We start from the raw sequence: 66,199 nt of genomic DNA, 5'->3' as shown, positions 1-66,199 counted from the left end.
TAATATTTAATTGATTCAAAATGTTATTTGCTTGCCATTAAATGTTTTATACTCGTGGTTTAATCTGTGGTTAAATTAATTAAAAAGCTTTGATTATTTTAATAATGAATGCCCTGGAATTCAAGTTGTGAATGCACTGGAATTTCTGGACATATTTTCTGACATTAAAAAATCTGTTTTTATAGCTAAGCTTTTTTTTTTTCCACAATTGAACTATTTGTCCATGTATACACAGTTATAGAAGGGATTAACTTATAATCGCACTATCAAGTGTCACCCAGATGAGGATGGGTTTCTTTTTGAGTCTGGTTCCTGTCAAGGTTTCTTCCTCATGTCGTCTCAGGGAGTTTTTCCTTGCCACCGTTGCCTCTGGCTTACTCATTACATTTAAAATTTATATCCTGAATGTATATATTTCTGTAAAGCTGCTTTGTGACAATGTCTGTTGTTAAAAACACTATACAAATAAAATTGAATTGAACTGAACTTTTATTTGCTGTTGGATGGGTTATCCTAGTCTATGTTGTGCCTGGTATATACAGCAGGGAGTGAAAACTGTGCCAACCAGCCCCGTTCTCCCTAACGGCTTCCCTCTTGCCATTTTTCCATAAAGCCCAGCTTTGTTCTGTGAACAGCTTCTCCTATCTGATCTGTGGATCTTTCCAGCTTCTTCAGAGTTACTCTTGGCCTACTGGTTGTTTCTCTTTTCTGTTTCTCTTTTCATCCTTACCTTGTCACTGACTTTTTGGATGGCTACCTCTAGTTATGGTAGCTCCATATTATTATTTCCATTTTTAAGTGATGAATTTATTGTTGCTCTGTAGGATGTTTACAGTTTGGGTATATTTTATCCTGGACCTGTTTTGATAGCTCTTTGGGCTTGCTGTTTGTTTAGGTATGCTCCTTAACAAACTCTGAGGCCTTCCAGGAACAGATGTATTTATATTGCGGTCACATGATACTATAATTGCACACAGGTAAACTCCATTTAAATAATTATGTAATGTGGGTGAATATTTATGCAATCATATTTGTAAGCTGACACCCCCCCCCCCATCCCCCCCAACAAACATCCTTTGTGTACATCCATGACATTCAATCCCAAATACGTCCATTTCAGTTTCAGATTATAACACTACAAAATGTGGAATGAATACTTATATGTAAGTATCAGTAATATTCATTATAAAACATGAATCTTAAGATGAGTGAGGTGCTGCATGTTCCTTCAACATTAAATTGAATCCTTCGTTGCTGCATTTATGTTCCGTCAAGGATTTTAAAGCAGATTATTCTAAGCATTTGTAGATATTTATACATCCCTCATAACACAGATCTGTTTTAACTGCATATTGATTAATATTTCCTTTTTTAAAGGTTATATAAACACAAGTCCTCCTAATTCTGACAGTGGGGGGCAGCATTAACCCTCTCCTCGAAGCGTTTGGATGTTGGACAGTTCCTCCAGGTTTAACAGCCCTGCTCTGTCATTTCTGTCCTAAAGGTGGCGCCGTAGGCACAAGGTGCATTACAGCTCTGAACTCGGTCACCTCACTCACTGAACGGATTTGGCTGTGGGTGTGTGAGATTTTTTTTCATGGCAATTCCTTTTATAATCCTCCAGATGCCAGTTTGGCGTGTTTTATCTGTTCAATAGTGCTTCACTGCTACAACCCATAAAACCTGCTTTTTATTGTGACACCAACCACATTGTTTGGGGAATTGACCCCCACCTCGTTAACGAACAGCCACGAATTTGTGCCTGGCGGAAGTCTTCAGGGGAAAGTGACAGATTTGTCCAATATGTGAAATTATCTTTACGACAGTGTCTTGGCATAGAGGGAAGCTGGAGGGAAACTTGCAACTCTATATGATAAAATCAATACCAGCTTTTAGTCTATTATCATAAAAACATAACATTTATGCTCCAATTGCTAGAAGCCTTCTGGTGCACATTGATGTAGCAAAGGCAGAAGTAATGAAGCTATTGAAAATATAAAGATGTCAGAAGGAAGGGACAGATGTCAGCCATATCTCCTCAGTACACTGAGTGAGTGTCTCTCCTGTGCGCCAAGATTGTGCGTGGGTGTATATATTTTATATTATGTTTCCTGTACAAATGATTCCTGTGTGTCTGTCTGTGTGCCCAGTTCTTAGTTTGACCTTGAGAAGGGGAACCACAATTCATATTTGGTCATTCATACTCCCCCCACCTCTCTCTCGCTCTCTCTCTCTCTTTCTCTCTCTCTCTCTTGCATTCTCTCTTGCTCTGTCCTGACCTAAAGAAACCTTGCTGCATTGTACTACCTTGATTTCGGGATATTATTTCACCCAAGATAGACCTCATTCATTCCATGTCTTACAAAATGGGTTGTGGAAAAACAATTGCAGTCATTTTTTTTGCAGTTGATTATTACAAAATTATTACTAAATTAAGCAATTTTAGCATTTCACTCACTCACTCATTCACTTTCAGTTACTGCTTTATCCTGGTCAGTGTCGTGGTGGATCCTTGAATACTGGGCACAAGGCAGGGACACACCTTTGATGCGACATCAGTCCATTTGAGGGCACCATGCACACACATTCACACCTAGTGGCAATTTAGCCTAGCCAATCCACCTCCAGGTAATTTTTTTGGAAGTTGGGAGGAAACCCACATGGACACGGTGAGAAACACCACACAGACAGTAACCTGAGTTCAGGATAAAACCAGGGAACCTGGACGTGTGAGGAGTAACCTTGGAGCAAGAGAAGTGTTTGTTTGTTGTAGCTGCAAAAAACGGTGTCCAAAATGAATAAGTAATGAATATGGATTATTTCAAAGCACAGCCTCATCATCTGATTTATACATCTTAATACTGGTTTGCTTAGTAATGGAATTCATTTGTTACTATTAAAAACTAGTCACACTATGTTGAATCGTTGGCATGCTGGCTAACTAGCCACTGAAAATAATGGTCCAGATCTTTACACCTTATTTGCCCCTTTTTTCTGCTTCCATTATTCAAGTTTTTGACTTTCAGTATACAGTATATAGGGGGGAAAGGATTGCAAAATAAGGAAACAGTCAAAATCTTTGACAAATATTTATTATTATTATTACTTCATTATTGACTGAAATTGACCAAATTTGTATTCCTGATTTAAATTTAAAACTAAAGCAGACCATTTTAATCTGTTTTTTTTCTTTTTGGTTTAGGATGGATATAGAATGAATGGAAAATAGATGGCTTATATTAAATCATTAATGTCTGAGTTTTGCATTTACAAGTAGCCTCTGTGATCAGCCTTAAATCCTATTTCCATCTCATTCATTTTTCTTTACAATGCCTCGGACATTATGGTAGTAAATCTCCAGAGTGCATAAAAAGCATTTCTCTTCCAGCCATGATTTCTATTTAGCTAATCATGCATCAAAAAGATAGTGAAGTCTAGGACTTTTCCCACTGGAGTAACATTCCAGACGACTCAGAGTTAACAATCACCTCAGGTACAGACGACAGTTAAGAATACACAAGAGCTTTTTACCTCAGGCTGTTTTACTATTTAATACCTGGTGAGGAAAGTGTGAGGAGGGGTGACAGTCCCAATTAAATATGGATTACTACCAAAAATTGTTTGAGCTACATCAAATCTTGTTTTTTCCACATGGGCTGTGATTTATCATTCATTTGAATTATTATAAAAAAAGCAGTTTTGGGATGGAACTGTCCTGCATATTGTTTTCCTCTTCCTGTTACTTCAAATGCTGCTCATGAAGGGCTTGATGGTACAGACCTGAAGCTTAAAACCCCTGAACCTTAGATCATCTCATATCAGGGTCACAGCATGACTCAAGTGTGTTTGCCTTTCTGACAAGCAGTATGACAAGGGCAAGAAAGTGTTTTCATATCTCTCAATGAAAGAATGACTATTGCTTTCATTCAGACTACGGGTAGCTCAGCTCCAAAAAAAAAAAGTGTGTTTGTCTGACACCATGTCTCTCTCTGTCTCACTCTCCCCTCTTTCATTTCAGCACTGCTGATAGCTCTAGTCTCGCAGACAGGGTGAAAGCCACAGCTTTATTGATGCGTGGGCTCAAAGGCTGCCTTACTGACTGCTCCGCCGAGCTCTTCTCAGCTTTCATACAGTGTTGTTCCTTATAATAGACATCACAAGTAGAACAACAATAGAACAGGATACTGTAGACTGAGACTTAGTGCTCACTCATGGAATTATACTCGTTCTTCACATTTTTTGTTGCGGATAAAGCAGATAAAAAATCTGTGTTAGACTAAATCTCATTTTCTGCCATCATTTTGAAAATGGAAATGATGGAAATAATAGATAAAGTGTTGGATAACATGGGTAGAATTGAGAATCTGTCTTATTTTAAAATATATCAAGGACTTGTGCAGTGTTCCCAGGCCCTTTCAAATTTCATCTCTTACCTCGTCTGTATCAGAGGAAAGAAAGAACATAGAGGTAGGCGTTTTAATAAACCAGCAATAAAAAGCTTGATAGCTGGGGATCTTTGACATATCCATCTCATTGTATGGCTCTCTCCTGCTCATCCTAATATCTCCAGCTATGGTGGTTATAGCAGCGCTGGCAGAATGTGTGTGTGTGTGTGTGCTATATAGGCATACAGTATGTATGCTTTTGGGGAAAGGATAGCTATAACAAGCGCAATAAGGAGCTAGGGAGGGTGGCTCAGCCACAAACAGCGGAGCGAATGCTGAAAGTTTCTATTTTTGCCGCAGCACAGGAGGAAGTGGCATGGAAATGTGATCACTGCATAATGCATGGCCCCTGCAGAGCAGCAGCGGGACGTTACACAACCAGGTGCTCTCTCAAGACCAGCCGCATCACATCACACACAGGTACTGCAGGGGCCAAGGCTGAATGCCTACAGCCGGCGCAGACTGGAGGCGAAGCAGTGAATTAAGGGTTGGGGGTGGTTACAAAAACCCAGGGTCAGCTATGTGGATGGGTCCGACAAGGAGCATGACACCTGTTTTCTCCTGTGAAAAATAAATTCTGCAAGGGTTTTGAGGTCTTGAATAAAGAGCTTAAAGTTTTGAATAAATACAGAGTAAAGTATGAAGAATAAATAATCTCACAGGGAGACAGGTTGTGCACTCTGTGTTTAGCAGTGAGTTATGGGAATGATCAAGAATAAAACATTCATACGCTGGTGGAAAATGCAAGACCATTAGTATTCTGTGATGAGATGCAGCAGGTTATGCTCTGCTGCCTTCATCTGGCTCTATCCGAAGATATTTGGATCATGGCAGTTAATCTGTATCGATGCCAGCAGCACAATTTAATTGTGCTCTATGTCTGTGATAGAATTGACCCAGAAAGCAGTGTTAGTGAGTATCTCGGAATCGGCAGTCAATGGTTATTTTTAAACCACAGCAGGCAGGATAGAGAGGGAGGGAGTCTGTGGTCTATGGATCAGCAGAACCCGAGACCTGAGCACAATGGATAGTCGCTGCATTGTGCCCAAATGTTGCCCATTAATCTGGTCTGATGTTAGGCAAAATGGACGCCGAGTCCTTCCTTTGCATATAAAATAAGTCCCAACTTGACTGCAGCTACACAGGTTGGCAGACAGGTTGGCAGACAGACAGACAAGACAGTAGACAGACAGACAAATGAGTGAGGAGACTTGTGGAGGAGGCTTGTTCATACATTTGTATCCAGATCTATATGTACTTTGGTATATATAAGTATAATCCATTGAATGTGCACTGGTGCCTTTGACCTTGTTAGAGATGTTTCATTCACCTCACGAACACTTCGACCTGGATATGAATAGTAAAATTTAGCCTTTCTCTTGGAAAAAGCCAATATCATTTCTCCATGCTGCTAAAAAGCTGTCAAATATTTCTCCATTTGTGCCACACACAGAGCTTGCTAAAACCCTAAGTTATTTTCCACATGTCATATAAAGACCGCTGTGAATAAAAGACTTCACAAGGCACAGTGACATAGCAGAGCAAATAGAACATATAAAACTGTCAGGTATCACTCACATTACAGACTACTTGCTGTAACTGCATTGGATATAGGACTGCATAAGTAAAATGGTGCCTAAAGCAGGTGGGCTGGTGACCTATTAGTGAACCGGTGCTCCTCCATGCTGATTGGGTTTTAATTACAGCAGCTTTGCCTGACACTTTGCCAATAATTGGAAATATTCAGCTCCTTCTCTTGCTTTGGGGCCATGAATGAATACATTAGAATCAACAATGAAAAGGAGAGGAAAGTGACCTTCAAAGAGGAGACGGACTGAATTTCTAAGCTGGGCATGCTGATTATATATTAAGAGCCTTGGACTGTTAATAAATTTGAAGATCTGCTCCACATGGGTGAGATTCAAAACTGGCCAATTCATTTTTGAAAAATTTCAAGCAGCAAATGGCTTTGTGTATTTTTCTATTTACAGTCAGAATGCACGGCTCTTTCTGTGGCACCTCTAACTGCTACCCACAAGGCTTTGTACGGAAAGGATCTTCTGAATGACACTAATGGTTCAGCATATGGCACATTACTGCGCAGTTTGTCTGTTATTACTGCTGCGATGGGTATTGGGTTATGAATATATTACAAAAACAGAATGCCATATGGGCCGCATATATCCACGGCAATATTCCCACAACATCCAGTTAATCATTGTTCATCTTTAATTGGAAGCAAACAGTGCAGAATCCGTTCTCACATCTTAAGGCTTTGATTTTGTTACAGGCTTAAAGCACTGTGTACCCGTTGGTATTCCTTTTGCCGATTTGATACATGATATGCTACATCAAATAACAGTCTTCTAAAACCTCCCAGTGATGGAAGCCTTAATCCAATTCATTACCTTCTCCTTTCTCTGCCTCTGCTAATGCACACTTAGCTCTGCAGAAAATTCAATCAAAACTGCTTTAACACTATCCCAGAGCTGTGTTCAGCTCACGGTTTATAGCAAAAACTGCTACCCATCGAACAGAAATGATTTCAGTGGACAGTGATGTCAATATGTCAGGATAAGGATACAGGTTAGTCAACTGAGATTTATATGCTAAGGGAGAATATTTTATTAATTTGGGCCATGGCAGAGTGCTTTGCTGAAAGCTTAAACAAATGAAGTCTTTTAAGATTTCCTAGTTTTTAAGGACCTTATACAGCACATGTCTGTGGTATACTGTATTCTAAGACCTTTGTGTGAAGCATTGGGCTGCACCATGAAAATATTAAACCATAAAAATACAGACATGGCTTAGACTGGGGACAATAAGGTGTAAATACACAACATTTCAAATGAATAAATCAACACTAGATAGGCAGATCAGTAGAGCAGAGCAGAAGCTTTGACTAATGTGAATCTGCCGAGACTTGGCAGACAAATTTTTTTGCATTATTTAAGCCCTGAATTTTATAACCTTGTCCCATTTGGGGCTTCAAAAAAGGAACTACACTTAATGTGCCCTTTGGTGAGGTCTGTACTGATGTAGCCAGGACCACTTATAGGATGAAAGTGTCCAAGTTTCATTAAAGATTATTAAAGATGTTCATTAAAGATTTTTTTGTCATTGAATGGCTATTGAGTATGGGTGATTACCTAATTATTCCATAAGATACTGAGATACTGAGCATCTTGATACTGATATACTATAAGTAACTAATTTTGGCATGATGTATCATTCATATTTGTTGTCATGTTTGTCTTGCGCAGTTGCTCTTTTGAGAAAGGATTCCTGAAATGTCTGAACTTCCTTCATCTCAGAAGGGGAAAGGACAACAATTCACCAACCACTGCAGTGCATCTATATACTGTAAGTGAGTGAGTGAGTGAGTGAGTGAGTGATAATGCTATGCGCCAAATTCTTACACCTTTACAATATTGGAGGTTGGTCCTCCTCCATGTGTGGACTTTTTGTGTTTTCTTACACGTCCTCAGAGTTTTCCTTGAGATTTTATTTGTCTTCTTCAACCAGTTTTAGTGTGTCATTTCCAAACCGCAGATAATGAAAAACATTTTCAATATGCTCCAATTCTTTTTAATTTGCTGTTAAGTATTCCCAAATGTATTCGATCACATTTTCTTTATGTTAGCCCTTTATGAGAGAGGTAGATAGCCTATTTTTTTTCTGATGCCAGTGCACACATCTTATTTCCTAATTTCCCAGATGTAGTTTGGCCCATGAGTTACACCACCTCCCTGCAGTAGACTAATCAAATCTCATCAGCAAATGTTATCCGATGCCTTCCTGGGAGCAAGCTGCTGCAACTGGAACAGGCAGTTATGTTTTTATGTATAAAGTGCTTTCAGAAGTCCCTTGCTAGTGAAGGCCTTGTCAGTTTTGTAGAATCATGCAAACATAATTGCTTGCATGTGAATGCACATAATTGATAAAAGATAATTAGAGTCAGCTCAAATATTCAACTATGCTCAAAGATTACCTATTTTATCTTCAGCAGACGGCAAAATCTCTACAAATCCTTAGTGTTATATTAATAAACAACCAGCAATTTGGATATGCAGCAATAACAACCTTTGATTTATGTGATTAACCATTCAGAGTGGGACCAACAATTTTCCGTAGGCTAGACTTGATTCACATTCTGTGTCAGGGTATCTATATGACAACTTGTTTTTTTTCTGCCTAAAAACCTGTAATCTAGTTTGATTGCTAATAACACATTCTATATACCCACAGTACCAGTTCTCAGTGAAGGGCAACAGCAGCCTTTGACCATTTCTCTTTGGGCATGAAGATGAGGTAGTATATATAAAATCCATTTGTGATCCATCAACATAGGGAAACTCAAAGAGCTTTCAATACAAAAGACACAGATTGTTGTTAACCTAGACAAGTCAGATACTTGATGTAAAAATATGTAACAGTTAGACCCCACTTCCATTAGAACAGGTTGATTAGCTGAGGTACTTACTAATTGCAACTCCCGAACTCCATCCAATATCATTGGAACTACAACTGTAATTGTGTGTTTGGTCAGATGAAACCACAATTGACCTTTTAGACCATGACCACTATCAGACTATTTAGTGAAAATGGGACCAAATACAAGGAAAATGTTGATGGAATCACAAATTCTATTGAACACACTCAGAGGAAAGTGCCAACTCTCCTCAACTCTATACATGAGCTCACAGATGCCTGCAAATGGTTTGTGTTACTCTAATCGACAGGGGAGAAAATAGTGCCAACTATCTCACACAGAAGGCACGGTTAATCATGCTGTCTTGAACTCCCAGCCACAGATAGCCGTAGCCTCATCAGGAATCAACCTCACAAACTTGTTACAATAAGGCGATATTTTGTTGTGCCACAAAGTTGTGAATTCTGCTATTTCTGCACAAACCTGGTTGGCATGGGATTAAGATGTGCCTGTGGAAGGATGATTCAACAAGATAATAACCTCATAAATACATACAAATCAATGCAGAAATGGTTGCATAAAAACAAAAACAATGTTTTGCAATTACCTTCTCAGTCTCTGGATTTGAGCCCTATCAAAAACATACGGACCGAATTGAAGAGTGTGTCCACATGCTCAAACCTAAGAATTTAAAGAACATCCTAAAATGTTGTGCAGAGAGGAGTGAACTATTACATGGAAAAAATTGTGAAATTCTGCCGATCAAAATGGCATTGGAGGAATGAAGACACTGGCCTCCCTTTCTATAGTCCTGATCAATCAAGCACAGTCAGGCCACTAAGAGATTTTTTTATGATTTAATTTCACTATTGCCCAGGGTCAAAAAAAACAAACAAACAAACAAAAAACAGAAAAACAAAATGCTCTGTTGTCCATCCATATGAACAAAAAAAAAAACATTTGAATGAGAGACTGGTGCCATCCTGCCAGAGATATGACAGTCATGTGAGTACAGTGGGGAAAATCAATGTGCTACAGCCATTGTGGGACCAGTTGTTGGTGTGGGCACATACACTGGTAGTCACTGGACATCCAGCTATTGCATACACCACACAAATGACAGAGGAGTGCTACTAGTGGTCCACATTCATACAGGATGTAACTCAGTCCATCAGATTATTCAGTGAATCACCTCATACTCTTCCAGTTGGTATACTAACTATCCATATCTCAGTGAATATCCCTAGTTGCCTGTGGTCATAGAGTGTGACGGATTGTCCACCCTCGAATGGGTTTACTACTATCATGGTGGCAGTGGACAGATTCTCTAAGGCATATAGAATACTGCCACTTAAATCTCTGCCTACTGCCCAAATTGATTTTCAAACACATTTTTCAACATTATGAAATTCTGGAGGATATTATCCTAGACCTCAATTCACCTCTGTAGTGTGGTCGGCTTTCATGGAGAAGCTCTGTTTGTCAGTGTGCCTGACAATCAGCATATCACCCACAATGCAATGTCCAGGTCAAAAGGATCAACCAAGAGCCACCCTAAGGAGCCACTGTTATGACTGCCAAGCCAAGTAAGTTTGGCTCCTTCCATGGGCAGACTATGCCCAGAACTCATGGGATGAATACTCCTGCCTTGTTACCCCCTTGCCAGTGTTATTGAGATTGGCAGAACAAATGCTTACTGAAGATGAGTGAATGAATGAATGAATGGGTGTTTAGTTAAGTGAGAAATGTTAGAAATGACTCTATTATATTGGTACATTTAGATCTAATTGGAAAAGTCTTAGTGCTAAGTCTAGTGCTGTTTCTGAGTCTTTCATCTATATGCTTAATGGGTTTACCATCCAAGTGTGCCTGCCTTTAATAAAGCACTCATTTGGAATCTCATTAGGATCTATGCACAAGAATTTTGCCATTTAATTGATATTTTGTATTATTTTGTTTGGTCTGTGGCAATAATAGTGATTATATAGATAAAATCACTAGAGCTAACTGTAATTAAAATTAGAAACAGGCAGCTTACTTTGTTATTGTGCATGGCATATTTAGTCTCATTGTGGTGAATACATCTTTCAGTTTTGGAGAAACATTCACAAAATTATTATTTGAGTTTTGGGAATTGGAACTAACACTCAGTGGTATGTTTAAACTCAAAGTTTTTACTATTGAACATTGCATGAGCAAGTCACACATGAATGAAAATCATGAGAGCTGTGAATTGGGTGAATGGTGCCAAAGTCCTTAAAGTAAGGTCTGTCCACTCAGCGGCCATCTTGGTAACGCTCCCGGGTAGCTATTTTCAGTCATACATGACCAGACTCCTATCTACTTGAATGGGAAGAGACTCACATACCAGAAACATATTGGTAAGGTGATGTTTCAAATATGGAGTTGAAATAGCTGTTAAAATTGGACAAAACTGCCAAGATAATGTGCTCCTTGGCTCCAGTAACATGAAAAAACCCCACATTTTTCAGGTTGCTCCAGCTACTGTGCATACTTTTAAATTTTTTATTTATTTACTTTTTTTATCAAGATGGTGATTGACTCTTTTTCCAAAGGACAGTACTTTCTTAATACAGCCACAAGGTTGAGTTATACATGCTGATCCATTCATATTTTAAACAGCGGTCTGTCTCTACTCAAACTGTCTCTAGTCTTACTCACACACTAACAAAGACTCTGATGATGTGCTGCAGAAATATTCTAAGGCAAATGCTATGATACACATAGGCTAAGTAAAAGTTCAAGGTTTTAGCTTATCAAGATGGTTTTTGTTTTTTATAAGTAGGTTTATGCTTTTGACTACGAACAAACAAAAAAAACCCCAAAAAACTATTTGTTCACAAATCATCCTCCATCAGTGGCTGTGACTCTTAGCTTGGGGAGTCATTGGCAGGAAGGTGGTAGCAATCTGTTTCCACTGGAAGTGTTGTCCTTAATCTGCCTCCGACAGCCTGCCACAGATCTGACAGCGCGTACTGATTTTTCTCTTACGTAAAAGCCAATAGATAGGAGCTGTCTGAGAGGTGGCTGAGCTGAATTACTACACCCTGCCTACTGACCTCCCTCTCTTTTCGCTCCTGGTCTGAGATGCTTCATCTAAACAATAATAAAACACTACCTCTACAGGCTACAGAGTGCCTCAGTGTTTCCAATTTCCTGCCATGCTGCTTTGAAACTGTTGTGTTTACATTTGATTTGCTGTCCATTTGGGTTATGGTAAGGTATTCTTCTCTAATATTTGGTAATGTGTCAATTTAGTTGACACACTAATCCTGTGGTCAAGATCTTATCTCCTGTATTAAAACCAATGAAGTGTTCTCCTGGTGGGCATTGATAGGATGGATGCAGGCAGTTTCTCCTGTGTCAGCACTGGATGGAATGGATGCAGGTAAACAGCCATTATCATGGTGTGTGTGTGTGTGTGTGTGTGTGACACTCCCTTGTGGGTTCCGGAGACTTAGCACAGGAAATAGCTTTCGTGTTGCTACATATGCAGCAGAGAGAGGACGCTGTGCCAAGGAACGAGCAAACAGGCTGGTGCATTACCTTGGCATGCATTGAGCAGTCTGGAGGGAAGGAGAAGGGAAAAAAGAGCATGATTGCATCTGACAAGCTCCCTGCACCACCTCTATACCTTTCACTCTACAATCTGTCCCAGCCGAGCGACTGGTGACGCTCGAGTAGCAGGAAGGTTTGATGAGCACCCATATCTCAGACAGAGAGAGTGAAGGAGAAGATGAGATGTGTCCTCCCTTAATCAAGTGCGCCTCAGTGCACACCCCAAATAACACATCTCCAGGCGGGGCCTCCGGAGCCATCTGTAAGACAAGGAGGGGCCTGAGGACACCCATCCCAGACCTGGTGCAAACTGGCAGCTGAGACAAGGCCTGGTGCTTACATGTCTTATCATTGCAGGTGAGAACCTAGATAGAAGAACTCAAGGGGAAAGTGAAGATAGTATGGTTAAAAGAGGACACAAAAATGCCAATAATATAGAAAATAAATGTTAGATTACACAGAGAGGGGAGAAATGAGAGGAGGGAGTTTCACTGTTTGTTTTCTCACAGCTCACATCCAATCCTCAATCCCTGTGACATCTTTGTTTTTGGCGGAGGGGTTCAAACCTCACGCCAAGCGCCAACACAGCATGATAGGGTACTGGCCCACTCCTGCTCCTGTTGCCCCTCCTGATTCAGATGTCATTTGTGTTTTCTGCCTGGATCAAAGGCAGGTCACGTTAATTAGCAGATTTCACACTCCTCTACTGCCAACCACCCTCCCGTCTCCCCCCCTCTCAGATGCGATGTCACCAGGCCATGAGACATGTTAATCACGGGGAGATGCCTCTGTGAAGAGCACCGGCCAATAAGTCTGCTCCATGGACGTTGTGGGCCAAGGTCATTAGCAGGATTCCAGATGACAGCGTCCTTCAGGGGTTTTTTACTACACCTGCTTCTGACCATTGCAAAGATTTTATATGGATGTCAGATGGAATTACACAACAGTTCACTATCATTGCATCATAACAACTTCCAAGTACGCTGTATGTTTGGGTTTCCATCTTTAATTGCACAGTGTAGCTGAAGACACGTTTTCTGCAATTTCTAGTAGACTCGGACCTAATCCTGCATTTCAGGCTGTTCCATCCATCTGGCTGCCCCTTCAGGTTTGATGGCAATGAGGCTTAAAAGTGCCTCTTTGATCCACACCTGGGGTTCGACTCCACCAGTGAGACTGGGAAAACAGCCATTGTTGCTGAGGACAGGTCCTGGAGACTGGCCCAAGGCTCTAAAGTGCGGGGACGCTTTAGAGCTCTCACTCAATCCAATCTTCTTGGCTGAAAGCACACACATTTGTCTCCTTGTGCATGTCAATGCCCCACCACTTGGTATGGTGTTAATCGCTCGGCATTAGCTCCACGTTGTGTCCCGTGCATAAACAATCAGTACAAGGACAAAGTAGAGGACACACAGGCACTCATGTGAGACACATAGAACCCATATATCCATGTAGACATAGAGAGGCCTCCTGTTTTTAAAAAAGAACTTTATAACAATGAATTGCATATTTATGATGATTTGCAGGATTGACTAAAAAACGATCTTGCAATTGTTTAGTGCACTAAGCATTCTGCACTAGTAACAGTTTTAGTGCAAAATGTTTTTTTTTCAACCACTTACTGAATACCATATAGACTTAGGCATGCTCTTCTAACTCTAGTCAAATATCCATACACTTATTGCAGGACTTAATATATGCTTCTCGCAGTTATATAATGAAGACTGTTTTTGGGCCAGATGCAAGTATCTGAGGAGGCGCTGTACCAAATGTGACTCAATGCGACTACAAAACACGCTCGTAATATGTCTGACATTAATGTTCAATTTACTAAAGCTGGTGCAAATCACCTAAATTGCACATCACACTAAAAGCATTCTACATGAGGTACAAATTGTGGTTTAAAAGCTGCTGTAAAATGGTCAACTGTCAAAAAAGCTCAGGACTAAAGAGAGGCTAGTTTCACACAGGTCCTAAAATGGTCCCCTGTTATTACACATTTTGCAGTCTAAAAGTATTCCAATTCTGTTGGGAAACCATATCAGTATCTACTGCTCCAAGGAACATAAAGTGCTAATGTACACCTGGTTTGGTGAGGTAGTCCTATGCTCCCAGAGTTTAGTAACCTGAATGGAATATGTAATAATATGTAACAATTCCTCAAAACTTTTTTGCGCTCACTTTCCATTTTTTGCATGTTCCTGTTTCCATCACAAAATGTGTATGTATGAGGGAAAGAAGTGCACTTTGTGTGTTTAGGCATGTATGCCAGTTTTGTACATAACACGCAGTGTTTTCATGTAGAATGAGGCCTGGCTCTGTATGTTCCTCAAGAAGTGGGCATATGATAACTCCATGGTGTAAGCAGCTAGGATCAGCTTCTTGGTGGGAGAATCCATTGCCTCTGCTACTGTAAATAAAAGCATTACATAGCAAGTCATCTCTGCGGTCTCACCACTTTCAATTTGTGCTCCTCAACATCAAGCGTAATTCGGTTAGATCAGAAGACACCCACTTCAGATATTGCTACAACAACATTTAAGTCTTTAAAGTCTTCAAAGTCAAATTTATAACTAATAAGATCCTCTCATTGAGGTTTCTTTCTTTTTTTTTTTTTTTTTTTGCTTAATCTTTATTGAGCTCTCATTTTGATGTGATTCTCAAATTTACCCCGATCAATGCTCAAATCACTGCTATGACTCACTGGTCATTCTGCTATTGGAAAAGGTGTCAGAAGCTCTTCAGGGCTAATCCATGAAATATACCATCTCTGAGTGCATGGACAGCCAAAATAATAGGGTTAAGGTGGATCCACTCCCAGGGCGGGCGAGAACAAAGGGGCTGAAACCAGGAGAAAAAGAGAGAGAAGCTCTACTGGGAGCCTGGAGCTCAGTAAGCCTTAATTCTCCAGAAAGCTGTGATTCCTCCTAGATTTGGATTACCTTGCTGTCAGAGTCAGGGCAGAGACTTGCCCTGCAACTTCATTAAGCGTTAATCTCCATACGGCGGCTGCAGGAGGGGCACAAAGCTCCCAGCTATCTGGCCCCAGGTCCAGGTGTATCAGCGTGGCAATTAAGAAAGGCAATTAGAGCCCATTCGCTTCTTCAGGCTACAGGCAAGAGATAAGCTGTAAGCTCAGACTTAATTGGATCATTGTCTCTGTTAAAACAGAAAACAGTGAATTAGAAAAAAGAAAGCAACTGGGCAAGATAAGCCTTAAGACCAAAATTACGAGGTAAAAAGTTAAGAAGTTGTTCATCTTTTAGAAGATCTAAAGAAACAAGCACATTGAACAGCTATTCAAAGTAAAAAATGTTTGATTCTACAGAGCTTCTAAAAGGTGAACTTTTTTAACCTAATAACTCAGCCCAGAAATATAATGTTATCTCACCCAATTTCTTCCTTTTGTGTATGCAACCAAAAGAGATGTAATGTCTGAGTTACAATAATCCCATTAATTGCTTCGTTTTGATAGTACAGCAACTACATTTATATGTGGATATAGCAACTGTATTATATGTAGAGATCAGAATTTTCTGCAAGGCAAAAGTGTTGCTGCCTCACAGCTCCAGGGTTCCTGGTTCGATCCTGAGCTTGGGTTACTGTCTATGAGTTTTCCAGTTTCCTCCCACCTCCCAAAAACATGGCAGTAGTTGGATTGGCAATGGTAAATTGACCCTAGCTGTGAATGATTCTGTGAATGTGTGTGCAAGGTGCCCTGCGATGAACTGGCCTCCCATCCAGGGTGTATTTCCATCTCACACCCAGTGTTCCCAGGATAGGCTCCAGATCCAACACAAAACTGACCAGGATAAAGCAGTGGAATAAAGTAGAATCCTTGGTTTTGACCAAGGGAAAAATGATGTGTTGTTAAGGAAATTATGTCCTGACACAGCACTGAACTCACTCTGTAGTGTTTGTAGTTTTATATTCACAAACTGCCGATTAGATAATGGAATAATATTTTTTCTTTCCTGGCTTCTCCACTGCCCTTGCCATTTACAGCTTGGGAAATTACCTCAATGAGTTCTACTCTTTCCATTGTTTTGCTTACAGGCCCCCATCCAGCCTAAAATCGTCTTGTTTGCTGAGGTGGTGAATGGGATGAGTTATTCAGTGCAGAGTCAGCCAAGGGCACAGTGAACTCCAGAAAGGACGGCCGGATAATGTGAGTGTTTGTGCTTGTGCGTGTCTGTGTAGTGGAAACCAGGCCAACTGTCATAAAAGTGCTGGCGGCCAGAGTTGATGGTCTGTCATGGTGGCTCTTCCTCATTCCCTAGTCATGTGATAACATACAAAAAGCCTCTCACAGGCCACTCCAGGGGCATCAGGCTGGCATATTGGGCCTACATTTGTCTGCATCTCTGCTGGAAGCTTCTGAGTCCCTTCATCCACATGATACGCTTCTGTCGCTGTGGGAGACTTCCTGTGGCGTTTGTTGCTGAAATGCAAAGGACAGCAGGTCCTAAGGCAATGCATCCTCTTTTTTTTACTATCTTACTCCCCGTACATTTCTGTTTCATCTAATTTCTGTAGAAAATCTGAAGTTTCAGTTGAGTAAAAAAAAAATTCCTGTTAAATCTGGAGTAAAGATTATGACTATAAAAGGAAGCTTTGGAAGGCTGGTGCTCTGTCACACCATTCACCACAGCTGGAATGTGTGTTTTCTGCAGGCAGTAAGTAAAAAAACTACAACTCCTGCCCCCCCAGTCCACACCTGTGACCACAACAATGCAGACCTTGAGAAAGAGGAAATGTGTTTTGGTCAGCACCGCTGAGAGAACATGCTTGTGTATGTGTGTCACTCTGGGCTTCCTTTTCCTTTTCCCTCTGCCTGATATCACAGGAAAAACACAGGATGAAATATAGGACTGCCTGCATCTTTTTTCTTTTTCTATACACTTTTTCTGTCATGTGGTTGGACGAAAAATGGACTTTGTTTCTTTGACTCGTAGCGCTGAGCAGTCTTCACTCTAAAAGTAACCAAGCACTCAACTTACACGTGTGGGCCTGGTCTGCATTTATACACACACATGTGATTTGTGTTTTTCATTATTCAGCAAATGAAAAACCAAAGAAAAACCCAAAGAAGGGGTTTCATCTTGTGCAAGTATTTGCTGGGAATGTTTACTTACGAGTGGAGGGGGAAATAGCTTTCCCTTCAAGCTGGCCTTCAAAGGCTGTCATAACACATGAAACCTGACATATACAAGGAGTTAAACTCTCTCTTTTTTAACACATCATGGGTCTCCATGCTCAATTGGTCCTCTCAAAAATAAGACATAAACTGCATTATTCCATTATTCCTATGGTGTCACTTATTGGATGCTTCACATGCTTCATGATTTTTAGACAGAATAGTTTTTAATCTATTAATCATTATGAGACCTGGTGACTGACAGTTTGACTCCAGTTCCTACTGTTCGTTTGGAAAAAGGAAATATACAAACAACATTTGAGGAGCCTTAATAGCACCACAGTTTAAATGCCATATATGTTGGTGGGGTATTGCATTACAATATTTTAAAAGGAACATTTGTAGGCAAATTCACCCCAATTGAGCAGGTGATAGAGTCAGTCAGCAGAAAAGACAGCTTCAGTGATAAAGCTGTGATGATCTGAGGATATAGACTGACAGCCTCAGATACTCCTGAGCCCATGCACTGATGGTGGGGGTGACTTGTGCAGAGATAGTGAGGGGAAAGAAACAAGAGGCTGGGATTTGAGATAAGCTTCCTCATACCTCTTCAGATGTGCATGTGTTTACGCTGAAAAATTTAAGGACACTCCAGCTGCTGTCTGATAAAGATACTGAGCGACAGGAAAGTGTTCCGGCAGTCGGCAGATGGGAATATAAGTGGTGGGTATTGACTACTCACAAATAACTGGAGTGACCAGTCAGCATCACTGGTAATGGAATAGTCTTAGCGGATGTAGTCCTAATGTTCTGATACAATCAAAACCTGATTAGAGGTATTGAAAGACATGATGAGGGTCAGTGGGATTTGTTGATTGCGTTTGTTACATGCCTCAAGCAGACTTGGAAATACAAAAAAAGCACCTTCTTTTTTCAGATAGCAAAACACACTGAAAATGACAAGCTCATACAATTAGCAGATGAGAGGGAAAAATTACTCCTTTCTTTCTCCGACATGCACTTAGCTGGCGGAATATGGCGTTCCTTCGAGAAGCAAACACAAAAGATGTGTAGTACAGAGTGGGTGGGTAGGAAACTTTTTTGTGTGTATGTGTGTGTTTGGGTGTGTAAGAGAGGAAAATATGATGAAAGAGTCCACATCTTAAAGAGCACTTGATCTATCGTCACTGAGCGATATGTTTTTTGTGTAGGGCTCTTCACTACCCAGTGTAATTGCCTCACTTATCGAGTTAAGCTTGTCCAGACGTGCTAAGAAGATTTGGCTGAAGTGCTTTGAGCAGCTGACCCCTTCGTAACCTCTAATCCTGCAAAGCCTTGACCTTTGGCAATTCAGTAAAATGCTGCATCTTTGGATCGAACACCCATGTGCTTGCATTATGAAGATAGCATGCTTACCTCGTCGTAGTTAGTACCTCTTGCTCGATACTAAGATCATAATGGACTCCATTTAGAAGTGGTGCATGAAGTCTATCAGGAAATTAGATGCTGCATTTGCAACCCAAAGTCCATCAGTGAATCTGAATGGTTGAGATAAATCCAAACTGTAATGATATTTAGTCAAGCAGATTGTGTCAGGAAAGAGATATAGGCTACACCCTATGATTTGTTTCAACTGTGGGTAAATCTGTGTTTAGACATTTTGATTGTTTTCTCTTTTTTTTTGCACAAACCTCCAATTTCATCCACTGCTGGCAATGCTATTCCCTCTTATTCTCCATAATAATAGAAATTAGAAAGCCATTTCTCCAGGTCTCAGGTCCAGTTGGCAAGTCTGCCTGGATCTGCTAAGCCTCACGGGGTTGCTAGGATAAATAGGCTGAGCTAGATATTTGTTGCTAAGCTAATTAAGTAGCAGGTTAAGCTGCTGTGGGATTGAGTAGCATGACAGCTGATAGCACATTACCTGCGGCTGGTGGAGACGACCCAAATGGGTGCCTACAGGAGTATGGAATACTAACATAAAAAGGCTACATGGTACCACATTCAACTGTTTAAGTGAATGTACACTTAGTTTACACTTAGACATATGCATGTGAGTAGCACTCAGCAGACCTCTATACTGCTGCACTCAAGTTTCCTTCCTGCTTTTTTTGAGAAAAGGCCACAAGGGACAATGTGGCGTGATGTTCTTTCCTCCTGAGAAGGCTGCAGTACTTATGCACACTGGTTTCACACCTTAGTCTACATGTGGTACATAATGCAGAAATATTTCTTCAGGCTTTTTCTAGTTCACAAACAATAGATGAAAGAAAATGATGTTTACCATTACATAAACTTCACCTGTACTGAACACATAAATATCTTTTAGTGGGAGGAGAGTGAATTATACATCAAAGCTGACTCGGACACATGCTTTAATATCCTTATAGTTTCAGTCATTGAAATAGTAAATGCAGTATTAAAATCAAACTAAATAAAGTCTAAAGTCTAATGTAATTCATTTAGTAACACCGCTACTATGTAGCCTTTTAAAAGTCACTTACTGTGGTGCTGTATATACTAGGATGTTAGTATTGTGTGGAGCATGCGTTAATTAAACTACCATGTTTCCTCTCATTTCCTGTTTCCACTATATCAGGATGGAAAGCATTTCCTGTCTTGCGTCACCCGTGGGAAACTTGTGCTTGATACAGGCCCCTGTAGAACCCATCATCTCCGGTGTAGTAAATATTATTCCCCTGACTCTTCCTATGTTTAGGCCTCACTGCTGTCCCATTCTAACAGCATTTAGAGCAGATGTGCTTTTTAATGAAGCATTAGAACATTTTGCTAGGACCAATATGAAATAAAACAACACGAGAAGATCTATCAGCATCGGAATATGTAGGTGTCTCTCAGAGATTTCATTTGAACACCGAAATGTTATGGAAGTATCTTTTTAGAACAGATTTGTTCTTTGTTCATCTAATCACGTATCACTGTCTTGGTAGAAATATGTGACTAAGTGAACCTGGGTGAAAATCAAAATCTTTAGTCATTAATTAAAGGTATCACTTTCTTCTTTGACACTCCAGAAATAGGAAGCTGGCGTCTATCTTAGGTGTGTTCTCTCCCCCTGTTTTGGTTTTATTTTAGACGCAAGCTTTAATAGAGTCAGACTCATGAGAGCTTTCCTTATTCGTCTCTCATTTGTTGTCATGTTTGCACAAATCCCAGAATGCTCTCCTTTGGGAACGTCGAAGCATGTTTACTCCAACACAATCAGGCGAATGGCATTGTGGGGCAAGATCCATGCAACGAAAAACATTGTCCCATTCTTCCCCAGCCAGCCAGTGAGTCCCGCAAATTACACATTATCTTCAGCTATCACCTGCTTAATTAAATGACCTTTTGTTAGTTAGCATCATTTACAAGGGTTTAGCCCTATTAAAGCAATAATCACATCAGCGGTGTAATATCCATTTAATCAACACACTAAATTTGGCGCAGTTGTCTCTGGCACACATACAAGGGCACTAGGACATGTTACATTAATATATGACACACACACACATCGCCACCTGAACCCTTTGCTACATCAAAATTGCATTCTAAACAGTATAGGACTGTTAACTGTTTTTATTTTTTATTTTTTAAAAAAGTAAGAGAAGATTTTAACAACCACAAACTTGAATGTGAGATATGTATCAGAACCAATAATTAGAACCAGAACAAATAAATAAAATGCATCACTCCATGATTGGGCTGTCATTTGTGTCTACTGATAATACATTTACATACAGTATATGTATGTAAAGTAAAGGTAAAAGGCATTTAGATATTTGTAAAGTGTCCTTCAACAACAACCTACTGCATATTTCAGATAAATAACATAAAACCCTAATAAAAGCACTTCAGAGCACTTTGACAAAAGCAATTTCCCTGTCCCAGTCCATATAACTCCACTTTACCTTGAAATATAATCATTAAAATGCTTCACAAATCATATATTTGCCTTAATGTGTGAATTCATTCAACATCTCAGGCTTTACATATTTTTTCCACAAGTCATCCATTATAGGTTATGAAAACATGTACATTTTAGTTCCACAACATTCACTCAACTCTGTTACCTGAATCCATTCATCCCTAAGTCACATGTTCAACAGGAAGTTGCATCATCTAAGTTTTCTGAAGATCATAGGAAGAAGAAAAGTAAGTTCTCTTGTTCTTTTTTTTTTATTTCCAGTGTATATTATAATTATAACTGATGAGGTCATTTTGAACATACCCAAATTATAGACTGAACTTAAATGAGAATGTCCTTAATGTCCTCATGCCATTAGCATGTATGTTAGCTGACCACATTCTGTATATTTGCTAATTCTGTGCTAAAAACTCAATACATGTTGATTTACACATGTAAGAGCAAAATGCAGCCACGGGCATCTCCAAGCTCAGGTATGTGGAAGAGGGCGGATAGCACTTTCCTCTGAGAGTGATATGGTGCTCTGTGACGCAGCATGAGCAGCAGTTCAAAAAAGATGCAGTCAGCTAGCTTCATGTGTCTCAGAGGAAGCATGTGTTAGCCTTCACTCACCCTGGCTGGTAGCTGTTGTTTGATAGGGAAGAGCTGGCTGGTGGGTGACCAAATTGGAGAGAAAATGGGGGGAAAATGTTTCAAAGCCCCCTTTTTTTAGGATCAGATCACTTAACCTTTACTCGAATTGACAGTTTCCTGTGTTCATCCAGAGTGATTAGTCAGTTAGATAAATCTGACTGATTGTTGTTAGCAATGTGCTAACTTCATTCTCCAGACTTCTGTATCACTGACCAATACATCATTGTGAAATGTCTTTCCTCTTGTGCCTCAAATAGTGTAGCAAGTTCCTAAGAATAGTATAGCTTATTTCAGAGGGTTAAAACTATTCATTGTAGTAGCAACCTCAAAAGGGTTTTATTACTTTTATTGCACAGTAGCAACCCAAATTCATTGGCTAGTGGCCTCTCAGAAAATAAAGGAAGAGAGGTTCATAATGTGGACCATTATGCTCTGGCAGCAGTGGTACTATTTATTACAGTAATAGGCGTGTGTGGTTTTGGACGTAGCCATTCATCCCTGCACCAAGGGGAGAGGGGTGACTGCTCTGCTGAACGGGTGGGCTGCGACATGCACATTAAGTAGCTGACATGGTTCTCAAGAGACCGCCGAAAAATGACAACAGGCAAAATTTGGTGTCCTTTTCTTTTGCATGTGTGTAAGAGTTGATGCGTCAGTTCATTAAGCAGTCACTGCCACATGGTACCCCTCAATTACAGAATTTTACTTAGGATTAATTATTGCTTACGGTTCCAATTTTAATCAAGGCACACAAAATGCTTGTTGTGGTTTGGTAGGCTGACTATATGAGTACACAGAAATGGACACAGGAGACTTAAGACTGCTTCCTGTCCCATTATCTTTTGTTCATTTCCCCATAATGTAGGACTAACTTCTGTTCCATGCATCAATCTTCATTCCGTTCATTGTTTTTTCCCAACAGAACAGGATTGTGGCTAAACATTAATTGTAGATATTGAATTACACAGAATGACATATAGCCTACAAGCTTTAAAATGGATACTAGTGAGGGAGGGATTTAATATTTTAAATTGAACTGGGCCTTGGAGTCCTGTTGAAGCTCGACAATGACAGTGCAAATTTCAATTACAACCATAAGCAACTGTGACTTTAAAAAAAAAAAAAAAAAAAAAAAAAAAAAAACCACTCTCCGGAAGACATTAACATGACTAGAGTGCTGTAAAATCACCTTTTTCTTCCTCATAATTACTCTCTAATTAGCCATCAGTTATTCGATTACCCCTTTTAATCTGTAAGTCATGGGCATGGGTTTTACAAATGGTGGCTTAGACACTGGTGCACTGGTAACGATTCTAATTAAAGGACAAGACGCACAAAGTGTCCCTGAGAGACAAGTTTTGGGTGGGGGGTGTTAGATATTCATGAGGGTGTCTAATTTATAATAAAGTGTAAAAATTGCTACCATTGTGTGAGGAAGAAGCACTAGTACTAGCTAGTACTCCTATTGTGAGCAGTAGTGCACAGCCTTTCCCTTCTTTGGCAAAATGCACTGCTGGGCACAAAAGAAGTCATTAATAGAAGCTGTAAAGAGAGTCATTGTTGCAGTGCATTCCTCTTTTCTGAAAGAGAGAGAAAAAGTCAGATAATTTTGTAATGAGTCTTGACTCTGAAAAAGCCCTGCCAAAGTTTGGTAGCTACATGAAAAGACTTCCCGTGTTAATTTTCTCCCGTTTCATCTCCCTCTGTCCCAGGAATTCACTTTATTTGTCACAGAAAAAAACATCACACCAAAGCAGTCAGATTCTACCATTTATTACACATATTACATTCTTAAATAAAAACGCTCCACTGAACAGTTCTTGCATAGATATCTTACAATACCAATTTAAAAAAGAATTATGAAACAGACCAGTAACAAAAATAAATTTCATCTTCTTCCTTAATAAAGAACATTACCATACTAACATTATATCATACAAATAATATTTTAAACACTTTGTACAGCAAATAAAAAGGAGAAAAACGAAAAACATAAATGAACAAAAAAAACCCAGAAGGAACCGATTAGAAAAAAAAACCCAAACAAATAAAAAAAATAAAACAGAGAGGAAGTGAGCACGAAGGTAGCAGAAATGAAGGGTTGATGGGTAGAGTGGGTGCGCTGTGGACAGGTGAGGATAATGGTTACGATGATGAAAATGGCGGGGGGGTGGGGTGGGTGGGGGCCCTGCTCTAGCGAGAAACGTGCTGTACAAGTGGTGTGAGTTTTGTCGTGCCACTGTGGACGTGTATGAGTGATGGCATATACTGTACTCCCTTTTGTTCTGACACAACCTGCGCTAAGCTGTCGTGGCCGGCCATGGCAGAGGAAGCGGCCGAAAAAGAAAAGCACCTGTTCGAGGGACTGCGTTTCAGCTGAGGTCTGTCGTTGCGTGGCTCGCTCCCTGGTTATTGACTGCCTGCGACGTTCAGATTTTGCTGCTGGAAACACAAGCAAGGGCAGAAATATAGTGGTCTGAATGCAGCAGATTGAGGACCGGGGATGTGATCTGGGAGCAGCTAGCGGCTGTCCTGCTGATGCAGGGTGGGACAAACGAGAGGGGACAGAATGAGTGAGGGGAAGATGGAGATATATATATATATATATATATATATATATATATATATATATATATATATATATAGAGCAAGAGGAAAGGAAAGTACTGGTGAATCCGGTATATACTGACACAGAGTTTAGACAAGCACAGCAGACAGAATCCAAGATGCACTAAACATCACAAGACATGAGCAGAACGAATTAATCCACAAGTATCAAACTGGATCTGGTTTGATGACACATACTGTACTGACTACTGACCCTTCTACCATGCCAGAGCTGATCCAATCTGACACGAAGTAGACTACGAGACTAAAATGTCACATTCAGTGTGATTTTACTATTGAGTCATGGCTCATGTGCTCCTGTGACAGGTGCATCTCGAAATCTCACAACATGTTATGTGGACAATCGACAGTGGTGCGAATAACAGACTACGCTAGGAGTACACATGAAGTGCGCATGTTTTTGTATTGAAATGCTTATGTTTTAAACTAAGAACTGCAACACCTACAATCTGTAAGAGGTGCTAGAGTCAAGCGGAACCATCTGCCTGTTCATTAAATCCCTCTGCTTCAGTGTTATAGTTACACAAACACCCTGTTTAAGCCAAAATATAACGGAAGGGCATTTATTTCACTGGAAGGTACCTGAGATCAGGGGTTCTCAAAGTGGCGTCCGAGAAGAATAGCCAGGGGGTCTGTGATTATTTATTTATTTATTTATTTTTAGTTTGTTACATTGGTGGAAATCACAACACACCATTATCAAATTTGTCTTTATGATTGAGTTTTTGTAGTTATTTGACTGGTCTCTTGAATTAAATGGGTTTAATCCAAATCTCAAAAAAACAAGTAGGTCTATAAATTTCATCTTGGACCTTGGCTCCAATAAATAGTACGCATTTAAATAATCAGCCTAATGTTGGAATAGCTCATAAATTAAATCTGTACTACTACTTTAATAGTCAAATCTTTTTCCCTGGCTGTAAAAAGTTTGAGAACTCCTGTCTTAGATAATAATTAAACTATTTAAAAACAAAATACTCTATAAGCAAAATTTTTTATTTTTTAGATTTTTAGTCCAAATAATCAAGCTTTGGAAGCTAAAGGAAACCACCAGTTGCTTTCTAAATATAGCCAATAATAACAAATATTTAAGCAATCCACCCCTTCCAGATTTTTGCTCCATTTAAAGTTTGGGATTATATTACAACAGGCATATCTCACGTTCCCGAAGACTCCTTTGACCTTAGACATCCTTAAGAAACAGTAAACTCCACTGTATAATATGTAATGTACTAAAACCAATGCGACTATCTCGCTGTTACTGCACTGCTACTTGGAGAGAAAAAGAAAGAGAAAAATCACTAAATGACTATATTACAAGCACACATACCCAAGACCATGACAATGGCCACACACTGATGCTCAGGAAAAAAAAAAAAAAGTTTAATGCGGTTCAGCTGATTTAGGGTGGAGGTTAGGGGACAGCATCTGATAAGTGGTAATAATGAGAGTAAAAACAATAAAAATCCTCATTCTCTCTTTCTCATTTTTTTTTAAACACTCAGCAGTTTGCTTGCAGACGCATAAATCTTTGGGCAAAGTGTGCATTTGATGTTCCTGCTGTAGTTGATTGTGCATTGATCACTGCTGTCGTTTGGAGTGTGGAGAGAGGAAAAGGGGATGGGGAAACTGTGATCAAAACTCAAAGAGCGCAGGCGATGTCTAGAGCATGCTGATTGCTATTTTAATGAACGGGCCTTTATTTTCATAATCATTTGGTAGGTTCTGGAACGTTATAATATTTCTACGCAAAAAAATAGTTCTTCAGTTGTAGTCTTGCATTTACAATGGCAATTTACAGGTTGGAATATGGAAGTGACTAAAATGTATTTTTTTTCCAGGCTGCTTTGCAGTTCCTTGGACAGAAAGAACTTTAACGTTGTTTTCTGTTTCTCATAGTGTAACATAGGAAACCTCAGTTTGAGTCACGTGAGCATCTTAAAAGCTGGATGAAATCATGCTGGTTTCTATGGCTACACTGAAACGAGGGTTGGTCATATCTTTTAGATGTGTATCAGAATGATCTGAATTTGATCCCATTGTTTTCTGGCTGATGCAACCAACGCAGTGCACAGCAGAAACCTTGATGATCTACAACTAGTGTTACTCACAATGCTAATATGACTCTATACCAACGTTCGTGGTGGAATGTGTCCTGCTTTGCTTGCATCACTGTATAGATGCCGTGTCTAGAAGAAAGTGACACAAAAGCCCAAAATGATTGTACAAAAAGTGGTGGAGAGGTCAAATAGTCTTGATCCTCCTTTGATTTTGGCATCCTTTGCATCTTAACCCATGGATTTAAACCAAGAACCTTGAGCATAAAACAAAAACCTTGAGCATGAAAAAAATAATTCAAGCATAATTCAAGCAGAAATACAGGACTGAGCAGACTGTTATGTCCTTGTGTTTGTATAGTAGTGAGTGTGTTTGTTTTCGTGTGTATTAGTGAAGAAAGAGCAGGCCTTGTTTTGAGAGCAGTTTAGTAGATGAGCGCCATTTTTTGGTATCAGTCTGGTTGTGAAGGTCCCCTGAAGGCCGATGACCTTAACGTTACAGCTCAATGTTACAATGATGGCTTTGATTCTCCCCCTTCACCCTCATCAACTAAAGCAAGGAGAGGGTTCAGTGGGCCAACATCCTGCTAGACTTTGCAACCTTGGGAACAATGATTATAACCTCATTCACAATTATTTAGAAGCTGATTGTTATGCTAGAGCTCATCCTAGGCCTAGTTCAGCATAATAGCTAGAACATGTGAATGAGCTCTCATCATCTGACTTCAAAGCTTGACTTCAGGCAGAAAGAAATCCTACTCCAAAACAACAATGGATAAAAACCCTACTTTGAAGATATTGGAATAGAACAAAAAAAAAAAAAAAGAGAAAAAAATCCGGGAAGCAATCTGTGTGCGTAAGTGTGTATGTTTGAGAGAGGCTGCCATGCAGTGTTTTGTTTCTAATTCATTCATTAACATGATAATTATTTTTCCCTTGATTATTTTCAGCTTTATCTCTGAAAAAGAGCCATGAGCTAATAAAACCATTCTGTGTGTTTTTGTTGCGTGCGCGTGTCTATGTGAGAGATTAATTTTTTCGGGGTTTTTTTTCTCCTCATAATAGGTTTTTTTGTTGTTTTTTTTTCGTTTTTTTCCTTTTTGTCTGTATGAAAAAAGCACAGAGAACGTTGAAAAAAGTCAGTGCAGACAATGGATACGAAACAGGCAGGCAAAGTTCGTCTGGCGCGATGCCACTGGGTTCCTTTTCATGTTTTATTTTTTTGGATCCTGATGCCAGCAGGCGTCTCTAGTCAGAGTCACATGACCTGCCTGCTTTCCTCTGTCCTCTCCAGGAGCTGCAGCTGGAGAAAGGCCTCCCATCAGCCCCTTCTCCTCTGCACAGGGTTTGAGCTCCAATATGGGATCCAGTCTCAGCATGAAGCCAGCGAACGTTTCCAGTGTTAATGAGCATCACACGAGTGTCCGTGCTGACGCCAGGTTTGCGCAACAGTCTGCATCAAATCAGAACGGAGTGAAATGAAAACCATAGGGCTCCGCTTTATGAGTCAGCGGCCCAAATCCTTTCGGGCTTCGTATATTCTTCCTTGCATTCTTCAAACTCCTTGCTGTCAGTGCTAAGATAGGCACCACTGAACTGAACCTTTCACACATACTTGTTGTGTTCAAACTCCCCCCCACCCTCCCAGCCCTGTGCCCATATGTGCACATTCACGCTCATGTACACAAAAAACAAAAGTTCTTTTTTTTTTTTTTTTTTTTTTTTTTGAGTTTTAAGACATCTCAGTTCAGAAACAATCTTCTGTTTTGTAACACTGTCTTTAAAAAAAAAAAACAAAGGCAAGAAAGTGTCGCTGCGCATTGTTTCAGATGCCTGTGAGGTGACAGGCGTGAAGAGAGGAGCACGCTCTGAAGCGAAGAGCAGAGGAGGTCAGCGCAGGGGCTCCTTCCAGGGACTTGCTTTTGGCCACTAGCTCCATTGGTCACTGTCCAGAATGTTTGGCAACGTCGTCCTCCAAAGTGGCAGCTTGCTGTACATGGCGTGAACCGCAGTTCGGTTTTTATTATGAGTCCTTGGTGTAGACGGAAGAAATAGGAAGTAATTTTTTTTCAGAAGGTGTTGTCTGTGTAACTGAGAGCACAAGTACATTTCTAGAGCTGAAGTGTTGTTTTCTGATTAAATGTGATGTGTTTTGTGAGCAATGCAGTGTTCACAGGTCTTCTGTCCCATACTTATGATTTACTGTACAAAGAAGAGCAATAGTGCGGAAAAACAGCTATCGTTTGGCAGTGTCTGATTCCCAAGCTAGTAACTTGAGCTAAGTAACTGATTTTTTTTAAAAAAATGAGAAAATGGCGTGATTATATATATTTTTTGAAAACTGTCAAGAAGTGAAGAATCCAGCAAGCTCTGCTCTCCCGATCTCGTTGCCTCGTGTATTCTTTGTATTAGCCTCCGTTTCCTTCAGGCTTGGGTTTTTGAGGTCTCCACAGGAGTCTTCATCTCTGGACGGGGCACAACACTTCTTCTCCTTAGACATTCTTTTCCTCTCCCCCTTCTCTCTCTCTCTCTCTCTCTCCCCCTCTCCTTCACTCTCGTTTCCCTTCTCTCCTCAGATGTGCCTCTTCATGTGCAGAGCCAAATGGTCAGACCTGGAGAAACACCTGCAGAGAGAGAGAGAGAGAGAGAGAGAGAGAGTGAGAACATGAAACAATGTTAGCTAATCATGAGATACTAGCCTAGCATAACAGCATTTGATGAATCGGGCTGGGGTCTCACAGTGATGGGGGACCATATGACAGTCAGCCCAGGCTTTGCAGATGGAGTCTTTCGGAGCAGAAAGAAAACAACATTTGGCTTTCAGGGGGAAAAAAATGAATATTTAAGCGCTAGATTCTTCTCCCTAAGTTAATGACAGATCGTCTCAAGTCGAAAGCTTGCCAGCTTACTGATACATGCTGCGACTCTACTGTTCTTTGTTAAAGAAACTGAATAACATATATTTTTGGAATATAGGAGAAAACTGAGACTAGCTGGATTTTTTTTTGGGGGGGGGGGGGGGGGGGGGGGGTTATTTCAACACTGGTGGTGAAACTACACTATAAATCGCATTGTCGCATTAGTTACATTGCACTTGAATCATGACGGTTGGTTTTGCCCCGAGCCGTGGGCTTTTTTTGTCATACTTGATTAAGTTCACTGGTAATAACTACTACAGAGGAAGAAAATCCGCAGCGGATATGCCGTGCCTATTTTACATACATTAAACTACAAGGATTGCCATATAACATTCGTATACAATGATGAATCACAGCTGGTAATAAAAAAAAAAAGCAGCAAAACGTGTGTGGGATTGAAATGAAGAATTAAAATTTTCATTTGCCTTTGGCTGTATGCATTATTAATTAGTAGTGATCCACAGTGTGCTTCTCCAGAACAGGCAGAGGAAGGGCGGTGAAGGAGAGACATACAGGTGGACAATTACAATAGATTTAAAGAAATAGTTCACTGAAAAAATGCTAACGTTGCTAAAAGAAAGAAAGGAAATCTAATAGCAGTAGCACATTTGGCATTATGCAAATGAGATGATGCTAACTGGTCCACGTGAGCTTTTGGATATAGGTAGCAATGCTAGCTCTTCTGAATAACAACAACCCTTGTGCTTTCTTTCCATATCGTGCTTTAATGCCTCTGCTAGGAGAAATCAAAGGTTTACTGAGCAGAGGTGTGTTTTTGTGTGTGTGTGTGTGTGTGTGTGTGTGTGTGTGTGTGTGTGTGTGTGTGTGTGTGTGTTAAGGGCTGCTGGACAGATGGCCCTATGACACTGGCCGCCACACCAGCTGGCACACCCATAACCCCCCTCTCCTCACCCTCACTCAGTCCCACTCCACACCCAACAGGAGGGCTGGACTTGATTAGGCAGGATTAATGATGAGCCATGTGTGTGTGTGTGTGTGCTTCTGTGTGTGTGACACAGTAACAGTATGTATGTGCGTGTGTTAGCTGACTGTATTAGCTGTTAAACTTTCCACGGCTGCTCTCCACTGTCCATTGTGATGGTAATGTGGGATCATCTTGACACACACATGGATGAAGTCCCTCAAGGAGGCTGAACAGAATGGCTCACGGAGAGGACAGAGGGAAGCAGCTGTTTGCCTACACATCGCCTTTCACACATTAAAGCACGTGAGAGGCTATTCTATTTAGGATAAATTAACTTCTAACTTAACTCACTGGGGTACGAATGGAAGAGCTGATATTAGGGATGCATCAATACCCATTTTTCAGACTGAGCACGAGTACGAGTACATGTTTTTTCAGGACACATCAATATCAATAACAATACTGAAATGACTAACCTACTTAGTGTTAATCAATCGGGAATGTCACCGATCATTTTATTTATCTGTTTATGTTTCCTCGGTTTATATAGTTACCATGAAAATCACGGTCACTTCCATGTCCATTTTTATGCACTTAGGCTACTATGTTTGTTCTTTACAAGTGCATTAGTTACCCTGGATTGTGTAGGGTTGCAGTGGAGAGCGGGTTTTGTTCCACTTTGGCAAAGCTCTTCTGTATAGCTATTAGTACGTTTCATTGTTTTTACTGCGTCAGAATCTCTCATTGTCAATCATAGTGGCTGATCATCAAGAACATATACCGGACCTGTTATTTTTATTGTTATTTTATTTCTTCTAAGGTAGTTTGTAGACCTTTATTCTCACCTAGCCAGCATTCGCTGCACTGTTGGTTGCTATTGGGTGCTGCTAGCATTGAAGTCCTCATGCCACGTTACTTGTATAGTAGGAAGGTGTTGTAGTTGCTCCTCTTCATGTTCTCACACAGCACAGTTAGCAGTCTGCTTTGTGTTGATCGCCATCATTAATCTCATTAATTTCATGTCATCTGTCGTTAGCGTAACAACATACACTAGGCATACATCACATAGCATTGCATGCTACTGGAGCAGTTTTTTACGAGTACAAGTAAATGGGCATAGTATCGGACCAATACCCAATACCAGTATCTGTATCAGTGCATCCATAGACACATTTCTCTGTTTGTTACAACTTCTCCAGAAGTTATTCTCTCTGTGTGAGTCATGGCAGTCAAAATGAACAAACTCTGTGCTTCCTTTGATTACAGCTGTGGATGTGTCCACTAGCAAATGTACCAAGTAGTATCCACTCTAACCGGATTAGCCGACTCTGCAGCGAGGTTCTGCATGGGTTAATACTAAGTCCAATTCAAACATGAACCACAGGGCCCAATTTAAAAAGCTCCCCAGGGGTTGACAGAGGCGAAGGAGGCGGACTCGGTCTTAACTTCCATTCCCAGCTCCGAAGCAGCTGTTGTCAAAGCTTGGCATCAGATAGAGTCAATTACAGTGCTGGATTCTACATCCATATGCCAACGGCCCTGTCTTGCTTTTTCCACAGTCAATGCTGTTGTGAATTTATCAGTGAATTCTGTACAAACACCTTGCTATTTCTCCAAAACCTAGACATAAAGCATAATCAGGACAGTGTTGGGACAGTGTTTGGAGATGACTCTATGGCCACAGTTTCTTTCAGAAGCCAGTAGGTTTGTTGATGGAGCAGGTGAGTAGATCTGGCTTCTGAGACCATGAGACGAGGCCCTGGTGTGATGCTGGCAGCAGGCTGGGGAGCCATGTATAATTGTGCTTCCACCTGGAGCAGGCTCGGTGTGCACACGCAGTCGTGCCGTGTAATTTGCACCGGGCGGCCGGCCCGAATGACAGCATCCTACTATTGTCAACTGACAGGCTATCACTCAAAGCTACCCCTGTGTGCATGGAAATCTTGCTTGTGCTCCTCTTTCCTTTTGGAAACACACACTCCCTTTGTCTCTCTCTCTCTCTCTCTCACACACACACACACACACACACACACACACACACACACACATACTCAATCAGTCCTCCCTAAACCCATCACTGTCACATCACATGGAGACAAAGAGAGCTTTCATTTCTGACAGGACTGTGGGATGTAATGACAATGTTTGATGTACTGTGTTAGCGTGTGTGCGTCTGAATGAACTATTTGTGTGTAGGTGCTCGTCTCTTGCATGATTATGTTCTGAAAAGCTTACTGAAAAAAAAAAAAAAACAGTCCTGAACTGATTCAGCTGCTCTTTCAAACTATGACATATATAGCTCATCCCCTCAAAAAAAAGAAAGAGTTTGGATTGATAAGGTGGTATTTAATGTTTAATGTTGCCCCTTTCCTTCACGAGCTGTATATAACCGTGCTGTTGAGCATGCCCTGGTCCATCTTCCTAAAACCATCGGAATGTTCTGCGTGCTAGTCCTCCTGCGCCACGCCAAGTTCCTTTTATTGCTGTTATATAACTCGCGTATTTGAAACACACCCCCTTATTTTTCCCTCTATTCTGTCGAGTCGATACATGCTGCACCAGTGGGGAGAAGGATGGGGGCAGATGGGAAGAGAGAGGAAGAGAGCAGCAGTAATTTGGTAATGAGTATCACAGGACCGGACTGTGAATGAACTCCTCATGAGGGAATGGGAGTCTTAAACTAACTGCCAAACGATCTATCCCAGCACACAGCACTTCTGAGAGAATTTCAGAGAGAGAGAAACAGAGAGAGAGAATCAGAGAGAGAGAGAGAGAGAGAGAGAGTGTGAGAGAGAGAGAGGTGTGGGAGGTATATGTGGAGAGAGGGAGGGAGGGCAACACTACTGAGCAAGACAGTTTAGTGTTGCTGATTCCCAGCTGAAAGGAATTTTATTTGTGCGCACAAGGGGATTGCAAGAAAGCAGGTTTGATAGACAGAGAGAGACAGGTGCTGTGCCTGCTGCTCAGATGCAGAGAAAAATTCTGGGAGAGAGCTTTCTAATCACACAGTCTCTAAGAAGGAAGCCGAGTGTGTATGATAGTGTGTGTCTTACCTGTCGCAGTGGTTACACTTGAAGGGCTTGGCGCCGGTGTGCTTGCGGTAGTGCCTAGTCAGCTCGTCGCTGCGGGCAAAGCGCCACTCACAGCCTTCCCAGGAGCATTTGTACGGCTTCTCACCTGCAGACATGTGACACACCAAATTAGCAAGCCTTTTGCACTCACATGCATTCACTCACACACACAGACACACACACACTCGTGCCTATGCAGGACAGATCCACTGCATTAAACAGGAGATAAAAATTATTTGTTATATTAAACAGTGATTTCGCTCTTCCTTCTCTTCCTTCTCTGCGTGCCAACTATTCACATTTCTTACTGCAGCCCAACTGTCTGGAACACTCAATGAGCCAAATCAAAGGCAATTTTCCTCTTTTTGCAAAATTCCATGAAAAAAAAAATAGGACTGTGCAAATTAACTCATTCACTGTGACAACATTAATTTATAATCCAGAGTCACGTTTCCAAAACATGAAACCACTTCCATTAACTGTTCTCCACCCCCTGATGAGAGATCTGAATTTCAGATGAAGTTAAGCAGATGGGGGAGGCGATCCCCATTGTTCAACATGCTGTAGTTTTTTATCTATCAGGCTTAAAGTGATGGGTGGGGTGTCTGCTCTGGTCACGGTTCTACCCCAGCCTCGAGCTAGAGTTTGTGGCGAGCAGACGGGGCTCTGGCCCTGGGCTCCCTAGCTTGAAGGAGGAAATGGAGGGGTGTCAGTGGTGCTGATTCAGATCCAGGGGTGGTAAGGATAATTGGGGTCTTAATGACGCTTAATGGGGAGTAATATCGTACTCACAGTCAGCCAGCTGCCAGCGTTACTGCTCTTCCTCATGTCCGCCAATCTTCCTAACTAGACTGAAGAGTCGTTTGAAGTGAAATTTAGGTTTGCTCGATTACAAAGTGCAGCTTACCAGATTGCAAATGACAGTACAGTAAAAGAAGGGCTGCTGTCTGTAGCACTCATGCCTAAGGACATTGGCTAGTGCCATTTAATGCAGATGGAGAATGACCAAGGATCTGTCAGGAAGGAATTACTCATTAGACGACTTACTTTCCACTCCTCTGTAAAATGTGATTGAAATTAAGCATATTCTTGCTTAATGTTCAATTAATGGCATCACAACATGCAGAGGATGTCTAGGCACACAAATCTGGTTGCAAGCCGAGACAAAACGGTGAGTGTTTGTATAATCTAGGAATATCCTGGATTTGCTAGCCATGTGGAAGCCAGTGATGAGGCAATCCAACGTAAAGGATGACACAGCACAGACGACAAACGCAAGCTGTGTGATGTAACCCCTGCAACCGTTTCCTCTTCTCTTTCCCCCATCCTTAGTTCACTTTGAGGACTACAGGCAACAAATGGAGAAGACCATATTTTAAATTATTTCCACTAAACTTCCTTGGCACTTTGTATAGTGCCAAACTGACTGCGGTGTCTCTCTCTGGTCAGTTTGACTGAGACACATAGCGGTCCAAATGCTTTTCCTTTTATTGGATTTGCTTGTCCTTGAGCTCTCCTGGTTTATAAAATCAGCAGTGAATAATATCCCCAATGTATACTCTTGTATCTACACAGATGGACGGAACCAAAGAGGAGCCCTCCCTTACACTGAGATTTGAAAAGTGGTGGGGCCGCAGGTGCGAGACACCAAACGTTTCACACTGCACTCTGGGTAATTGGCCAGAGACCCCTACCCCCCATCCACACGCGCACACACACACACACACACACACTCTCATAAACATGCACCATCTCCCTCCTTCTGTCATAGCCCCCACTCTTCTCCCCCTTTCTTCTCTCTCTGTCAGACAGCAGCAAGGCAGGCTTGGACCTGCAACCACGGCAACCGCAACACCAGCCAATTATAACTTGGGAAGGCACAGATGCATGATGGAGTCGCTTAGCAACCGGTCAGAGAGAGACAGAGAGTGAGAGAAAGAGAGAGAGAGAAAGTGAGAGTGAGTGTGTAAAGTTAGAGTGAGGGAGAGCTGTGCAGTTGCAGCATGCAATGGAGGGACACTCCGCGGCACCAGCCAATTACTGTTCGCTTTCGTTGAGTGGGATGTAGTTGCCTGGCAACCCAAATGTACGGAGCAGAGTGGGGTAGGCAGTGGGCTAAAGCTGGACCCTAGGCTGGAGAAGCGCTGAGCTCTGGCTGGACTGGCATATTGAAGCCTTTAACTGGTCCAGAGCTGCAAACAACCAGCCTGTTACTGCGTTTCTTCTGCATGTGATAGGGTTTCCTAGCAACTTGTTGTCTTCCAATCAACTACCCCCTGATGCCCCCCGTCAGTGGCTTGAGTTCTAATGCCACAGTTAATTACATTTCTTCAGTCAACAGCTACAATGATCTCTGAGTATCAAATTTCAGCAATTACAGGGCATGCATTTTTACTTTTGTCTCCTGGAGCAGGAGTTATTAATCACAGCCCCTATATCAATCTTATGTTGCATTTCAGAGCCAGGGTTCACACTGTAACTAGTGCTGGGCGATTTTCACGATTCGAATAAATGTTTTTACGTGATTTTCAAAATGTTCTAATCGAGACTGTACATGTTTACATATATAAGTATTTAAATTTTTTAATTGAAACAACCATAAATGCTAAAAGTTTAAACCAATACAGAGGAAAAACACAGCCTTCTTAACCTCCTACAGCCTGCACTACCTTCAAAGACTTAGATAATGAACAGGCAGCACATCGCCGAGGACTGATCTAATAGCAAGTAAAGGTTTAAATATTACTTCATATATATGGAATTGGTACAGGTTTGAAAAGTCATATGAACAGGTTTATGTAAAATATAATGCTGCATTACATCCTAAGCGATAATTTCACCGGTCAGAATTACGTAATTTTCACCCTCAACAGACGAAGTGGGAAAACTGATGCCCCATATTTGTATTTTGTTAGCAACAAGCTAGGCAGCAAACTCAGATAAGTGGTGTATGTTTTCTTTCTCAAACAGCGAACTGTTTGGTCAGTGTTTTAGAGTTACAAACGAATATGTCTGGATGGAAGAATATCCTAAGTTGACTTCTTTGTTGCGGTGGCATTTCATGTCACGAAAGACATGGTCCCCATTTACTGTCGAGAAAGAAGGGTTCACTAAGTTATGCAAAAATAGTAACAGTGCCATCTATAGCAAATAGTGCAAATAATAATTTTTTAAAATATATTCTTTCTTTAAATATTCTTTACGTAAAAGAACCACTGTTAGCACTATTTGCTATAGATGGTTCTGTTACAATTTTTGCACATCTACATTTTCCAAAGTCCATTCTAATAAATAAAAAACTAAAATTACGCCATTTATTTATAATCGCATTTTGAATTGTAATAGAGAATCATTCATAAAGTTGAAAAAAAATCTCAAGTTTTTTTTTTTTTTTTGCAATATCGCCCAACTCCAGCTGTATCCCACATTGCCTCCATACTGTACATTAGAATACACACCATTAACTGTGCAAAAACTGTATCAAAGCCAAAGCCAACCTTTCCATCACCAAGTAGACTTCCCTTGAATTCTACAGTTATAGTAATGTCCCTGTGCCAGTAATCTATTACAATAATAACTGAAAAAAAGAGGATTAAACTAATTATATCATTGAATCCAGCATGTAATGAACATGACTGGGATGCTGGCATACAGCAGTCTGTCTTTTGGCTTATTTATTTTTCCTTTCTCCCATTGTTACTTGTTTTAGTTCCCTGTCAGGAACACTGCCGGTGAGCTAGTATAGTGATTAGCATTGCTACCGCTTGCAGAAACCCGCTGAGTCAACAGCCGGCCTCAGGAGCAAGATTAGCCACAGCGAGGCCATCAACACAGCAGGACTTGAGGGCATGGTGGAGCGTAACTCCCTCTCAGGGTTCAGCGAGAGGGCACCAGCAGCAAAGCAGAGGTGGATGTGGCTGAATTAGCCAAGATACGAATTTTAGCCAGTCTATCAATCATCCTGCAATTACTGACTGTGCTGACAGGTTTTGAATAGTGTGGCTGAACTTATTTTAGTTTGAAAGTGAGTTGGGGGACGACTACCTTATTCTGACCATGATTGCGGAGACAGACCTCACTCCAAGCTATGTTGTAGCAGAATGTAGGATTTTTTGCATGCTTTTCGTCATTCCTCTTGGTTTTGAAGAGAAAAACTTAACTTTTTTTAAAGAGAGGCCCTCAAATACATCCAAACAAATCCATGCCTTGATGGTTTGATGGAATCTCACCTGTGTGTGTCCTCTGGTGTGCCTTCAAGTGGGAACTCTTTGTGTAAACCTTCCTGCAGCCATTGAACTGGCAGCGATGGACCCTCTTCTTGTTCTCTGGGATGTCACCAATTCCTGCTGATCCCAAGCCTCCTTCTCCGTCGCTCTGTGCTCCCCGGGCCGGTGGGGAAGGCAATGACTGTGTCGCCACCAATTTAGCAGTGGCCAACCCCACTTTCTTTGCCACCAACTTGAGCGTGAGTGTGCCGTCAGGTGTGGCGGTAAGGGTCTGCGTTGGCTTGACCAGGTGCCGGCCCAGTTCTGGTGAGGAGGGTGGCGTTAGTGAGGTGACGGCACTCAGTTGTGCTGGGTGGACGCCCCCATTACCCTCTTTTACTCCTGCCTCTATGGTCTTACCACTGGCGGGAGTGTGGAGGTTTTTGGGCAGAGACACGAGCAGCGGCGGTGGACTGGGTTGGTCTGACAGGCTGGGAAGCAGTGGATCCATTAGGTCCTCGTCGCTGTCCCCCTTCATGAAACCTGGCGTCAGCAGGCAGTCCAGATCCTCGTCAAAGAGGTCGGACAGTCGCTTGGGCTCTGTCTGTAGATACCGCTCCAGCTCCAGACATGTCTGTGGAAAAGAGAGACAGGGAAAAGACATAAGGTCAAACACAGATAACTCTAGTTACTTTCCAGCATGACACTAATCACCTTGTACTACCTGATAAATCACTTGTTCAATTAACTGTTTAAGGGGGGAAGTCAAGGGATCCTAATGCCACACAAAGTCTAGCAATACAACATTAAACAGTTCAATTTAAAAATTATGCCATTAAAATACCAAACATACCAGTAATATACCATTAATAAACCTTAATTGCTTTGACAGTTAATTAATTTTAACAGAAGAGGTAGCTAAACCTGTAGGCAAGGGTCATGCCACTGAAAGGTTCATATTATAATAGTTTTAAGAAATATCAGCACCCAAAAGCTTACTGGCGCATCAGCGCATTGCCTGGCAAACCAGTTTCTGCTGGTGGGTTTTGTTTCACTCTGGGGTTGTCAACAAACACACTTGCAGTTTGGGGTGATCGATCACAGGTGCTGGGCTGCTCTGCCCTCTCTATGTCTCTCTGGGAGAGAAATCAAAAATCCCAGGAATTTTCATTACTCTCCAACCACGAGGGGAAGGTATTTACCCATGCAGGTTATGGTTTTCCTCAGTGTCTGCTCTCTTCATGGTATTTCAATAGAAACAAGCACCTTGCTTAAGATAATAAACCTCTAGACTTCTTTTGTGAAGGGGGATTCATTAAAGTGAAAAATACTTCAGTTGAGCAAGAGCAAAAGAAAGTGAATGAGAGAGAGAGAGAGAGAGAGAGAGAGTCTATGGCTCACTGACTGCCTATTCAGCAGTTTCTTTTCTAACGGTCTAACAACATTATTCTCCAGTCACACTGACTAGTTTGGATATTAGAGCGTTCCGTTCCGCATGTCGCAGTAAAAGCACTTTGGCAGCGGGGTCGGAGCAATGAAAAAAAAAAAAAAAAAATATTAACCCCTCCGGCTCATTCCTTCATGTCATCAGTACAAATTATAACTGCAGCAGCTCCATTATTTTAACTTCAGAAATATAAAGGAATGCATCTTGAGCTTATACTCACACATCCTCTTCTACTCCCTAAACCATACCGGACTTTGTATCCATATTGTTAGTGGCACGCAAATAAGCTGCAAACTATATTAAGTGAAAAAAATAATGTTTTTATTTTTTATATTTTTCTTTCTTTTTTTTTCTTAAATGGAGAGTTTCAAACCAACTCATAAGCATATTTTAAATATAATACATAGTCAAGGCCTATGCACTGCAGGTCTTTGGATAGATATATGTCGGCAGTATGTATATGTTTCCGTAGGACTTTACACTCCTGCTTCTAATAGAACGTCAAACCTGCTTAAAAAGACTTTGACTTGGTTTCAGTCCAACTCAAAACCAATTTGTAGCACAGAAGAAAAGCAGTTTTTGCTACTGTTTAATACTGACACACCGGCTTTATTCAAATTTCATCACAACACCGCGACTATAATATCCATCACTCCAGAGCAGCATTATCCATACTTAAAAGTAGTATATGGATAATATATAACACTCTAAACTATTAATATGTTGGAATATATTAAATATTTTTTATAAGGCTGTTGTTCATTATTCTGACCTGCATTATAAACTTTTTATACGCAGGTTCTATTTTAACAATTGAACCTTCCTGAAAAGCGTGAAGCCTCCCAGCAGTGTAAAGCGAAGCTTGTGCGTTTTGGGATGGTTGTATGAGCTTCAGACTACGCGGCAGGTGTTTAAATTATCCATATGAACTGAGAATAAGCGGTCTTTCATCCAGGTGTTACAGAGTGAGAAATTCAGCAGTAGACTGAAGTTTTGCATCTTGAATTATTTTAGTTGCCACTGTTTTTATAGAGCTTATTTGCAGTCATAGATTTTTTCAAGCATGCAACACAGAGAGAAGAGAACACTCAGTACAGTTATAGCTTCCAGAAACAAATGAAGCAAGGGTAGAAAAACCCTGTAATAGTACATATTTATCTGAGCAACCCTACAGTGGAGCTGCTTTATGAATCTGAATAATCAGAAGCTAAAGCCAATTACAATATGTTCGTTGTACAATTTCTGTTCAATATGTCGAAAAAAATCCTCACAATTAAAATAGTGTTCACTGATATTAGCAAGTTTAGTGCCCCTAATCATTCACATCAAGCACACTACAGTAAAAATGCATTATGGGAATCCTGAGTGTGAATAACAAATGAAAGATTAAATCATATCTCTGCTTAGACCTCACTCGCCAGCATTCCTACCAAAGACACAGTCATATGCTAGTGCTAATTGAGCCTGATATCTGCTAAAGTGAATAGTGAATAAGAACATTATACTTTTATTTGCTGTACGTGCAACACTGAGCTCCATCAATAATAGATGCGGTGCTAAGAGGCGTTATCACACAAAGAGACAGCTGGGGGGGGGGGGGGTTGGGGGGGAGAACACCGCCAAACTGCTATTAGCTAACACGGCTCGGGTCCAAACTAGACACAAAGAGAAAATTAAGGCCAATCTCGGAGTCAGTTCCTTTCACTGTCTCCGCTCCCTATGTGTGTAATAAAGTCAGCACATTATCTAAGACTAATGCTTTTACATCTCCGCTTGCATCTACCAAAACTGTTCTCCTCCTCCCCTGCTCCCTGTATCCTTGGATTGAAACTATATTTTTTCCCTAAATACAAATAGGTTTTAATTAAAGCGATTTGGCTTTCATCAGATGCTGTTTGAAGCTCTACCTCGTGATGAAACACTGATCTCTCTCTCTCTCTCTCTCTCTCTCCCTCCACAGCATGCGTTGATGACTAATTAGCCACTCAAACGACCCGGCGAAGAGAGGCTCTTTATTCAGCTAATTTGCTGATGGGAAGCCCAAGTGTGTGTACTCTTGCATCACGTACGTGTTTGTGTGAGTAAAATGGAGCGGTAACTAAAAACTACCCCTTGATTTTTATTGCCATTAGAAAAAAAAAAAAAAAAAACTTTTGCTTTGGGTTTTTTGTGCACTCCATAGAGGCTGATGTGGGAGGGAGAGGCGAGTTGGTATCCAGCTCGCACTGTGATTCTGCATGGAAATGGTGTCGTTTTCAATGAGCCAGGTTGATGAAATCTGCCTATGATATGCCATCTTTGCTGTCCCCTGCAGTGCCCAGAACAATAACCCACAGCTCCTGTCTATCCACTACAGCTATTATCACCCGTACATTCCACTGATCATAACCACTCTTCTGTAAAATTGGGATTCTGTCCTTGATTCGTGTAAGGAAGGCTTTTGCCCTGTTTGCGTCTTCCATTTATTAGATTTACAGTGACATATATATATATATATATATATATATATATATATATATATATATATATATATATATATATATATACACACACACATACAAAAATGTTTTTTTTTTTTTTTTTTTGGCTGAGGAGCCTGTGGCGGCTGCTGCACCATTAGCTCTGTAACGACATGACAATTACTGAGAAACCCTGGGAAAGCCATTGTGCCAAGTGACAGACGCTTATCATCAACTGCAGGAAGCGTTTTGAATCTCTGTTGCATGTCCATGACAGACCACCCCTCAGGTCACAGAGACAGAGAGAGAGAAAGAGAGAGAGAGAAGGAGGAAGCTAGTCAGCCACATGCATTCTGTCAGAGGTAGATCCTATCTGCCCCAATGACATTTCAACCATCATCACCACAGGATGAACATCACAGTAATCTGAGGTCCACGCTGTCGTCGATAGGATTTCATGGATTTGCTCGCCTTTTTGGCTGGGTGGTAGGACCCAGAGGCCAGGCCTGCCACTTTTGGCCTGTTGTTCAGACAATAACGATGAGTAGTGCTGTGGAGATTGAGTCCAAGACAACACACACACACACACACACACGGCCTGGGACCTGAGCTTCCTCACTCCATTCACTGTCATCTGCCCATCCCCCTGGTTCCAAGCCCCAGGAATCCTGACATTTAGAGGATACAGTTACACCATGAGGCAGAGAGCACTTTGTGATTTACTGTGTATGTGTGTGTGTTTGACTAACTGTGTGTGCCTATTTATTTTGGTAAGGGTGTGTGTGCTTTTGGTTGCCCTATTGAAAAGTGGCCATAAAACCAATGAACTGGAGTATCTAACAGCCGGTTTCCTAACAAAAGACCCAACAAAAGCATGAAAAAGTGTCCCAATAAAATGGTTAATGGACAAATAAATTGAAAGGCACTTATGTGAAAAGTCAACATACGTCAGCTTGGTAAAGCGCTGAGTGGCCCAAGCGATTCCTTTTGATCTTGCTTGCAATTCCCAGCATCAAAGAAAGCCTTCTAAATGAAAGACTCGCTCTATCACAACCACTGTCTCATAAAGGGGATTTCAGCATCTTTTTTTGTGAGGAGACACATGCTCACATCTGAGAATGATCACCCGATTCTTTCCACCAGCCGTCACTAATGCTAAACTACAACATTTTGAACAGCAAACGGCTCAGGGAGCTGACAGCCTCTCGCAACAAACTCAAACACAATGCACGCAGTTCACACCTAAGGACAAACAAGTGTGGCTGATGTCTTGACAGTCCTCAGTGTTTAAACTTACTTCTGAGGCAACTCTATATCTGCTGCTGACCGGACTCTCTTCCTCTTTCTTGCCTCCTATGAAATTTTAATGAGCAGTGTATGATGGAGTGAGTCCACTCAGACTCTCCTGCTGTGTAATGGCCCTCCTCTCTGCCTGTTTCTGCACCTGTGTCACCCCCTCACATCACCCCCTCCCGCTCAGTACAGTAGCCTTACTGTCCCCCTCCTCAACACACATACGAACACACACATGCAAAACACAATAGCACAGCAAGTCAATTAGCACCTGGGCACTAACCATCCTCCCTCTTCTACTCCACTCCATCCTCATCACGCTCGGCCTAATAAACATGGGCCATAAAATAAATGAATGTAGGCAATCCATGTGGAAGAAAAATGCTAACAGCTGTTAGTTGGGACAGCCCAGATATGCTCTTTTAATTTGGACGGATAATTTAATCCAGTTTCATTTGGCCTGTGGCCACCGATGCAGAGGCTGCACACACACACACACACACAGGCTCTTTTATCTCGGGTCGCGCCCTCTGACATTTGCCCACAGTGAGAAAAAAACCACATGCAATGTGGTTGGGAATGTATTTCACTTGCAGAGCCAATTAAATGCAAACAAGACACTTCTAGCAGTTGAGATTTTTAAGGCACAGGACATGCTTCGATGAATTTGTAAAATCCTGTTAAAGTCTATTGATAAGAACCATATCTCATTCCACTGCACTTTCCTGGATGACGTGATAATAACTGCCTGGCACAAATGCCTTGTTTTTCTACTGCGCAGTTTAAAAAGCAAGCCAAGCTGTGTCATCTGAAATTAGGGAAATTTTTTGTCAGATGCTCTGAATCGATATTTATGAGAGCAACAAGAAAGGCTCTGTTGAGAAAGAATAGCACTAACCCACATCTGTTATCATGATCTCATCACATGTGTGAATATGTTAATGCAGAACAGAGGTTAAATCTGACCCACACAGCTAGGCGATCAGGACTACACATTGTCCTGTGAGAGTGTAGAAAAGAGAATTAAAAGACCAATTCTCACAGTGGACAGATTACTCTTAGCAAGCCAGACACAGAGTGAACGATGCCCGACTGCAGACAGTCCCCGGGCTCTTGCTGCCCTGTTGACGCTGTTTTCTCAGTGCCAGGTTTCTCGGCGAATCTCTCCGCTGGTGGAAAGTGTGCACTTGATTTCTCGGAGGGGAAAAAAAAAAAAAAAAGAGGCCAACTGTGTGCCACACAAGTCCTGCATTTACATATGCGTATCATTATTGTTGTGGTTGCCTGGATACCAGGCAATAGTTAAATCCCTTGTGTCTATCTGCAAAAGCAACTCCTACAGCTTATGAGCCAGGCAGCCAACACGAGCCGAAAAACTGAAAATCCAAGGGTTTACAATGTCAAAGAATATGACCTTGACATTGTTAAAGAACCTAAAAAAAAAGTGTTACACTAATAAATTTACACACATACCTTTATATTTATATATATATATATATATATATATATATATATATATATACACACACACACACACACACACCGTATATCTTACAGATTTAACTACTGGATCACTTATTGTGATAAGACTGGTTTGGTTTTCTTTCCACATCACTGAGAATAGAGACAGAGTAACCCTGACCTTCTATGTGTAGGCTTAGTAGAAAACAGAAAATCAATACACGCTGTCCATTAGTCTCCACACACAAGCAGCTTATATGTGGCAGGTCTCATGTTCTTGACACACTTTGAGGGTTTTTTTTCCCCATATGGGATGCTGTCTGGCTGCCAAAACCTAGGAGTTCACAGTTATGTAATTTCTACCACACTTAATATGAATATGCTGTCTAGGAGGAACTGGATCACTTAGCCACTACCAATACCTTAAGGGGTATAGAAGTGAATAACAGAAGTGAATATGTAAAACTGACTAACTAAAAAATCTTAATAAATGCTAAAGGTTAAATGCTAAGGTTAAATCGTATGAATCAGTCTAAGATAAGATATCGTCACTGCACAGGCAATGAAACTTGGCTTAGCAGCAATCCGGCCAACAATATACAATATTACAACGTATATTATAAAGGAGAATAAAAATAAAATACACTATATAATTCAAAGAAAAAGAAATGGTATACAAGTGTATGATTTAAAATAATATTTCATGTAAGGGAGATGAAGAATAAACAAAGTATATAAAGAATGCCATGATCCTGTGTGCATGATATCAGTCTGCATAATAATATCTATCTTGTACATTACCTTTAATAACGTAATGCCAATTAGGATAATGATTAGTGTTATTTTCCTGATGCTTCTTTGCATAACCCACTAGAGTTTTGTGCCTGATTACAGCGCTGGTGCCAGATGTTCACAAAGGACTCTGAATTCTGTGGGAAATGGAGCAGCTCATCCTCAAGGTAGCAATGAAAATGAAATGAAAGTTACTTAGAAAAGAAAGTATCCTAGTAGCACAGAGTAAACGTGATCTTCCTAAATGCTCTCCATGAAAGGCTAAGACTGGCTTTGGGTGTGAGATTATGCAAAATTCAACACACTCATTACTTTGTATCAATATTTACCCTCTTCCGAAAAGCTAATTGCATGCTCATTATGCAATACGAATTCACCAGTTCATGACAAATTCATTGTTTAATCGCACCCTCATCCTTTGTGTACCCTCCAATCTCCTTCCTGTGCCTAAAGCTGTGCTACGAGACTGGCCTTCTTAGACACTGCAGTGGCTGAACTCCAGCTCTCACTTCCTCTTCCTCTTCTGGGTCTGTGGCTGGTGAGCACCAGGCAGCTCCTCTGGGAGATGAGCGGAAATCCAGACAGAGACTCAGCCTTACACGAGCACAACAGGCCAAAGCTGTTTCCATGGTAGCCACATTGTTGGGGTTTCATTTTTTGAAAGGATCATAGAGGTGTGCTGGAAATGGTCATAATTTCTTTTGGGTCTACTGGGTTTATGTTAGGATATGTTAAGTGGTTATCCCAACAAAAACATGTTGAATTAGTCATAAAAACTGACCACATTTCCGTGTTGTCTATCTCCGGATTCAGGCTTTGCCTATTCCCTTCCTGTTTCCGTGATCAACTGAGGATCAGAGCTGTGGGAGTGGTTATTTACTTAGGAAGTGATATTTCAGTTACGGCTAAAATACCCTGGACATTTAATTCAGCTTTATTGTAATGAGTTCCAAATTATAAACCTTTCAAGATTCCTGGCGCTTATAAAACAAACGTTCTTGGAGAAGCATCCTTTGACAGAGTATTCTACCCTGAAATCAGGTAAAGAGACAGGAAAATATTCATTAGACAGAGGTATGCATGAGCTGATGCATTCTGACAGCCCTTGGCAGAGCATTAGGGCCCCCGTTCAGGTTCATGACATAACCGAGACAGGTTTATTATGACATGAGCTTTCCCAAGGCAGTCTGAAGATTGCCACCTAAGGAGAAGAAAACACCTCATCTCATCTCGACACTAAAACACTGACGCGCTGGCCAAAGAATCATCATCATCTCTTCATAAACAAGCCTGGAAGAACTTCATTATACCTTATTTCTCTGTAGACACATCACTCATTTTTCTACATTTGTAAGGAGGAGCAAACTATAGTGCACACCATGGCTATGCATAGTAATTAGCAGACGTTATGTAGACTAAACACCCTTGGTGGTAGGAATTACCACCAATATGTACCTTTGTACCAACATAGACTAAGCGATCTTTTCAGATTAAAGCTGTGAGCTCTCAATAAAGGAACTAAGTGATGACCTTGGAAGGAAGTAATGCTTGATAATCACACCTGATGGCTCCATACATAGTACAAATAATGTTCAGTGCACACTTGTGCACTGATGATATGTTCCTCAACTCAATAGTGCCCTGTGATAAGCCTATTTTCACAGGATAGAGATCGCAGGGTAATTTAATACTTTGATTTGAGACTACATTCCAGTGGTCAGAAGGGTTAACTCACTGTTCCCAGATTTGGGACAGAAAAGTCAGTACTCCAAGTTAGATTTAGAAATTCAATTTCCATTATTCCATATATCCAACAAGCCTTAATGGACCACTGGCATAATCCCCGTCTAGACAGAGTTGGCACTGCTAATTATTATTATAACTTATTACCTCTTAATTGAAGTGAGGAGTGATGGGGTTTCTAAGGAATAAATGGGCAATGGCACTGCCACTGGAGAACTGCTTCTGCCAACTTCTCCATCTGTACCCAGACACACAAGGAGACTGTACGCTTGACATTACACAGCTGCAGCTAATGAATACATACACTTGTGTGGCCACCAAATCCTGTTTAACTGAATTCTACAAACACTGATTTAGCTCGCAAAATGATGGCAAATGTGTGACAGGAGATGAAAGGGCTGTGAAAAAAAGTACAAGGCACAAAACTCTGCACTCATTTGTTTTATCAGCAAATGTTTGTGAAAGAAACAACGTCCCCTTGATCAGGTCTCAAACCAACACAGGTCCCATTAACATCCAGTCAAACACACTTGACTCGGGCGGTGGGGGGGGGTAGGGATGGACAACAGAAGAACTTGTTTTTGGGAAACTGTTTCCCCTCTATCCACTGCAGTAGAACAGGGGATGGTTTAAAAGATAAATACATGTCATTCAGACAAAAACACTAGGTTAAACATTCAAAAGTTTCTTAGAAACCATTCAAACTTGAACCAGTTACTGCTTGTGACCAGATTACATTCTTTGGGCTAGCAACACACAGCAAATAAGTAGGATAATGGCTTGTGAATGGAAATGGTGAGTAAGAAAGACACTGCTGTATTCAGTGCAAATTAAGAACAAAAAATTATAAAGACAAATATTTTTGATTCCCTATACCATGCCTGGTCTAAACATCAGCTCTATAAAACAAAACAAAACAAAAAAAATCATACCAGCTGATGACACAATGAGAAGGTATAAGAATGTGAATGAGAAGATTTGTGCCAAGACGCCAAATGTAGGATAATCATACCAACAAAGCCAGCGAGACAGCATTCAGGCTAAGCAGGCTGGGCAGACTTAGCCCCAAAGAATGGGTCTCTGCCTTCCTTTAACTGGATTTGGGGGACGAGCTGCTGTTTATCTGTGTATGGGTCGGCTAATGGCCGCTGGCTGGTGGCACTGGGTAATCTAATCAGGATACAGTGATTTACATTACATCGCTCAAGCAGGATTATTCCCCATCACAAGCCGATTGAAAGGGGACACTTTTAAGTGGGGTTAACAGCTTGTTATAAGATTCGGGAGACTAAGTGAGGGATACTGGTGTGTTTGTATCTGTGTGTTGTGTGTGTGCATGTAAGTGTGCAAGCATGGGGGTTCCCATTGTGTAGGCTAATCTTCATTATTCACTGCAAAGAGATCAGTGCTCGGGTGGGGGGATACAACACCAGAAGACAAAAGAGAACAAGAGGAGAGAGTGTGGCGAGACAAAAGGAAATGGGCAACAAAGAGAGAGCTGGAGGCGGGGGCTGACTCTGGGGCTTTTTTGTCTCATAAGATGCATAGTCCTTTGGGTATTGTGTGGAGAGCTCAAGTTACATCCACACGGGCGCAGGCAAGTCATCTGACTATCAGGCTAAGTTCTTTGAAGAAGGCAGTTTCTGCTACAGAAACTATATTAAAGCATCCCACATCAGTTGGCTGGATCAGCTGTGAAGCTGTGAGCACTTCGTCTGAGTGTGCTCTCTCTTTTTTTTTTGGAAATGTAAGCATTACTGAACGAAATCTACTACATCCATTTGCTAACCATTACATTAAAGACAGCATCTCTGAGCTCTTTCTCTTTTTACCTTTTCTGGGCTTCTGGCCAACAGTTACCTCTGCACTTTCAACCTTCTGCATTACAAGCGGGAAGCCACATGGAGAGAGGCTAAAATTACCCAAGCATGAGGATCGGTGGGCAGCATTCCCTTATTCAGAATTATGTCACAGCATCGCAAGTGTAGACACTCGAGATGTCAGTTCACCCTGCCTGTCCCCTTTCATCTTGTTGCCTTTAGCCCACCCTATTAAGCTATGGAAGAAACCCCTGTTACCCCAACCACATTGTGGGGCTAGTCAGTCAGGAATTCCTGCTTCCTTTTCCTTGCTAAACGCAAGCACAATAGTCTGTGTGTCACGCAACCTTGGGGGCAAAGCGTCCAACAACAAAGCAGCAGGGGGAACTAAGGGGAAACAACATCTACTGCACCAAATGAACAGACTTCTTGGATACTTTAGTTAACAGTAATAAAGAACAATCAAATAAATGCATTTCCCTGAGACTATTTTATTGAGGCAAGAAGCCTTCCAACTGATGCTATCCTGATGGCTGTCTGAGTCAGGTTGTGTTAAATAATTTCTGGATAATCCTTTGTACCCAACCACAGGATGTAACCAATTGAGAGTGTGTGACAGCAGTGACAAGGAGGCCCTAACAGAGAGGAAACACATTCCATGCATCTGAGCTTGTTTCCTGTTTTATCTTACTAAAAGTCTCAGTGAGTCGGTGTAGCCTGAGGATTTTGGATATTATACAGGTATGACGCAGGGGCCTGTACTAGCTCTAGATAGCGTGGGCGTACCTTGACTTAGGGCTAAGAATACAGGTTATGCCATACTTTCTTGCCTCATGCACTGATTACTATCCTACAGATAAGGACAAAAACACAAAAGACCTTGCCTGGCACATTCCAGAGTAGCGTCACTGTGAACATTGCGAGCATGTTACTTAAGGTGGGAGAAGGGTTTGAAGAAGGACATAGATGGCTATAACCAATCCAATTTGAGAGTCCAGATTAGCCAGCAGTGATGAACAAAGGCAGTTAAGATAACAAGAATTTGAACACCGCCCCCTGTTGCTCCCATTTTCAGGCCCTCAACCAATCTTATGGCACCACTGCTGAAAAGCTTTTGTGCTATAGGGATTTTTCATGCACGAAAGGCTCCAAAACAAAACGGGGAATGTTGATTTTGCAAAGCCGCTTAAAAAATTAAACAACTTGCATGAACCCCCTTTTAGGAGCTCACCTCTGAGAGATAGGAGAGGCCTGTCGGGTTCTGTTTTGTGTGATAACTGCACAAGATCCCAGCCCAACCCAATTTTTCAGCACCAGGTTAAGCAACCCAGCTAATTGCCGTCGCTCACTAAGGAGCACGTAAATGACTTTTTCATCCCTGACTCTGTCCTATTTATAATTATCTTGCAGAATGGTAATTACACCAAGTGAGCTCAGCTCAGTATTTTATGGGACAACAAACTCCTTTGCTTTTTCCTGTGCTTTTATTTTCCCCCAGTGGTTATGTCAAAGAATGGGTAAACATGGGCACTTTGAGATAATTTAAGGCATTGGAAAAACAATCAAGGTGTTTTGATGAAATATTATCAGGAGCAATGAGTCTGTTGTTTATCATAAATACTGAGAATTATGGTAAAAACCAAATCCTGAGGGCCATTTCACAGAATGTTCTGTCAATTGTAGAGCTCTTTAACCATTAAGTTTGAGAAAGTGACTAAATTGCATTTTTAAGGCAGACCAAATGTCAGACACAAGTATGAGAGAGTAAATGTGAACTAGCAGCTATAACTCAGAGTCTTAAAACCATTTTGGAGAAACAAAACACATGTATCAGGGCCATCTCAAAGGAGATAGCTGCTTTAGAAATGCCTCCTCTGATCTGATCCTACTCCTGTTACGTGCTTGCAATACAGAACTGAGAGCCACAGCTTTGTTGTGATGTCTCAATCTGTGCACAGTGTGCTTTCCTCTTCTGATATCTCATCTCTTAAACACCAGATAAAATGCCTGCCACTCAGCCAGTCGGCACTGTGACAGGGTGAGCGTGTGTCGTGTGGGGGGTTTGGTTGGGGGAAATGGCTATCATGAGATGACACACAGAATCTCCTCTATAAAACCATAACCCACAACCAGGGATTACAGAAATACATAGCTGTGATGCCACCGTTTTGAGCACTGTCTAAAGTGTGAAAGAATCCATTGTGTTTCACTGTCACTGCTTTCACAATGTAAAAAAAAAAATTATATACATTATATATATATATATATATATATATATATATATATATATATATATATATATATATATATATATATATATATATTACATTACACACACACACACGCACATATACACACACAAAAAAAACACATACAGAGCATGACTTTCTAAGCAAATTAGCAACTTACACTTGTACATGTTTACCATACTAAAAAAGAAGGAAATCTTAAAAGTGCTTGTCTTTTTCTACACTTCCTCAGTGTTTGTCACTCATGCAAACACTCATGTACACAAAGCTGCCTATACAAATCCCTCCTGCAGACTCAAAGAATGACCTCATCCCTCCCGTCCGCCCCTCCCCCCACCCCCACACACACTCCAGTGTAGTTAGGCCGAGAGTGAGGTCACCTGAGACAGCAAGGGCCCCGCCCTCTTCTGACTCACTCCCACGCAGCCTTTTACAGTGATGGTACTTTGAACCCAATTACCAGCGTCTGACACAACTGCTACAGAGACATAAAAAAGAAACCTAACTGGGACTTGATGAATGCCTTTGCAGTCCATTAATTCCTGACTACAATGGAAGCCACAAAAAGGGAGCCCTTTGCCAAGAGTGAACTGTGAAGGTAGGCCAGGGGAGTCAGCAGTGTCTCTGTGGCTGACCATGTGGAGCTTCAGTTTTTGCCCCTCTGGCGTCAGCGTGCTTACCCGAGGTGCCCCAACCTGTTTAGTGTATAAATAACACCAGACTGGGAGCTGAGCTTTTTGAAGCCACTGTGCTCCACGTCAGGGCAGGCTGGTTCGGCAGGTGCCCCTGCTGCCATCACACCTGTCTGCACCGTAGGGTGGGGGCCCACGTTTGCGGACGTGCTGCACTCCCTCATTAAACTCCTTATTCCCTTCTGCACGCCTTCATCAGTCTACCACAAGGTCACAAAGCCTGTGATGACGACATAGTTGCTGGGAAGACTAGTCAAATCTAGAACTAGTCACAGGGATTACTTCATTTTTACAGGAATCTACAGTGCGGCTGGGACTGTGGAAGTGCAGGGCAACACTTAGCACTTTGAGTTATTGGGTGATCTCATTCTGAATACTGAATAAGAGTGAAGATGAGTCACTCACACTCTCTATGAAGAATTAAGCTGTTGACCTGTCTGTGAAAAGCCAGAGAGAGCATTTGGATGAGATATGTGTGTGTGCATGTGTGTGTGTGTGTGTGTGTGTGTGTGTGTGTGTGTGTGTGTGTGTGTGTTAGTGAATCCTCTGTAAAGGAAAGGGACAAAGTCAGTTAGACACTACAGGCCTTGCTCAGAGCAGCACTCTATGCCTAAAAGAACACACTACTTGCTACTTGAATCTGAGAGAGGGAAAAGTGCTCGATACTGGTCCATCAGCATTCAGCAGTCTTTCTCTCTCTCTCTATCTCTCTCTCTCACACACACACACACACACACACACACACACACCCTTTCTCGACTACACAAGCAAGTTCTGCACACACACGCACGTGCGCGCCCACACGCGCTCACACGCGCTCACACACACACACACACATAGGCACTTGCACACCGTGAGCCCCCATTCCGACAGAGCCTGGCCAATCCCTCAGGTATTCCCGGCAACATCGCAGATTAAAATAGCTGGCGACCCACATAGCTACGCACTGGCGCAGGCTCCCTTTTAGAGGAGACAGACTTTGCACTCCATGCCCCGCCACCAATGTGCCGGCTGTATCTTCCAGATCATAATTACCTCTTCGTCCTGTTTCTAAAGCGATTCCACCAGATGGTGTGAACATCATCATACATCTCCCAGCCAGGTGAGTGAAGTAGAGAGTGCTAAAAGAATCTCACTAACACGCCGCAAACGCTCTTGCAAATGAATCCCAAATCAGCTTCTATCAGCCTTCTTGCATGTAAATGTGACAACAATTTGAATGGGGTGCTTTTTTTTCTCCCCTGAAAAATAGGTCTTGGTGTGGCTGTGCAAAACAAGAGAGGCTGAACGTCTCAACGAGAAGGACGAATTCCCAAGGTCGACAACACTCTGCATGTGACCCACTTAACGGTGCCATACACAAGCCCTAATGGCTGAGTAGAACATACATGCCCCCCTAGCTCAAAAAACCCTTATTGGTTCAGAATCTTCAGGAGAATCAATGCTGCTGAGCTGACATCATAGGAGAATTATAAGGGGTTGGAGGGTTACTAGTACAGCCTGCAGCTCTGAAACCCAAACATTTGGCTCCTCTTAAATATTTAAATGCCTAAATATCATTTGTGATCTTTTTAAGCATGAAAAGAACTTTCAATCTGTTATATGGGAGAGAAACTAAAGGGCTTTTCATCAATTTTTATGGTTCTGCTTAAGTACCCTTTCTTTTCTTTTCGTACTGCATATTTTTATAGCCTGTCTGGGGGATGTTAATGTCAAATCTGCTGGCATGTGGCTGCTCTTTAATTTGAATGTGAGGTCACGGTGGAGGATACAGAGCCCCTCGTTTGTCTTTTTCACTGAAAAACTGGATCATGCCAGCAGAGGGGAACAGGTGGGTCTCACAGCAGAGCAGCCTACAGACACTCTGAGGGAAGAAAGCAGTGCTGGTGAATCCATAGCCAGGACTATATTGGGTGTGCATTATGCCACCTGGCATGAGCCTTGGAATACAAAAAATAACCATAACATAGCACCCGTGTGGTCATCACCTGGAGCTATAGCCATAGCAATGGTGAAAAGAGCAGAGTTGTAGGGGTTTACAGTAGAAGAACCCATGCATAGGTTTGGTTTCCTGAGTCCTAGAAAGCATTATAAGTAATGCAGATCTTTTAGTGCCACAAACCTAACAGTGAAACCACATGTGAAATTTGCTGTGAACGATGTCTTCAGGTCTGCTTTGTATACGTGAAAGGGGAAGTCCCATGCCAAAAGTGTGCTCAAAGTCATCTCTCTGGCACATTGCTTTTGTAATCTCTATGGGGCATTTTCTGCTCATGAGAGCACAGAGTATTGTGTGTACATCACTCTGCTCCACTAGAGAGTGGCAGGACTGGGTGCCAAGGGGGCATCTGCCCTTTTTATTTTCTCTCCATCTCTTTAGTGGGCAGACATGTTATAGTTAGGCAGGAAGCGCTGCATGGGGCAATGCATGCCAACCTTGCCTGCAGCAGCTTGGAATAAGTGAGAGAGAGAAATCAGTGGAAATGAGCAGGCCAAGCGCAACACAATGGGACTCTGGACAGCAGCCAGGTCATGTAGTCACTGGACACAGAGCATATGCAAATATCCACCCCACACACACGCACCAGTACAAGCAAATCATCAAACTGCAGCTGTTTAAAATCTGAGGAAAAGAATGTCAAAAAAGCAGCACTATGATTCTGTACTATCTAATGTTCCGCATCAATACTATTTCCACTTTTTTTTTTTTTTATCAGTCAACAAATACCCTCATGTGTGTTTAATTCCAGGCCATGCATCCAGGTTTCATATTCACATGGCCTGGGTTTCATTCTGTGTTTGGTTTTTCTTTCACTTTCAGGGTCTATTTCAGGACACAGAAGGAACCCTGTAGGTAATTTTCTCCTTGATGGAAAGTACCTGTTGTCCCCGAGTGTTTGTGTTTGAACGTACAGCCAGTGTTGTGTCTGATGCCTACTCGCTGTACCTCACTGCTACCAAAACAAACACATCTGCTGCCCTGCCCTGGTGCGTGCACACACACACACACACACACACACACACACACACACACACACACACACACACACACACAAAGGCCTCCAGGCCTTCTCTTTTCAAGGTCGTATTCAGTTAACCATGTTTTGTGTTTCTCCCCTCTCTGAGGAATATCTTGATTTAGCAACTAGAAGAATCTTTTGTTTAAATGTGAGTCAAAGTTATCAGTTTTTTTGTGCACAGGAAGCAAGGAGGAGTATCACTAACAAAACCAAAAGTTATCCCATTCTCAGTCATACCCATCTGTGGAAAATGAGCAGGAGTGAATGTGAAAGCAGCCCCGAGTTCTCTCTTGGCACATTTGTGTCTGGAAGATGGCTTTAAAGGAGCGGGATGTGAGGAGGGAATTTCCAGCAGGTCGACCAGAGAGTGAAACGAAGAACAGTGTGGGAGGCTCTGCTACCCCTCCCAAGCATAGAAGCAGTTGAATAAACATAAGCTCTCTCCTCCATGCTGAGATGCCCTTCACTTCTTCACATGACTCCTCTCCCTCTCTCTCTTCACTCCCTCTTTCTTCAACTGTTTTGACATTCTGCCGTGCTACTTATAGCTGGTTAGGAATACCAAAAATACCATTATCTATTATTCATCACCAACTCACTCCCAGTATATGCTAAACATGCTAGGCTGGAATACATGGATGAGTTAGCTGGAAAAGTTCAAATCGGCTTGAATTTTGTCATCTTTTAAATTGAGGCAAAATATGCCATCAAGCTGTCAGTCAGTCTGAGTGCATTTGTTTCTGCGTGCGTTAAACAGTATGTGTACTTAGAGAACAATGGCTGGTTCCTCACTGGCTGTTAATCAAACACTTGAGTGGCTAAGCTGCCTCTCCATCAGGCTGAGGGGACGCTAGGCCTCATGCATAAAGATGCATTCTTTCTCTGTCTTTTTCTCCTTTCTCACTCCATCCCTTCACTGCTCCTCATCTGTGTGGGTTAACAGACACTTGAAAAGCAGTCGGAGAAGTGGTCACCAACCCCCACCTCACCTCTCAACCAAATGCCCCTATTTCAGATGCATACCCTGAAAATCTCTTGATCTTTTGACAACAAGGCAGCATCCATCAGTGCTCCGACAGGCAAGGGGATAATTAGGTGGTCAGTACTTCTCCACAGCAGAAGGAGTTTGGAGTCAGGAGGATGAAGGTAGATGTCATTAGCGTTTGCTGAAGGACTCTCTTCTTTGTATTCATCAGAAGGCAAAAGAGAAGTGTCTCTAGTGCTGATGGCTCATGCAGATGGGTGAATTCCTGCCACGGACGATATCTAACCTTTGAAAAAGCTGTATTTAAACCTCAAAGCTTACGGAACTGGACACGTCAAGGCAAACTGGACATGGTAAAGACCTCTCCAACAGCTTCTGCAAACTTAAGGATTATCATAGCTGTCAGTCAAATAAGTAAAGACGCACCTACCCTGTAAATGTATGATTTTGAATTCATACCTCATGTCCAGCCAATAACAAATGTACATACTGTCTCAAAACTGTTTATCTTTCCACTTTAGCAACAGTTCTGTAATATATATGACATTGCAGACAGTCACTCAGCTACACTGAGTCAGGCCATAGTTTTCCTTGCTCTCGTGGCTTTATATGGAAGTATTTTACCTTCAGACAAACCAATGAAGGCTGTGTTTTTGTCAGAGAAATGCTGTGAGGTCTCAGTGTCCCTTCCAAAGCAGATTGTGGAGGTAATTTCACACTAGTGCAAACTGCAGGAATTATGATCGAGTGCAATCTACACTGCTTCTCTTTAACTTAATGGATTTCCGTGGTTAATTCAATCTGAAGTTGTTCACGCTTTTGGTGTAGCTGGTTGTTTACTAAGCTTCTTCTGCAAGTTGGAAACATTTTCATGTTGTCACAAAATTGCAAGCTTGTGCAAAAAGTAGAGAATGCAAGCAACATGTTTGTTCAAAAACAACACAAGTGTGCAAGTGAAGTTGCCCTACTTCAAAGAAGACCTGGTTTAGCCCTGTTCATGAAAGAGTCTGCTGCCTCATGCCAGAGTCTAATTACTGTCAGCTGTCTGGGGTTGGACTGATCAAGTCTAGTTGGGTCGTAGAGAGAGAGAGAAAGAGAGAGAGAGAGAGAGAGAGAGAGTCCCTGCTTTATTTCAGTTGGGATTATATTATACTGTATACTGTAGTGAGCAGCTAAATTCTCAGACATACGAAGAGAAGCAGAGAAAAGAACATGGACGTGTCTACTGGAACCACAGCACCAACCAGACTGTGTTGATTTTTGTTTTTTCTGTTGTGTGGCAGAAAGCGAATACAGGAAATGCTTGGTACAATGGCTTGGCTTTATGACATCATGCTGTTAAATCCCAGTGGGTGACTCAACGCTGTCTGGCTCATGCTGATTCATGGCAACCCGTTCAATCCAAAGGGCTGATACCAGAGAGCATGCTCGCATTCTTTATTTTTGGCTATGGCAAAAATAATCTAATAAAAAAAGGACAAGACACACCACTGCACTGTCCACAACCCATGACCCACATCCTGTGACCCATGTGTCTTCGAGACACTGAGGTCAGAGCTGCTGGAGTGGATGTGAGAGGGCGGTCAGGCCTGTCTGCCTGCACTAACTGGACGAAATGGTTTTGTGACAGCTGATTTATCAGGCTGAAAGTTGAATCATGATCTCAGCCTCACGTTTCCCCACATGCCTGAGTGTCAACACATGCAGAATGCTGTTATCACTTCAAAGCAGGGACTGGTAAAACTGGTCTGATGTCTGACGGTGTGGCGGCACCACAGAAAATAAGGTTGGCAAGAATACTGGCATGGACAAGCAAGTTATAAACAGGCATATACACTTGTCTTTGTCTGAGATTTGAAGAATACTGAAATTCCTGCAGAGCCCATATGGAACCATGGAGCAGAGCAGCAGCTTGAGTGCTAAAACTGTCCAGGTGTCTATAGTCTTTGCACATTTCCATTTCTAATGTGGGATATTCGGCAGGTTCTATCTCACCAGCCCTGTGGCTCTGTTGGCCATAATCCTAGAGCTTTTCCAGAGTCATAAGGAGTTAAGATTGGACTTGGGCATTCTCTGTGCCCCCAATTACTCTGTGATAAACCAGCTCTACTCAAAGAATTATGCAATGTGCTTTTTGCTTGTTACAGACAAAAACGGGAGAGCCGCCTTCAGCTGGATCATACTTAACATGAGCAGGGAGGCATCCTATAGATTGCACAGTGGAATGTAAAGCAGGCCACTGCCTGGACACAAGCCTACAGGGGATAGGATAAAGGGAGATGGCTAGAGGAGAACAAGTGTGGGTGGAGGGGTTTATGACAGCATCAGAAACACAGAAGCACAGCCGAACTCCATTTGAATGTATTTTTAATGGTATTGGATGCTCTTACACTTGCTTTCCCCCACCCCACTGCCACCATTCTGAGAGTTACTGGGCTGTGAAATGTGAAAAACTGCAGAGCGGAATATGCATGCAGGGTGATTCATTATCTTGTCAAACTTGGCTTCTCTGGGACAGACAGAACTCCCTGGTGAGGGCAAGTGCTGTCTTTGCCCTGTGATGGCTGTCTGTGGCCTGATTCTTGGGGTTACATGACCCTGCTCCAAGATGCTCCAGTTCAAATGTATGCAATGTGGTTCCTTGCCCTGCAGAACTGCATCAACAGAAAGCCTTAAGAGTGTGCTTCCTGTCAAAATTTATATTTGGACACACTGTAACCCCCTCAGCCAAATCAAGCCCCTTTGTGGCACACCTACGAAAGGTGTTAATGGAACAGGTGGTCAAACCATTGGAGCCACCAGGTTTCATGTCTATCACCATCTTATTGCTGGGATTTTTCAGGACAAACACGAATTCTGGCATTGGATAACCACTTGCTGCAACATGCTTTTCAATAACACCAGGCCTATGAGCTTTAAATAATGCTCTGAGAAACAAAAACAGGTAAGAGAAAAGGCTTCAAATTCCTCACCATTCCTAAATAGACACCTTCTAAACAGAACCACAGAGAGAAAATAAAGCAAATTTGAGAGACAGCTCTACTAGGCATGGAAGATAAAGTGATGCAGAGTGACCCATTTTTAGGACAGCCAATGAAAGAAAAAAAAAAACTTTAAAAAAAAATTGTCATCTAAGGAAGGCAAACCAAAACTGACTTCCTGGCTCATGTGAGACAGATGGACGGACACTAACAAACACCCCCCTCCTCTTCACACACATGCACACACACACACATGCACCCACAATCAGTCTCTCAGGTGATCCTTGCTAATTGGCCAGACTGCCATGCTTGCTTCTAATGGTGTTGTTTACCTCCACAGAGTGATTCCCCAGACTTCTCCACCTGCACTGACTGCCTCTAGTGTGGAGCTCAGAGGCCCCTCTGGGTGGTGCTACTAGGGGAGCGGAGCAAGAGACAACAGGGGGCCCCTTGTTGAGCAAACAGCCACTCTTTGAATTAACCTTCCTTGTGGGTCACTGTTGAAATAATCCCAACCTTCATTGCAAAAGAAGATGCTGGTGTGCTGTAATTACACCGAGCTGCTTAGCTCTGTCTTTCACTGTCTCTTGCTTTTGCGTTCCTGTCTCCTCCTGACAGTGAGAGATGGCGTCTTTGTTCAAGGAGGAGGGGGGTTGGGGGTGGTGCCAGCAGCCGCCGGTCCCGTTAGGGGAATGGATGTGGCGCATGTCAGGCCCTGTGAGGACTTTATCATAGTCGTGCAGTGCTTCGTCCCCTCTTACCCTCCCTCCCATGCTGCCCAGCCCTGTCCATAGCCACAGCACTGAAACTTAATTCATCCATATTGTGCCCATTACGGTCTGATTCATGCGCCACTCACCCTGGAATGAGAGTGTCCATGTATCTTGTTCCTGGGCTAAAGGACATTTCCCTTCCCTGGAAGATCTGAAGTCACACTATCAAGCCATCACTCCCAGTAAAAGCATCAGATTTTTTACAGTGCTGCCATTCAGCCACCTCTTTTATTCACCTGTCAACCCAGCAAGGCCTTTTCTTCCCTTCACTATCTCACTATTACATGGCACTTTAATGTCCCACTGCCAAAATACTGCTTCCCTTTTCCTCCTAAGCCATATCACATGTTCACCCAACAGCATGTAAGAAAACATGTCAAAAGAGATGGGGTTATAGCTGAATGTTTCCTTTCCAGTTGTCACATCGGCTATTACACACATTATATGTTCCTCAGTGTGACTGCTGTGTAAACATGCCTACATATATTGGTTCTCTTCTTTCCTTTTTCCTGAACTTGGGTAGTGTAAATCAGCAAGTGTACTGGACAATTTTTTAACTATCACTCCAATTAAATATCACACCTCTTAACAAAACCAAAGAGTTCAGAGGGGTCTTCTATCACTCACTCACTCACTCACTCACACTCAAACCTGTGATGCACTAATGTACAAATTGACATAAAACAGTAGGCAAAAACTGTGACCCCATGTGTGCTTGTGCCACTAATTGACTTCAAAACACACACACACCCACAAACACACACACCTGCACATTGAAATCACTGGCTAATTACTCCATCTATTGTTTGATATATCAAAGATGTGAGGCGATGGAGGCCTGGATGAACAGATGAAGGAGACCAGGCTGTGTACTAATCACTGTCGTAAGGGTTCAGATCACCCCTACTGGAGCACAGCTGGTGCCTGAGAGTGTTTGCAGGCAGGTTTAAAGGGAGATCCTAGATGTTCTTTTAAGTTCACACACTAGCTGTTTCCCCCTGCAGTCAACCACATGGAATGGCAATGAGCTGGTGCCAGATTATGAATTCTAACCATCAGGATCTGATGCCAAATCATGAATTTTGGGTTATTCATAAACTAGGGGCAAATCCTGAATTCAAATCACAGCCTTCTATTTAAAACGAGGAGGAACATGCAGGGGGAACATGCACTGCACTTACCATTTGAAACACACTGCACATATAGAGTATACAGTCAAGCAGAAATGAATGAAACATCACTCTCAGTGTTTATAACACGCTAACAAAAAGGGCTGAACGGCCTCATCTAAGACATGCAGTTCACCATGTGCGCTGCTCGGTGTTTGTACAGCTGAACCAGCTCATACACTCGAGTGTGTGACTGAGAGTCAGTGCATCATGAGGTGACTCGCCGGTAAAAACGCAATACACCAATGAACCGTAATCAACTACTTTGCATACTTTTCGTCATCACGCATTATTCATTTTGTGATGTTTTTGCATCCTAATTGGCGGCCATTTGATTATGCATTTCTGACACTCAAGATGCACAAGCCTCTTGTTATGCAGTCAAATGTTCATCTTCGCCGCGCGCCTTAGAGGGTCGCCATTGACCAAAAATACTAACTCACATCACACACCACCGGTTTTCTATTAAAAAAAAAAAACAACAACAACAAACAAATAACAGCGATTTGGTGATGACCACAAACATAAACAAATAAATGTCCAAAGAGGTGCACCAGCAGCGTGGCACGAGATGGAGAGGCGCGCGCTGTGTTTTGGAAACACCGAAACCCGCGTGGTGCTCGCGCTCCACCTGATTAACTGAGTTGAGTTCAGCTCACGTTACTCATTTATATAAAAAAAAACAGAACCTCTACGTTAACTCTGTTTACAGTTCATCTATCACGATTGTGTTACAGTAACGTGCCATGAAAGTACGCCATCACAGCTTAGCATATTTACTAGTTTGGTGGTAGCGTCGCAGATTCGAGACGTAAACCCGTAACTACGGCGCCATAGTAACGCGCGCGCGCTCACCTGCTGCCAGTTCTCCTCCAGCGACGGCATCGCCGAGAAGTAGCCTGTGTCGTGGACAAGCTGAAGTTCCTGAAAGATACTGTAATTCGCCAACACGTCCATTTTTGATTCTCTCAGGAAACACAATTTGATCCCGTGATAACCGAAATAGCACCCACTTTTCAAAAAAAAAAAAATTAAAAAATCAGTGGAAACAACAACAACAAAAACAACAACAACAACGTCAACAACTCTTCAGATCCGTGACCGGCGCGCGCTCCGGGGAAAACGTGTAGTTTGTACAGATCTGATGATAATAAATAATGCAAAGCGGAGCAATATGTAGAAGAAATTATGAAAAGATTGTTTTTTTTTTTTGTTTTTTTTTTAAACAAAATGTCGTGTCACTTAAATTGCAATCCCCGTTCTCCGCTGCTTGCCCGGGAAAAGAAACGGCCACCTAATTCCGCATCGCCACACTGCCGCCTGCGCGCTGTAAATCCAGGTAGCCTTTCCGCTGACTAGCCCGTGCTTCAGCAGCAGCCAAGTTGCTCGGGCTTTAGCCGTCTCTGGCGAGTAAGAGGAAGCTGAGCAACTCGCGAGAGGGGCGTGGCCTCTGCTGTCAATCAATTCCGTGCGTGACCATATAAAGTAAATGGGGCTGACGATCTCTCCGGCACCCAATGGAGGCGGCGCTAAAACGGGCAAAGAGGCGGGACTTGATTTGAATAGCAGAGCGCGATTGGCTGGATGCGGCTGTCAATCAGGCCGTACATGGTAGTGAAAGGTGAGCTATTTTTAGAGGGGTATATAACGGCCTCGGCGCACTCGCCTCGGACACAACGGCCACTGAGCTGAGAGCGAGGCAGGAGAGTTACTTCCCTCCGATATGGTAATTGAAAACATCTGATAACTGTGGATAATGTTACATTTCTTCTTAATATATCCCGTTTCGTTTTTGTTGTACAGCCCCGAATTTGACAACAGAGTTGGCAAAAAAAAAAAAAAAAAAACCAGTAGTATTTTGAACATTGCAGAGCTAGCTTACAGGGAAGCTTAGGACGACTTCCTAGCCGGAAATAATTAAAAAGTTGTATCCCAAACCACACACTACCCTACTACATGAGCTACTATATTTATCATATGGTGCATACCACGCTTTTTTTTTTTTTTTAAATCATATGGTGCATACTACACATACTTTTTATCATATGGTGCATACTACACATACTTTTTTTTTAATCATATGGTGCCCAGTACACATATTTTTCTATCATATGGTGCCATACTACACATACTTTTTTAATCATATGGTGCATACTATTTGGACTTTTTTAGTACAGTAATTAGGGTACATCTTTTGTACCTTTAGTCTGTTTATTTTACATGGTAATGTGAAGGAAGTGTACCTTTAAAATATTTAAGGTATACAATTGAACCTTACTTAGTTAGCTTTTTGGATAACACTTTAAAAATACACCAAATTTCACTATTCCAGGTAAAACATATACCCTTAAGTACTTAAGTGTACCACCTCAGATAAAAGGAAGGGTATAGTTTCGTACCCTTTTTTTCTGAGAGTGTAATGTAACACTGTCTTTCATATACTACAGAAATATGCTACAGGTTGTAAAAGGGCATAAAGAAAGAGACATAAAGGCTACTTTATTTCAACTCTTTATCTAATAGTCTCATTCGTCTACAGCGTCATTAGCTCATGTTACGTCATTGGTCATATTGATTTATAACATTGATCTGGTTGTTGGTTTGTAATGGACAATTCCAAACTGACGACACCCGTAGGCCACAGCAAAGCTGACAATCAATACTGAAGTTTATTGATTTTGTATAAACCTTAAAAAAACACATTCAAGAATTTAGACTTTTGTATTATGTTTATTCGCATAACACATAGAGCACATATAAGCTAAGTGACCTTCTAAACTAAAACCCTGCAGATGGCTATGTTAGACAGCAACTGTCACATCTTTTTGAAAATTGAAATAGGCAAGGTTTAAGGCTTATAAAAAATAAAATGTGTAAGGAGCTTTGTGTTGGCCATCTTGCTTAAACATAGCACTTGTTGCAGAAAGTTGGTTTTAAAGGCCGTTATCTGGTTGGGCTGGTGAAGTATGTCTCGGACTCCCGGATCATCAGCACTGGATCCCCCCAAGGCTGTGTCCTCTATCCTCTGTTATTCTCCCTGTATACTAACAGCTGCACTTCTAGTCACCAGTCTGTCAAACTTCTGAAGTTCGCAGATGACACCACCCTCATGGAGATGAGTCGGCCTACAGAAGGGAGATGGACCGTCTGGTGTCATGGTGCAGCATGAACAACCTGGAGCTCAACGCTCTCAAGACAGCGGAGATGATAGTGGATTTCAGGAAGGACCCAGACCCCCACCCACCCGTCATCCTCCGTGACACTCCGGTGACCTCTGTTGAGTCCTTCCGCTTCCTGGGTACCACCATCACCCAGGAGCTTAAGTGGGAGCAGAACATCAGCTCCCTCATCAAGAAGGCTCAGCCGAGGCTGTACTTCTTGCGGCAGCTGAAGAAGTTCCACCTCCCCGTGAAGATGATGGTCAACTTCTACACTGCCATCATCGAATCTATTCTCACTTCCTCCATCACAGTCTGGTTTGCTGCTGCCACGGCCAGGGACAAGGCCAAGCTGCAGCGCGTCATTCATTCCGCTGAGAAGGTGATCGGCTGCAGCCTCCAATCACTCCAGGACTTGTACGTCTCCAGGACCTGGAGACGTGCAGCCAGGATTGCAGCCGACCCCACTCACCCCGGACATGCACTCTTCCAGCCTCTCCCCTTGGTCCATCAGGACCAGGACCTCACGCCACAAGAACAGCTTCTTCCCCGCTGCAGTCAGCCTGCTGAACAGTGCCCCAATTCCCCCCTCAACTGACAGTCACTCTCCCCTCTGAAGCTGCAACTTTTCTATCTACCATGTACACTCACTTTTTCTGTACATAACTATTTATATTTTTGATTTAATATATTCTATCTTCTGCTGTTTACATATTTCATATTTATATATAGCATGTTCATCTTGCACCATGGTCTCTGCACTTTAGTATTGCTTTACCCTTGTTATTGTGTTGCATTTTTGTATTTTTGTATTCTTCATTTCATCTCCCCCTTGACTTTATATCTTTGATTCTGTGTTTGCACCTGACAGTGTCCTTTACTGTACCTGGCAATAAATTGTTTCTGATTCTGATTCTGGTTTGCATGTGGCTGCATAACTGTACAGGCCAGTCACGTGTTGTTAGGTTTGTAACATTTCTCACTTCCAATGAACAGAGAAAAACTAGGCCAAGCACACTCTTTTTCACCTGACCACTTTGAAGTCTAAGAATCCAGGTAGCTATATCCTGCAGTGTATGTTCTTAGGGGAAGCTGATGTATCAGACTAATACAAAGAACACACTCTGTACCATTTCTTGCCACTGGAGTGGTACCTTCATCTTTCACACCTTTAGTGTGTATCTTTTACCTAAACTGGAACGGGGCATAAAGTGTACCATTCACATATTACTCTAAAAGGCTAAGACTAATATGTCACTAATTGACATATTAATTAGTAAAGCTAATTATAGGTACAGTAATGTAAAGGTAAAATACAGTAGTGGTCCTTAAGGTCCAATTGTATGCCTGAAATCAATTAAAAGGTACAATGTATTCTCACCATGTAAAAGACATACTACAGGTATGGGAGTAGATGGTACTACCCCATGGACAAGGAAAGGTACAGTTTAATACTTTTTGTAAAGAGTGAAGCTGTTGTCTTGACTCATGGCTGCAGTTTGTGTTTGATGTCTCTGATCAGTACTTTGGTACCCAAAACACTTCTGCTTAATATCAATTAATGCTATAGAGCAAAGCTATTAATACTGTCTGTGAGTGACAGAAGAAATAAAACATAGTCATTTTAATTAGCCTACAGCTTTAATCAGCAAAGGGAATGTTATGTTCAATAACTGTAATTGCAGTTTCTAATTGCTCCACCATAATAACATATAGCAAAAGCATACCGCGGGGATTCATATGCAATACTATTTTAGCTTTCGTTTAGGCCCAGTTCTTGCTTTGACTGTATTAAACATAGCTGTTCACTGTTCTTAGAATGATAAATTACCACTCACATTTGCATTTACCTTTTTGTTTAGGCTGCAATATATATTAATCAGAGTTCACGAAAAGAGACTTGACAATATGTGAACTTAACTGTCTTTTAATAAGGTTCTCATTATGACAAAGTGGTTTCTGGTGAAAACGTTCAGCCTGCCTTTGCAGCAGGATAGAGTGTTTTAGCAGTGGAGAGTAATTGAGTTTGTACGTGTGTTGTGCTTCCTCTCTCTCCGTGCATTTTCCCAGGGGACATGGGTCTTTGTCTCAGTTGAGTCCGGGGGCAGATGGTTGCTAGATTGGCTGTTTCAGGACATTTTCCCTATTGATTTTTACAGGTCTTCCTGCCAGTGCGAATTAGCTGGAGAGGGGGTTGGA

At 41.8% G+C, this 66,199-nt stretch overlaps 1 protein-coding gene and 1 long non-coding RNA gene across 2 annotated transcripts; one reads left to right on the top strand and one right to left on the bottom strand.

Moving 5' to 3' along the window:
- Window positions 1-23,911: 23,911 nt before the first annotated feature.
- klf7b (Kruppel-like factor 7b) lies at window positions 23,912-62,243 on the bottom strand. Its single transcript, XM_034304507.2, has 4 exons — window positions 61,698-62,243; window positions 37,983-38,592; window positions 33,736-33,859; window positions 23,912-29,463 (listed from the first exon to the last, which is right to left on the bottom strand). Exons 1-4 carry the CDS (start codon window positions 61,797-61,799, stop codon window positions 29,412-29,414), a joined length of 888 nt encoding a protein of 295 aa, XP_034160398.1. The 5' UTR covers window positions 61,800-62,243; the 3' UTR covers window positions 23,912-29,411.
- LOC128318403 (uncharacterized) lies at window positions 51,587-60,083 on the top strand. The gene is made up of 3 exons (XR_008301792.1): window positions 51,587-53,016; window positions 53,167-54,902; window positions 59,241-60,083. It is a non-coding gene; the product is annotated as an uncharacterized LOC128318403 (long non-coding RNA).
- Window positions 62,244-66,199: the final 3,956 nt, after the last annotated feature.

The sequence above is a fragment of the Pangasianodon hypophthalmus genome, chromosome 5, assembly GCF_027358585.1.
Source record: "Pangasianodon hypophthalmus isolate fPanHyp1 chromosome 5, fPanHyp1.pri, whole genome shotgun sequence".
NCBI lineage: Eukaryota > Metazoa > Chordata > Actinopteri > Siluriformes > Pangasiidae > Pangasianodon > Pangasianodon hypophthalmus.
This window is presented reverse-complemented; position numbering and strand designations above follow the sequence as displayed.

What these genes read in the sequence shown, in the direction of transcription:
- klf7b (XM_034304507.2), bottom strand. Translation starts at nt 61,799, where the DNA reads ATGGACGTGTTGGCGAATTACAGTATCTTTCAGGAACTTCAGCTTGTC. An exon ending in ACACCAGAGGACACACACAG is followed by an intron (nt 33,860 to 37,982) that starts GTGAGATTCCAT and finishes ACATGTCTGCAG; the next exon opens with GTGAGAAGCCGTACAAATGC. An exon ending in AAGTGTAACCACTGCGACAG is followed by an intron (nt 29,464 to 33,735) that starts GTAAGACACACA and finishes CTCTCTCTGCAG; the next exon opens with GTGTTTCTCCAGGTCTGACC.